Genomic DNA, 64,567 nt, shown 5'->3' on the forward strand with positions numbered 1-64,567 from the left:
ATGAACAGGGCAGAGCAGAAAAAAACACAACACTGGTTGATAAGATTGTTAAAGTTTGCTGCGTTTTGGTGAATATGTGCCCCAGTGTGGTTGTCAAACCAGCGCCAAATGAAACTTGCTCTTGTTGAGCATTCATAAAGCTGTTGTGTTGCATGTGTAGTTCATTGTAAATAATTGTACTTTGTGTGAAGTAGTTTCAATAAAACAGAAAAGAATAGTATATTTGTTTGTTTTTTATTCTTGATCTGTTCACATGTACTTAGCAAGTACATAAAAATGAAATGCAAACTATTTACATGGCAACACACAGCTGGCATCAATCTTGAACCACAAAATGAAACATTACAGGCTATTTAGAGCAGCACGTTGTTTGAAGAAGTATTTCCCAACAAGTTCAGGAAGACACACTTTAAGAAAGAAATCTTGTGCTTGCTTTAAACGTGGTTCCCAGAAATCCACATCAGGGAAGATGCGTATCACAGCAAGGTCTCTCTGTGTCCACACAACGAGGTCAGTGGTTGGCGCCGGTAACAAAGATTTGTGTTTGTACCTGACAGTAGTGTATCCAGTAATGGTGACAAATCCTCCAGCGTTGCAATAGGAATCTGCCTTTTTTGCGATCGCCTCCTTTTGCCTCTCAAAGGCAAAAGGAGGGTGTGTTTATGTTTTCATCAAGACCACGTTTTTGGGCAGCTGCTGAGGAGAAGTCAATGTTATGTGCAACCTCGGGCTGTATCCTGGTCATATTTCCGGGCAATACCCAATATGCTGGCTCGTCTGTCACAGTTCTGGTGCCTCTGATACGCACTGTAGCCTTGACTTTAAACAAAAGAGCAGCGACATGGGTGCAGGTCTCTGCAACTCCTGCCATGCATGTGCAGTGAGCAGCCTCAACCCTCCCATTGGTGCTCACAATGACCCATGGCTGTAATGCAGTTTCATTCAGTTGTTGTGAGTGCAGTACCTGAAACACACAAAAACCACTTTTAATAAAAAGTCTATAATGAACCAAGGCTAATATAGATGGGTTGGCTGTACGTGCAAATCAAAAACTGTAACAAGGAAGTTGTTTAGAAAGTTATCAAGTTCAAACCAACTTACCTATGTCTTAACGACAACGTACTCGCAGCGTGGAGGCTTAAAGACGGACAAATCTTGCACCCAGCCGTTCGTGAATTGGATGTGGGCCTCCAGGGATTTAAAATTCTTAAACTGGTTTGCTGTGTATGCGCTGACTCCACAGACAAGGTATGCGAAGATATCGGGATAGGACAAAGGCGGTAGGTCGTCTGGGTTTCCACTCCGCTTCCTTATTTCATACTGGTCCACATTACCGATGCACGGAATTTTTTCAAAGTACCGTCTCTTGGCGTCTGGGCGCAATCGGTCGCGATACAGCCCTTTGTCTTTTGCGCTGATTTTGAGCATGTTTCTGGCAGTCCCGATTCCAACACTCCAACACTGTGCGCTTGTTTTGCTTTCTAGCCTACTGACATGGCGCCGCGATCCCACAATGCACTGCGGCATGACGTCAACTCCAAAGCCCTATTCCCATCACTATAGCTCACATCTTAGTGTCCACACAGATAGTGCCACCTTGTGGTCTGGCATGGAACTGTATTAACTTTACAGCACAGCAACAGCTTCTGATCATTACAGTTATCTCGGCTGAAGTTTGAATTGCAGGAAGAAGAAGCTGGAAATGAACCAAAGGAATTCATCTCTTCTCACTGGGGACCCTCATCATTCTTTCCTTGCTGATGTGAAGATCCTATCTGGACCATTTTTAACTCTCAGCGGTGCCTCAGTGTTTATTTGCTTTCAGTAATTGAAGGAGCATTTAGACCTGCAAATACTTAATAGCTTTAGACGAAAACAAGCCACTACTCTAAAACTACAACTGACTCATGAATTTAGCTCATTAGAGCAAAATTAATTTGTAAAACTTGTCTTTGAAAAAAAAGTAAAACCTCTCCTGAGGAGTCACTTGTTTATGGCTCTTATTGACTCTAATGGGGCAATCAAAGCACGCTCAGTGGGCCATGAGCTGTCAATCAAAGGTTTTTAGAGAATAAGAGAAAAGTTAGTAGGGTGGTAATGAAGACATTTTGAGGTCTCATAAATAGGACTCCACAAACCAATCGGTGATGTTACAGTGGGTATGTCCATCTTTGTATACAGTCAGTGTGCTGGTGAAAGCAGCATGTGTGAGATCATATCAGGTCCAAACATCCTCTCAGGATGGCCCAGGCTCCTTTTATGTTCATAAAACTTCAATTTTTTTGTTCAATCAGTAACAAATATTCCGTCATGATGTTTTATCACTGTTTATAAATCCCTTCTTAAATATTTACTTTAATAGATTTTAGATAAAGAGTCAGCAGGTTCAGACGTCTCCAGCAGTTAAGGTTGGAGTGTGACAGATGATGACAGATAAGTGGAGGAGTCCCGGCTCCTATCAGTCTGAGGATACAGATGTTAGCAAGAACCAGAAACCTAAAATTACAGCTTAACAGCATGCAGTCAGAGGTGATTAATAACAGGAAACAGACAGATCAAGAATTTCAATCGTCCAACCTGCCAAACACAACCAGAAGAAAACCAACAGCTTCACTCACATGCTGCGCTAAAAATGAAGCAAAGAAAGAAAGAAATTTGATTCATTGCCTTCAAAGCATTGGTGATGCTAAACTAAACAGAATATTTGAAATGACATATCTGAGAAAGTCACATGTTGTTTGAGGAAAAACTTTTTTTTTAATCCAGAGACTTCCTGTCAGTGTTTCCCCTCGTACTTTTCATTCTTTAATTAGTCCTTCTGCTCTCTGCGGGGAACACGAAGAGGTAAGAGTTCTTCATTCAACATACATGTTATTTCTGACTCTATTTCTGACTTTCGTGCCGTCAGTGTGGACTTTCAGTGAAACTGCTGAAATATATTTACGTTAAACTTTCTATTTGTGTTCAATTTCCTTAATTTAATCAGTCATGTGATGCTGGACAGCAGATCTGAGGGTGGGAATTTAAAGGTCTTATTGAGATTTCATACTTAATACTTTCAGACTTCAAGTAAACGCTCGCGTATCCTGTCCTTACTCTTTAAGAGTGCTTTTAGGGTAATGTGGGACATTTTATGGTCCTTTTGTCTTGATCTGTTTGGAACCAGAAGTGGGAATAATGGGCGGAGAGGGTGGAGGGCAGAGTTATCAGCTGATTCCTGCTGTATTCATGTACTGCATTGGAGCATCACACAGACACACATACCTGCCAGGGCTCTAGACTAACTTTTTGACATGGGCGCACCGGTACGCCTAACTTTAAAAATTTAGGCGTACTGGCACAAAAGTTAGGCACACTCAGATTTTTCAACCGCATCGCTTAACACCGCAGTTTTACTTTCTTTGGGGGGAGTCCATACAGACAATATTCATTTCTAAATTATTAACTAACAATCTTGTGCTTAAAGTGCTTTGTCAATATTGTAGAAAATGTTAAACTTAATCATCATCTCGGCTCCTCTGACGACCTGTTTGCTGCTGCCTGCTGCTGAAAGGCAGTGGGGAGAGGGGACACTTGGGCAGTGCATTTATTGCAGCATATAATGTGTTTTCTGGATACACTGCTGCTTTTTCAGCATTCAAAGATTGATGGCACCGTGTCAGAGCTGGCTATGAATTTCAGACGGATCAGGCCTTAACTTAACACAAAAGTTATCAATAGTTCTTTTCATCTTTTCTTATTACCCACAGCTACATCCACTTCTGTCGGGCCTAGGCTGCTCACTAGGGCTGGGTATCATCACTGATTTCTATAATCCATTCGATTCCAGATCTCAAAGTCCTGATTCGATTCAATTTAGCCTCAGACAGTCAGAAATATTATAATTCTGATCATTTATCAGCACTGATACACATGAGACTTCATCAGAATTGTGAACATCACAGCAGATGCCTTTGTGTCAAAGTAACTGAGAATAAAACACAGAAAAACATGAAGGAGATTTTCCTGGTCTGGCGTTTTATAGCAGATAACCTTAAAAATATTCTGCAATTTTGCATAATTTTAAGAAGTTTAAATTTCTTCAGTATTGAACAGCAGAAATTAGGCTTTCTTGTCCGAGGTCATTAAGTGAAAAAAAGAAAAAGAAAAGAAAAAGACAGCGGCCGACAGCGCTGTAAACAACGGTAGACTGGTGGGTAATAAGCCAATGAATAAGAAAACAGAGATTTGAGACGGGAAACTGTTCTTGAAGTACAGAGAGAGAGAGAGAGAGAGAGAGCTGTGCATGAAGTGTGATTTTTATCGTGGTGGAAGCAAAACAGCAAAAGTCAGAGGGAATTCATGACGACATTGATCAAATGTGAAGCGCAGTTTGCTGCTTCTTTTGCTGCTGGCTCGGCGAATTTTGGTTGGAGAGACAAAACCTGCAGCTCAGAATCAGCGCAAAAAAGACGGAAACACAGCGCGGACCCGACGCATCAGAATCGCTGAGCTCCAACAGCGTGTCCGTGTTCGGGCCGTGGGGTGAGAAAGCCGAGAAACACAAAGCTGATTCTGATGCGTCGGGTCGCTCTGCGTTTACGTCTTTGTGTGGAATCCATTAATGAATCGATATCGCTTGATTCAAGCTACTCACCTCCCTCTTCCACCTGCACTTTCAACTGGACCACGGCCAATCAGAGAGGTCCCGCCCCTGACTATCTCTGATTGGTTTAGTCCACGATAGGGGCATAATGTGTGTCTGTTGTTGACCACACGGAGAGTTGCAGAGATTTTTTTTTTTTTTGTTACCCGAAAATATTTGGTCGCACCGGTGCGACCAAATATTTTTTTTAGTCGCACCACTGAAAAGTTTGGTCGCATTTGCGGCCAAATTGGTCGCACTCTAGAGCCCTGCCTGCTAATTACTGATAAGTCTTCTTCTTCTTCTTCTTCTTCTTCTTCATTCAGCTGCCTCCTTTAAAAGTCACCTGCCCCCATCTCACCCTCTCCCAGCATCCTCGTTTGTCACACCCACCCTCTGCAATGTGATTGGTCAGAAGATGTCATCAAAAATGCTCCAATTCCAATGTGGCCCAGAAGTCCATTTCAGGGACTCCAGTTAGCTGAGGTGAAGCTAGCAGAGAGCTATCAGCTACAGCCGCCTGTGTCAGTGCCAGAGGCCACGCCCCTAATAATGCAGACTTTAAGTTTTAGAACAATGTAAACATTTGTGGGACTCACTGCTGCCTCTTTTTACCCCTCCGCCCCCCCCCCCCACACACACACACGCACGGCTTTTTCCCCCCTTTTTTCACAGACTGTCTTAACACAGGAGGAGGGTTCAAACTCCACCACTCTCCTTGCTCCTGTTGTCTCCTCCTATTCCTTCAGTGAGTCGGAGGTGTGTTGGCAGCTTGAGTGGAACAGAAAGTCGGAGCTGCAACGAAGTGAGAGCAGCAGAGAGACGAGCTACACAGTGAGTCTGAGTGTTTTTTCTCTGTGGGAGATTTCAGACTTTTAGTGGGACTGTTGGGACTTTTCACTGGAGCTGTGAGTGATTGAGTGTGTGTGTGTGTGTGTGTGTGAGTGAGAGAGAGTGAGAGAGAGACAGCTCAGCCGTTGTGTTGCAGGAGTGAAAAGCTGGCTGCAGACTCTTTGTGCTGTTAGTTGGAATAAATAAATCCGGGCTTGGAGCTGGATTTTAGAGCAGGAAAGTGAAGACAGCTGTTTTTTTAAGCTGATTGGTGTGTGACACGGTCTTTACAGTCATGGCGACCACGAGGAGCTAAACATGATCAGATGTGTTCTGGTCTAAGACCAGCATGATGAGCTCAGCAGCCAGACTTGCTCAGAGGTTTCACAGAGTTCTAATAGCATTAATATTATATTAATATAAATCATAAAATGTGTTTAAATATTATTTTAAATCTTGATTATAAAGTTAACAGTGATGTCATGACCTGCATGGCATTAGTTATTCCCAGGTTTAGTTTGCTCATTCTTCAGGGACATGGTGACGATGTGAGGAGCCTGTACACAGAGCCATGATCGGGCCTGATAAGCTATCAGTATCCTGGTTACTCATTATCCCATGCTGCTTGTTTCCAAACACTGTGCTGGCTGTCAAACATTTAATCTGCTGTAAAAAAAGAACTTGTCTTCGACCCGACGTGTAGGACATCTGCTGGAAATCGTTTCCCAACACCTTCAAGGATTTTTTTTTCTTTCAGTACTCCAACAAAAACCAACCAATCCCATTTTGGCAGGTTTTGGTTGGAGAGGCACCGGGGAAACCATCAGCTATCTTCAGATCAGAGTTTATTTTATATTTTACGTGCATGTTCACGAACTGTGATGAGGAAAAACTGGCAACACAGAAGACCTGAAAAACTGGCCAAAGGAAAAAAACGAGTTTCCTTCATTACAAACATTCAGATTATTCTGAGCATCAGGAAACGCTGCCGATGATCTCACAGTGAGGATGGTGATGATTGCTCATCTCACTCCGTGAAGCCTGTGTGGAGTCCGGGGTGGGGGTGGTGGTCATTGGTTTTATCTTCACAGATGAAGCTCAGCTCGTCTGTTTGTGGCTCTTGACAGATAAAACCGGGTCACACAATCAGTTGGAGTCTTAGATAAGAAACTATTTCCTGTCATCTCCACCTCCTTCTACCAAACTTTCTCTGGTTCCTGTTGTTTTCTAACGTTTTTTGTTGTCTTTGTATTTTAGCCTGATTATGGAAATACGTCACACAGCACAAATCAAATCAAACACATTCTTGTTCACATTCAGTTCTGTTTTAGGGAAAAAAAACTCTTTCAAAGAAAAAAAAACTTTGACCTTGTTAAACATAAACATTTGTCTTCTGGTCCTTTGCCCTTCACAATAAATGCAGTTTCTCCGCTTGAAGTGTGCTACAAAACACTGACAGTTTAAGAGCTAGTTGGACAGAACCCAATGGGAAAACAGCCTTTTCAGGTCATTTTTAACAAAACATGAAGTTAATTTTGTAAATTCGTATTCGTTATTAGAGTCAGCATGAAGAAATATCCAAAGTATGCGCATTCAGTGCTGGTGAAATCACTCAAACCAAAGCTTTCATCATTCTTCTTTAAAAATGCTCCAGAAGGCACATGGGTGTGTTCAAACAGCAGGAACACATCCAGAAGTCCAGTGCAGGTGTAGCTAGCAGCTACAGCCACCTGTGTCACCATCCACCTGTCCGTCACAGAGGTGCTGACCTGGCTGGCCTGTGACGCTGTGTCAAATCGCCCTCAGAAGTCGACGTCTTGTTTTGTTCTTTTTGGCTTTGATCAACGTTTTTCCCAGCAGCTTTAACTGTTGAATAGCTCTATATCCAAACACTCACACGCCCTGTGTGTGTGTGTGTGTGTGTGTGTGTGTGTGTGTGTGTGTGTGTGTGTGTGTGTGTGTGTGTGTGTGTGTGTGTGCACTCAGTACTTCTAGAAGGTGGTGTTTGCTCAGCATGAGTGTGTCGGGCTGTTTGTGCTGGACTTTCTGCTGAATAAAGGAGAAGAATGGCAGGTTCACCCATGTTTGTCGTTCACAGGGTCACTCTTCAGTCTCGGTGTGAGTCAACAGCCTCAACATGACCTCTGACCCCAGAAGCCTACAAGCTCCTGCACGATCCAGGAGTCTCTTCAACAGCATCAAGGTTTGTCGGCAGCGCCATAGCAAAGATAGGATGGAAGGAAAGAAGGAAGGGACTGAGGAAGAAAGGAAGGGAATACAACAAAGGAAAGAAAGAAAAGATGAATTAAAGGAAATTTGTAACATTTATTGTTTATTTCAAACTTGGAGCTGAAAAAGTAGGAGTGGTGCTTGGACCTGTCAGGGCTCGTCTGAGCCCTGCTGGGTAAAAATGGTGAACAGTAAACGGTTAAAGGCCGATGTTGTGTCAGACAGATGTTCCAGTGGTTAAGTCTTGTCTCTAACAGCTCAATGGTCTCACATAGATCTGATTTCAGTGTTTACAGTGATGAAGAAGAACGATCAGCTGGGTTTGTTAGTCTGCTCTCCGAGAGTGTCATGAAAAACAAATGAAACACAATGACTTGATCACATGATCACATGGCGCTGTAGCAATGCCTGTGACAGTAAAATCAGAGGCGGGCAAGCTCAGAGGTCAGATCCCTTCAGGCAGCGGAGAGATTTAAAAGCTGGACTCAGACACTCGCCTGTCTAAACACTGGAACCTGTGGGACTCGCTGACACACAGCTCTCACAGAAGCTTCACATCCTGAGCTTCATCCTGGAATTGTTCTCCAGTCACAATACTCTCAGGACGAGCTCAGGGCAAAGAAAAATACTGTTTCTTGTCTGTACCTTTCACTTTGTGCTGAAATTGAGCCAGAAACAGACTCTGTTCTCTCACAGTATGCAAGATGGATGTAACCACATTCTGGTTACTTTAGCACTGTGGGTGGAGCTACAAGTTACCACCTATAGATGCTCAAATGCTAATGCTAGCAGGTTTGGTAATTAGTGTGAGGTAATTTAAGTCAGCAAAACTAGACTTTGGAGGTTTTAACACAGTTTGTCAGTCTGTTTGTCAGTTTGTTGCCTCGTGTGGACATAAGGGGAAATGCAGCTTGTGTTAAAATACATTTTCTTATTTTTTGTCTTCTTCTTCTTCTGTTTGCAGTTCTTTGTGTTTTGCCACAGTTTGCTGCAGCTGGCCCAGCTGTTGGTGTCAGGCTACATGAAGAGCTCCATCTCCACCATCGAGAGGCGCTATGGCCTATCCAGCCAGAAGTCTGGGCTCCTGGCCTCCTTCAACGAGGTCAGTTCAGCTAGGACTCTGAAGTCCTGCTTAATGAATTCATGGCTCTTCAGAAAGTCACAAGTTTGTTTTCGGTTTGAGAATACGATCCAGTGTTCTACGATACGAGATGGCGGTAAATGAATGATAATCAGAACGAGGTCTACGCTTTATGTTTGAGATGTTTTAGTTCTCCTATTGATAGAAACAAACAAAAACCTGAATATGAACCTGAAGGTGACTGGATTGGAAATCTTTGATGTTAGTCTTACATTATGGATGTTGTGTGTCTGAGTACAGGTGGGAAACACCATCCTCATCATCTTTGTGAGCTTCTTTGGGAGTCGAGTCCATCGGCCACGGTACATCGGAGCTGGAGCTCTGCTCGCTTGCCTGGCCTCTCTGCTGATGGGGGTAACACACTTTATGAGTGAACCGTACCACTACACGAAGAGCATCTTTGGTGAGAACGCGCACACACACACACACACGCACGCACGCACGCACGCACACACACACACACACACACACACACACACGCACACATCGAGCACAGTAACCTTACAGCAGTTATATTATTGGTCAGATGATTAATGCTCCAACAGCACAAACACAGATCACAGGTCCAGTTCAGGGACACTAATTAGCTGATGTGCCAGTATATTAGAAATAGATTGAGTTCAGACTGAATCTTCTCCCTTTCAGTTTTATTTGCACAGAACGAAATCTATGTTTTGAATTCAGACAAACCTAAAAGTCTCCCTCTGTTTTCCAAACAGCCTCCAATGAAAAAAGTGCCAACCTCTGCCAATCAGAAAGCTCAGTAACCACCTCATCCTACAATCAGACCTGCCTGAAACAGGAGACCCCCGCCCAGCAGGGGATCTACCCCATGCTGCTCCTGGGTCAGCTGCTGTTGGGCGTCGGAGCCGTCCCCATCCAGCCCTTTGGCATCTCCTACATCGACGACTACGCCAGCAAAAGGAATTCCCCGCTCTACCTTGGTAGGAAGCAGAGAATGATATTATAACTCGCAATTTGGTCCCGATGTCACGTTCTGGTAGATTAAGTAGTTTAGAGGTTCAAAACACCCAAGATGAAGACGCCAAGAAGTCAAGTCAAGAAGTTTTTTGAGGGGGTTTCCTCAAAGTGAAGTCCATCAGTGTCTCATCAGTGTTAGTAAACTGCATTTAACCAAGTGTTGCTGATTATATTGAAGATTCAAGATTCTTTATTTGTCACATGCATAGTTATACAAGTACAACATGCAGTGAAATGTATCCCGACATGCTCCTCGACTGTGCAAAAGGGGAGAAAAGAACATTATATACATTATAATGTAATGCAGAATTCATTCACAAAATGAATTCTGCATTTTCTGAATGTTTCTCACTTTTTGAGCCTCTGAGCACACAAAATAACATTTTCTATGACTTAACATCTGTAACAGGTATTTTCCACTAAGGAGTATCCTCCATCTATGAGCTTATACTTTCTGAAGTGTTCAAAAACTTTTTACTTGTTATAAATAAACTGTCAAAGAATTCACAGCTGATAAACTTGAAACTGTTGTTGAAGTACGGATGACTGCAGTCTAAGACACAGCTCATATACCAGCACTGGTTATAACTGATTGCTGAAATTTGATCTCACAGAAGATTCTGATTGGCTGGTCTTGATGAACACTCTGATAAATGTAATTCCCGCTGAACTGCCAGCTGTGATGCAGATCAGGAGGAAAACATTTAAACTCTCTAACAGGTTTGAGTGTTGAGTCTTTGATCTGAGGAACAAGGTTCCAAACGCACCTCCAGCTTCAAACCATTGTTGGATTGAGTGTTTGCGGCGGAGACAGGAAACGAAAAGAATCAGAAGACTTTCCCCAATCGCTGAAACAGATTTCTGGTTGCTGTGGTGGACTTTTTTTTTTTTTTTTTTTTGAAGAAAGAAAATGAACAATAGGTAAGTTTCCTCTAATTCAAAGACAAAGTCAGAATGACCCAAAGAGACACAACAGTTAGTACTCTTCAGCATGACTGCATTTTACCACCCACTGTTATATCATAGCTGTATAACAAATACCTTTGTTCCTCATAACTATCAGGCAAACACTGGCAAGAGTTGTATTTAACACACTAAAGGCAGATTACTTGAGGCCATGAAAGATTTTCAGCTCAGGTCAACTCACATTACAGAACTTTAACTGGGCGTTATAAAAATGTGTGTGATAACAGAGAGACTGAGGTCATCAAGAAGCTCACCTGACTTGTTACAGAACCCACTCACTGTGACAACAGACGTGATTGTAGTGCTGCTCCTTGCAGGGTAACATTAGCCTGCGGCGTCTCTGCTTATACAACAAACCTGTTTTAATTAGGATCCTGGGACCCGCAGGCAGGAAGTCTTTAATAATGATGTGAAATTCCTTCATTATAGCTCTATTGTTGTCCTAAATTCAACACAAATGCTGCACTCACTGCATATTTTGTAGACACGGTGTGATTGCTTCTCCTTTTGCTTTTGTTTTCTGTCACGCTGGTGTAAGTAAAGCTGGGCATGCTCAATGTTAAAACCTTTTCTTTAAATGTTAGAGAGAGAAAAACTCTGAGGTGCCCGTGGCCTGAAATGAGATGCAGATGTTCAGCTGACAGAGATCATTAGAAAAGCTGTGATTATGTGAGGCAGGACATCCAAATTCTGTTACCAGAACTGTGTGATTATGGGCGAAAAAGCCATAACTACAGTCGGTCATGTCTCTCTTCTTAGTTCTTAGTTTCCATGTTATTTTCTATTTTGGGCCCAGGCTGTCTTTTTCTTGTCTCTGTGTGTCCTCCCTGTCATCCCCTGTATAGAGTCCGGTTTGTGTCTGTGTTTCTTTCCCTCTCTGTCATCTGTGTCAAGTTAGTGTGTTTGTCCTAGTCTTTGTTTCCTGCTGTTTCCTGTCCTTTTTGGTGAGCGCATGTCAATTGTTTGTTGTCTTGAGGTTGCTTCCTTTGTTTCGTTGGTTATTATTCAGTTCAGCTGTGTTCCCCTGTGTCTCCACTTCCCTAATCACCCTTCTTTGTATATATTGTCTTAGTTTCCAGACTAAAGAAATAAAACCAGTAACCAGACCTCAGTAATTCCTCAAGAAGTCAAACTTAACATTATACAATAATAATTCGATCACAGCTTGAATCTAAAACTCAAAGGTTGAACTTCATTTAAAGCAGAACAAGACCAGAGCTTCATACAACAAATTCACTGTTTTATCCCATTTATCTCATTTTCAAGTTCATCGAGGCCTCTGAGCGTAAGAAGAACTGCAGGACAAAAGCAGCCACATGCAACTCTTTGTAACACCTCACAGACCTCGCCGCTCCTTCTTGTTCCAAATATATCATGTTTTCTGTGGTAACCTCATAATGAATCTGTCTGATGTGATGCTGAGGAGGAAGGAAATGTTTGGTTAGCAGAATCTTTTTTTGTGTTGGACGGAGGCGCCTGGAAAAAGCAGATAAATTATTCCAAAGTGATGTTTGAGGTGAAAGGTCAGGGTCAACCCTTTGGCTAGCAGGCGTCTCTTTCATCTTCTCAGGTTTTTTTTTTTTTTTTTTTATCATGTCTTCCAGGCATCCTCCTTGCTATGACCTCGATCGGTCCGGCCTTCGGATTCATCACTGGGTCCCTCATGCTGCGCTTCTATGTTGACTTTGACAAGGTACCCAAAGGTGAGGAGACACACTGTCCTAATGCTATACAGCTGTTTAAAGAAAGTTTATTTTACTCATTTCAAAAGGAAAGGAGGTCTTCCTGCATGTGAGCACTCAACATGGTGTTAATAAAAACAGTGTAAAGCTGACTAATGTGGGTCATTTCCTCTAAAATCTTCTACAAAAGATAAAAACTCATAAAATAAATCATATTTAAATGATGCAGCTTTGCAAACAGTGGCTGAGGTCTTCACTGGTGGTGTGGAGTTCTTTAAGACAGCCATGTCCTCATGATCATTGAGCTGTAGACAGGTTTTGTAACAGATTCACACCCTAATGACCTCTTTTTGTGTGTGTGTGTGTGTGTGTGTGTGTGTGTGTGTGCTAACTGGAAATGCTAGGGCAGCGCTCGGTCCTCGGGCTGTTTATGCTGTGCCAACATTTCTACAAAAGGGTGGCGGTTTAAAAACAAGTGTTCTAGTTTATCCTGTTTTACTCATGAGAAAACAATGCTGAAACAAAGAATGATATTTAAAGATTAATATTCGGGTTCAACACACCGGGAGCTCGTCAACAACAGATCTGCTGTGAGAAATAGCTTATGGTGGCTACTGTTAGCTAATGTTTGCACACTTTATGCAGTTACTGCTGTGGAGATACTGAACCAGACTCTGTTTGAGGCATTGGTCTCTTGGACTGATACATTGTTATGTTTTTAACTCATATAAAGAAGCATCATCATTACTCTCAATATTTAGAGCACTATAATCAAAATGAACTGAACTCAAAACTCTGACATCCAACAAATAATCAAGCTGTGAAGCTTTTCTTGAATGAGCATTTCTCATGTTTTGGCTGTTCGTAGTGTTTCCCTCACAGCGCCTGCTGCCTCTTCAACACGGACATATGAAGGCACGTCTATGAACCTGTTTTTCTTTTTGGGACTAACAAATTTTCTTCTGACTCAGCCAGACTTAATTGGAAGTGTAAGATGGTATTTTGTAGCTGAAGTAGTAGATTATTTCCTGTTGATGTTATTTTGAAAGTTTCAGCATTAGGCAGACATCCAGATTGGAAATGTGTTCAGACAAGAATCTGAGGTCAGTGTTTTCAGTGAAACTATTATATTTATTTCATTAAATACTCCACAGACAGCTCTTTGAACTAGTCATACGGTTCACTGATAAGAAACTAATTATCAGTCACTGGCCCCACTCCTGCTAACCAGGTGAAAATAGATTGAAGAGCAACAGGACTCAGTGCCGCTGAATCTTTGATTTTATTTATTTTTTGCTGTGTTTTACTTGCATCTATTTAAAAGAGTGAGTGTAAACACTAAACATTATTTTGCTGGAATATGCAGAAAATAGGTTTAAAAGTTAAACACATTTCTTTAAGTCAAAGACTGTTTTATATAATTTAATTTTTGCTCGATGCACTGTGCATAAAGTTAAAAGATTAAAACTCATAAAACAAAAAAACTGTTTTAAAAACAGATATTTTCATTTGATTCAATTTTAAACGATGGATTATGCAGAAACAATAAAATTGGGCTGAAAGGTCTATTGCTTTATTAGATATCCAGGTTGTGTATCATGTTTTTAAAAAGTAACTAAGTAACAAAGCAACTAATTACTTTTGAAAATAAGTAATGAGAAAAGAAACGGGATTACTTTATCTTTGTGACGTTGCATTTCCAAGCTTCTTGCTTTAACATCTGACCCTAACCTTAAGTGGCTCACTGGTAATCTGCTGGATGCTAAGAGGCTAACTCCCACCATTTCTGGGATCAATAGTTCTGCTACATCTGCTCATATTTCAGGTTTCATTTCTGATCTAAGTTGAGTGAGAGTTTCGTGACATTCAGTCAGGCATTGCAGTCGTTTGACGTCTGCATGATTAATGATGTTACAGTTTCTTTACAGACTTGTTGAAACAAGGAACTTGCTTGTTTCAACATTCCCAGTGGAATGTGTACATGGGCCAACAGATTGTGAAAGTGAATGTGCCGTCACATAACACGTTTAACAATTTGCATGTTTAGAAAACAAATGTAAAAAATTGCATCAATTCTGTGTTTGTAAGTAAAAAGATACCGAGGAGAATGTGTGTGAGTGTGTATATCTTATTTTGCGGGAACCAGGGACCCTGAGCAGGAAAGTGGGACATGTGGAATATTGAGGACGCTTTTCTTTTGCTTCATGAAATGTATGTTTGAGGTTTAATTTGTGGTGCTAAGGTTGGAGAGTTATGTTTAAGTTTAATTTCCTTAAAAAACAGCACACATGCAAGTTGAAGCTGTCACTGAGGTCCTCATAATCTGTACGCCAGCTTGCTCCACACATCTATAGATGTACAAACACAATTGTATGAGGAGCTTTGTGTCTTAGGGATTGACACACTTAAATCTCACTGAGTTAGACTTTGGTGGTGGTTGGTGGGCTAGCAAATTAAAAGCCACTGATGTGGTTTGATTTGTAACACATGTAGGTTTACTGGCTTACACTGAGCCTTCAGGCAACTTGGCGCTGAGTAAGCATTAAAATATGTTCAGAGGAGAGTTTAAGGACAAATATGTTCAGTGAAACAATATTAAAAAAAAAACCCATTTACTGCACACACTACAAATTGTCCCTGTTTTTCTGTAAAGTTTTGTCAATAAAACACCAAAATTACCAATTATAGATTTTAACCAGCAGTTATGTTCTTCATTAGCAATAACTATTTTAAAACTGCCTAAAAGCTCAACTTTAAATGTGTTTAGGCAGTTTTGATGATCCATTCCTCCTTTTTCTTTCACTTACTTAGGATCCTAGGAGATGTAATAAATATATATGAAATTAAGGAACCAACAGATTTTTCTGAAAACTAAAAAAAAATTGCAGTTTTAATGTTTATCCATCCTTTCTTCTTTAGTTTTACAAAGAGTCAGCTACTCTGTGAAATATCTGGGAAGGTTTTCCAATAATAACAGCTGGATTGATAGTGAGGACAGTAAATAGAAAATAGATTAAGCCTAAATCAGAGAAAGGAACGGCTATTAAAATTTATAAAGCAATGTTTTTGTTTTGGAAACAAAAATATTTGTCTTTGTTTTTTCTAAAATTAAAATAGCGAGAAAATATTGGCTCTGAAGATTCTGGCAGGATGTCATTAACATGTTCTACTCAAGTGCAAATTCGGAATTTGGATTTTATTTTGGAATTCTTCTCTTGGTTGCTGTTACATTAGAGCTGTCACACTCACCTTATTTGAAACCTGGGCCATGTTTAATATGAACATCCACCACTGGAACCAGTGCTAATGTCAGCGAATAGATAAAAGCAGTGCAGTCTTAACATGACAGTAACTGCACACTGAGCAGTGTAATAAGGTTAATATATTAAACAGGTAAAGCAGGTCAAGGTGTCCATTGCGAGATTTTCGGAATGTTGTTGTCAGAGCAGGACCAAGAGAGTCGCCCATTCCTGATTTTCAGTAATTACAGCCTTGCAAGGTTCCCACAGGGTTTTTCAATGGTCAGGTTCCACTGGGATTAGCCTTCATTGTTTGGTTCATTGTTTCAAACATGAATGTCACTAAAACCTACAGAGGTTCTTCATCGTCATAGGTCCAGGAGCAAACAGATGTTTTTGCTTTCTGGTGATGAACAGGAAGTTGAGGTGGTACCATTTTCATTGGTTTCCCTCGACAAGCAAAGCCGTAACTGGTTTAATAAATCAAGGAAAACAAGTGAACAGTTTTAGATGGGCAGTGACGTTTGTTTCAGATTGGCAGCATGTCATTGGTGCACAGTTACATTAGTGGAAAGTTGTGTTTACAGACTACAGTTTGTGTCTTGATATCTATAAATTTTAGGATGTAGACACAATTACAGCATCCATTTTTTTCTTTAGTGTGCATTTTGAAACCTCAACATATACATTTTGGCTGATGCTGTGTTGGTTGTTGGTTTATATTTGGATAAAAAGTTTATTTCTAGGAGTGCTAAGTTCTTGTTGCACCTGCAGACTAAACAAATGAAATTCACAGATCCCCTCTAGTAACATAGGAAAAAAACACTAAAGTTCTAAAACTAGTGCTGAGACTTCTTGGATGGTCTGTTAGTACAATTAAATGCAGAGGAGCCATATTATAGGTCAGATAATTAAAAATGCTCCTAAAGGTCCTAAAAGCACAAACCGAGCCAGAGGTTGAGGTGAAGCAATCCAATTAGCTGAGGTGAAGCCGAGCAGGCAGCTAGCATCTAAATTTTTATCAGATTTTGCTTAGAACATTCACACAGTACAGAAGGTCAAATTACACAGAGTGAAAACACTAGAACCAGGTACCTGTAGGTTCTTGCAAGTGATGGGAAGCTCACTTTACCAAGCAAAAGAAAGTAGTTTGTGTTTCATCCAGAACAACCTCTGACAGGGAATAAGATTTCAGCTTGTACTGTAAAAGCATTCAGTTTTAGTTCTTTGTTAGGAATGACTCCATGACCAACCCTAACTATAAATAACAGCAATGGTTGTCCAAACATGGAACTCCACCAGCGTAGGCTTCATCTGACTTCTGATTTTTGTGTAAATGACACATCTTTCAAACAAAGGAGGAATGATGACTTGTTGTTATAACATGAAGTGTACAGTAGGTTTTTCCCTTAACTGGTTCAATTAGTTATTTTGGATGCAGTTATTTTACCATTTAGGTCCAAGTATGCATTTAACCTATTAACTCAATATTACAAATGTGAAGAACAAGTTATAAGTCAAACCTGCTGACATATTTCTATCAGAAGATTCATTAATTTAAGCAAATTCAGTCTTTTTATACATGTTATTATTACCTTAGGCAGGACTACTAGAGTCAAAAGATTACTTCCACCTGGTTGTATTTTAAAACAGAGCAGGCATCACTGAGAACTAATATCACATGATTACGTTGGAGGTATAATGAAAAGGTGGTTTGGAGTTTCAACTGTAGACATGTTAAAGCAGTGTAAATATTGCACCCTATATAAGAATTTTTAGATATGTACTTGGATGAATGATAGACTTATGGGCTGGCAGTGAATTAACACTATGTTTAATTACATGTGTTGATAATTTATTGGCTGATATAAGGCAATAAATGGCTACAAATAAATGAAATCATGAGTCGTATTCTTTGCATGTGGCAACACGGTGGTGCAGTGGTTAGCTCTGTTGCCTTACAGCAAGTTTGACTCCACCATCTAGCCTCTCTGAGTGAAGTTTGCATGGGTTATCTCCGGGTACTCCCGCTTCCTCCCACAGTCTGAAGACATGCAGTTAGTGGGGTTAGGTTAATTGATGATTCTAAATTGCCCATAGGCATTAATGTTAGCGTGAATGGTTGTCTGTCTCTCTGTGTTAGGCGACCTGTCCAGGGTGTACCTCACCTCTTGTACCTCCTGACCCTGATAAGTGGATGGATGGATGGATTTTTTGCATCAATTTCATGATTTGTGTTCTCTTCTGTTTCCAGAGGCGATCGAGTTGGACACTAAAGACCTGCGCTGGGTGGGAGCATGGTGGCTCGGCTTCCTGGTAGCCTCGTGCGTCCTCTTTCTCACTGCACTGCCTTACCTCTTCTTCCCCAGAAACATGCCCAAAGAGGTGAGTCAGTCCTATCTAATACAGAAGAGTTGTTTTGTAATTGAAGTTACATGTCCAGAAAATGTTCATGGGCATAGTCAACATCCGTTATGGGCCTTAATATCCCAGAGCACGTTATTTGTAACATTTAATCCAGCACCAGTCAATGGCTAATGTTTGAAACACATCACATGCATTGACTTTGTTTTTCTTTACACACCTATAATCGCCGCACCCTAGCTTAGTGATTAATCCAGACAGATCCAAGATATGCGCATGTGTAGCAGGTGTAACTGAAGATAATTACAGGTGGCTCACAGTGACTCATGTTCTCTGACAGGTTGATGAACTCTATTCTAGGGAAGAAAAACAGTTGAGAGGAGTGTAAATAACAAGACTGTAAAACATGTACATTGGTTCCACCAACAAAATAGATACCAATCCTGATTGATCATTAATACACCTGACAGGTCTTTCATAGAACTTTTCTGGCTTTTCAAGTAAACATTATATTAAATATTTCATAATGTTTTAATGTCTTTAGTTGTCTCTGGCTTTCCAGCTTTCGCCAGTTTTACAGCAGTAGCAAATCCCACACACTTTCTATTGGTACTTAAATGCATTCTTCTTTTTCTTCTTCTTCCATTTTTTTCCAGCTCCTCTCTATATACTCGAATTTTTTTTAAAATTATGTTTCATGATGAGTGGTAATCAGCTTCTAGGTGTGGCAAAGCTGTGTTTAGGCAGCCTGATATGTGGTACCAGGTCACAGTTTTAAATGGCCAGACTGGCTTCCGGCCGTCACCTCGAGTCATGACTGAAAGACCAATGTAGTGAATAAAAGCAACCAAAAAAGGTTTCTTTCTCAGGTGGGCTGGGCTTAGCTTCAAAGCTGGTGAGGAGTTCGAACATCTGGAATCGCTGCTTAGCTGTGACTGACTTTTAACAAGAAGACAATGAATGCATCTTTAAAGACCTTCTATAATTGCTTATTTACCCTGGAAAAGTTTTAAAATGTCACGATAGTTTATCAGACCACCCAAGAGCTGCTATTGTTATCTAAGGCTACGTTCACACTGCAGGCGAAAGCGCATCAAATCTGATTTTTCTGACCCTATGCGACCCGTATCCGATCATGGTATGACAGTGTGAACGGCACAAATCCGATATTTTCAAATCCGATCTGGGTCACTTTCGTATGTGGTACTGAATCCGATACATATCCGATGTTTTAGAAAGCGACTGCTGTTTGAACGGTCATGTCGCATTAAATCCGTCTTTTACGTCACTGACACAAGACGGACGCCAATTATCAGCGCCGGAGAAGCGCCCGAGAAGTGAACGCTTCCTGACCATCCAGTGTAGATGTTAGTGAAACTGTTGGGAAGACAATGTGAACATTTTATTTGTACTGTATAATCTGCAGATTCTGACAGAAATCTGCAACTATCCTTTGAAGCACCGCTCCTCTAAAACAGCAATAAGGATAATTTTTAATGTATTTACATTATTATGTAAATAACAAAATAACTTAAAGCAAAAATTGGGAAACGTAAAGTCTGAAGTCTTTATATTAAGGGCCATCAGTCAAACAATATTGTTTGTTCTGGGTCTAAACAGCGCGTTGTGTGTGACGTCTTCTTTTGCGCATGCGGGCCGCTTTGAGCGCTCACACTAGAGCGCGTTTGCTGTCGCATTTTATTTGTAGTGTGAACAAGCAGACAAAAAAAAATCGGATTTGATCAAAAAATCAGAATTGAGCATTAAGACCTGCAGTGTGAACGTAGCCTAAATGATGAATATGAATTTTAGTTTAAATAATCTGCACAGATGTGGGATGAAGTTTTCTATACAGGGATAGAGGAGGAGATCTGTCTTCTCTCCTCACAGCAAACACAAGCACAGCTGAAGGGAGGAGTAAAGATTGATAATCAAAATTAGGAAATGAAATGGCTTGTAGCCAATATCACAGTACTTTTCATGAATTCAAGAAGCCCTTTGCGGTTTCTTTACTCAAACATCTTAATGGCAGCAGCCAAAATCGAGTGATTATCTTAATTATCTCGATGTGATAATGATCAACTGAAGCCGGCCTGCAACCCAAAGAGGTTTTAATGGGCTTCAGGTCAGGGAGTAAGTATGTGGAGGGGGTTTGTTTGTCAGAAACTGCATGAGGTAAATGAGTCGTTTAGTTAAATGGATTTAAAAATGTCTGTAACTGCAATGCAGGAAAATACAGCTGTCACCAACTAAAGAAAGCAAAAAGCTCACAATGCTGTTATTGTGTTTTATAACAGATAAAGCTTCTGCCTCAAAACCACAGAAACACAAAATGACAGGATAAGATGAGGCTTTGTTGGTGAAGCTGAACTTATTTCACTTCAGCCAGTGCGAACGTGAAACTGCTTTTGTGTGTTTTGGCTCAGTCCCAACACAAAAGAGAAAGTTCAGCTTCTGCACATGTTTTATCAATTAAATGAGACAAACTATCCGATTGCCCAACAGTTTCTTGGAATAAGACTCCCTGAGCATGCTGCCAAACATCAGTGCTCGACCAAATGTTTGCCTGAAAGCCTCCCAGTCACATTTTAGCCTGTTTTCATTCCATCAGGTCAGCGGTATTTGCAGAGATATACCATCTGTAATGTTAGCTCTAACAGTTCAGCGTTTCTGAGTGGACAAAAATAGAGCCATGTCATTTGAAATCTGGCTACCTTGATGTGAATGGATTTCGAACCCTAAGTTATCTAATGTTGGATGGTTTCTTTTGTTTTGCTTTGTTTTTCTTGATGGGGAAAAGGACTTTTTTCTATTTGTCAGCTTACACTCAGAGGGGATCTGTGGTTTATCTGACGCTAAAAGACTGGTCTTTTGAAATTTGAGCAATTTAGTTTGAGTGAAGTCATTTCACTAATAAGGTAAAGAGGGCGAAAATGCAGTCAACAAGAAATCATGTGAATTTAATAAAAAAAGAAACAAAATCAAGCCTTGAAGATTGTTCCAACCAGTCCAGGGTTTGCTGATGACTGACAAACTCTCTGTCTGTACGAAGATGGTGAAAAAAAATTGTTTCTTCACTCTCTGATTCATTATTATTGCAGTACTGCACACAATGCTGTACTCTCAGAGCTGTGAGAAAAAATGAACAAAGGAAAGCAGACTAGTCAGTCAGGGAAAAGAAGGGATAAGAATCCACTTTTGATTTGAACAGTTCCAGTCCGAGGATGTTTTGGTAGAAAGATAAATGATGAATTAAAAAAACACTTTTTGGGCTAAATTTTGAGATTTTAATTATTTCAATTATTGAATTAAAAATCTTTTCTCATCTGTTGAAAGTTGATCTACTGACAAACTGCCTGTCTGTACAAAGGCAAAGGGAGTCGGACTGATAGGTCAGGAGTTCATCCAACTGCAGGAAAATCAAACAGATCGCAAATGATGAATCCCATCAAGCTGGTTCGAGATGACCTGGACTGTCCAAGAATGCAGAACAAAGCAAAAAAATCTAACAAAATGAAACCAAATCTGTATGTTTTATATTTAGAGTCTACTAGAAAAATACACCCAACAGTACCGTCCATTTCCTGCTGCTCATGCTACCTAAACCTTACATAGAAGTGGTTAGCCAAGAGACTTAATCTCTTCTGAGAAAGCAAATCAGATCACTCTAAAACTGTAGATGTAATAATTGTGTTAATGTCAGTAGGGTGTTTTATGAAAACTTCAACTTGATGCCTTGGACGTTTTCCACTGTTAGACTTGCATCACATAATATTTAAAAAGACCTCCTGGACCTTCCTCAGAACAGTTGCATAAGTAGCCACTAGAGACGAACTAACAAAGTCCACATGCTGCAGGAATGAGGGTAATATCCACAAACTAACAGCTGCTGCATGAACCAATCTGTCAAGCCTAAGATACAGATTACTGTCTATAGATTAAAGCAGGGATCTGTCCATCAGATCTAAGGTAAGGACCATAAACCAGCCAGAACAGACCAATCAGAATAGTTTTGACTATACCGCAGGAAACTTTTCTATCTTCACAGCTGCTTTAAGTAAATTTTCATTTTTAGACGTCACACTGCGCACTGCTGCATCCCAATCTTGTCCCCACATAAGAAAGCAGTTTTTAACCTTTAAAGGGTTAAATGATGAAACTCATTTCAGTTTTGTGATGGAGTCTTTCTCACATATTTCATTGTTTAATTATGTTATTGTTAATGAAACACAACTCTCTGTAGCACAACTCTGACAAGATTTTAAACTGAAAGTATTTCCGTGCTTAAAGAAAACCTTTGGACTTAGTGAACATCTGTGAGCTCTGTGAGATAAATCACTGTTGAGCAACAGTCTCGGTCATTTGTTTGAAAACCTGAGGCAGTGAATGGCTTTTGTGACGACTCCATGAACGGAACCAGGTTTCTCTGCTGAGTCTGGTGAAGAATTATTGACTACACTGGCTAATAATAACTCACGTATATCTATATATAGATATATATAGATAGATAGATAGATAGATCGACAAAAAAAATATATATATGTGTGTGTGTGTGTGTGTGTGTGTGTGTGTGTGTGTGTGTGTGTGTGTGTGTGTGTGTGTGTGTGTTATACAAGGCTGGAGGGAGCTGGAAGCTCAGGCCTGACCCAGATATTTTGGACAGTATCCAGTTTCAATCATTCCCGCCCACACAAAGATGTTTGTGAAGTTGAGAAGAGTATTTAAACTTTCTGATTTTATCCAAATAAGGTTCTTGGTGAATAAAACATTTTGGAGCAAATTTGTGTAGCAAAAAGACTCGCGACAGTTTTTCTTTCTTACCTGTGCATCATGTGCTTCACAGACTGCACAGCTGTACTTTCACTTCTTGTTGTTGAACAGTGTGCTATGCTCAGCACTGTGCAGGAATAAACACATGCAATGACAACACTGCTGCTAATCTGACAACTTGAACATTAACACACCCACGAGTCTTTGTGCTCTCTGACACAAAACTGTCTGTAGTCCAAAGGACTGGCTTTGTGCGTTGAGAGGGGAACAACTAACTACTAAATCACACTGGTCCAGGTTTAGGGTCCGTCACATAGCTGCTTAGGCAATAATGGTATATTTTCAAAGTACACATCACCCTACTTTTGTTCCACTATCCAGTCCTGGCCTGTGGTTACAGTGGGAATGTAGATTGTCTGATAAATCAAGAGATTTCTCTCAAGGTTCGAACGCTTTCTTTATCTGCCACAGGATGAAATAGTTTCCATAAAAAAACATTCTTTAAATAGTCCTGGCATTTGTCAAGATTTTAGATCAAATAATTCATGCCTGTAAGTAACTCACGTTTCCCAGGAACACATTTATCTGAAGCCTCAGACAGATTCATGAGTGTAAACTTTTACATTTACTGGTTTCAAATCTCACAGTGGAAAAACAAGGCTGTCATGTGATATTCTTTCCATATTTGTGCAGGAAGATCCAGACGATATTGAGTCCCAACCAGACAGTAAGGAGCAGCAGCAGCAGACAGACACACAACGGGAACCTACCCTCATTCAGTTCCTCAAAAGTAAGAGTCCTTTTTCCACTTCTGTTTCCTGTCCTGCTGAGGTGACTGAAGGGTGTCAACCAATTTAAAAGCAGTCAGCAGCAAGAAGGACTAAGCCAAGCATCACTTCTTCACACCTCATCCAGCTGCTTCATCCAGCATTTTATGCTCTATAGTCTATGTAGCTATTAGTCTATATACTATTTTTCCATTAGAAACTTAATAATGATGCAAGGATTGGACACATAATATATTAATCCTCAGTCATACTGTACACCTCCCTCAGGTTTTCCTAAAATCGCTCTGCGAACGCTGCGAAATCCCATCTACCTGCTGGTGGTTCTGGCTCTGGTGAACTTGTCAGCTCTGCTGTCCGGCCTCGCCACCTTTATGGCCAAGTTCATTGAGAAACAGTTCAGCCAGAGTGCCTCTTTCTCCACCATGATGATAGGTGAGAGGACCTGAATAGTGCCGTGAAAGTCGTTACAGTGGAATCAAGCGGTGGACATAAAAATGAAGCTGCTGTTTTCTAAATGATTCTCTATGATTCTCGCAGGAGGAGTCGGGATCCCAATGGCGGTACTGGGGACCGTCCTGGGTGGAGCTCTGATGCGACGGTTCAGTCTTTCAGTCAGTGGTGCCAGCAAATTGTGCACAATAGCCATTCTTCTCTGCATGCTAACCGCCCTACCAATGCTGTTCATCGGCTGTCCCACACAGAACATTGCTGAGGTCTCTAACAACAGGTACTTGTCCCTTTACTTTTTTTTGATAAACTTTATTAAAGTATACAAATTACATACATATAAAAAATTACACATACAAATTACAGTTACATATTGCTCATCAAAGAAAAAGGAAGATAAAGGAAGAGAATCAAACATCAACAGAGCTCACAACTCACTTATTAAACTTACAATTTTAGTACATCCCAAGGTAAAGCTTTCCCAAGTTTCAGGTCCATTCTTCTTCTTCTTCGTAAATCTGTGATAATATATTTACTTACTACATCGCAACTTATTATTTTTTGCTCTATTACTTCTTTGGCTCGTGTTTTCCAAATATGTGTGTTTATTACACACATTTTTAACCAAAATAATCTCCTTTTGTCTTCACACATTTTTTCCTTAAACAAACCATATTTAACCACTTTGATATTAACATCAACATCATAACCAAGTTCTGTCATCCTCCGCGTTATCTCAGTTGTCCTATAACAGTCCAATAAGATGTTCTAGAGTCTCATCCTCATCACAGTTTGTCATAGGACACTTTTTGGTGGTCACGAAACGACTCCATTGGACTACAGCTCTTACACGGAGGCGCCTGCGCGAGATGAGCCATACAACATCCCTCATGTTTTCAGATATTATTTTATCTTGAATATTTTTAACTATCAATGGATTTTCTTCTTTGTCTGCGTGCTTATATTGAATTAGACCTTCATTTTTACTTTCATTAATTTTATTATAAATATTCTTCGTGTTGTCCTGTAAAATATCGAGGTTGTAACGTTCCCATTGTCCTAATAAATCTCCAAACATGAGTCTGTAGTATGGTACGCCTGCTCTGGCTCTACCTCTCTTTTTACTCCACAACCTCTCCTTCCCTCGAACCCACGGAGCACCTCGGGAAATCGCACTGTGAAATTTTTTTTAAAAACAGAATTCGCAAAACAATCTCCAAGTCTGGGGCTCCCAATCCACCATGCTTCCTACTCTTATACATAAATTTCCTCTTAGTCACCTCACGGTTAGATCCCCAGATAAATTTGGTACACATTTTACTTATTTTAATAATTGTTTTTCTCGTCGGAGGAAGTATTGTGGCGAGAAAGAGTTTTGAGATTATGTGTGTTTTTACTATATTGATACGTGTTTTATAGTTTGTATCTTTATTTTCCCGTTTCATCATTTCCATTTTGATTTCACTTTCTTTCTTAATCCAATTTAATAAGCAAGAGTCAATTTTATCGATCCATATACCCAGAATTTTAATCTCCCTGCATAGGGAGATCGCCATTTCAGGTCTTAAGGTCTGATGTCCAAGCCACACCCCTTCAGTTTTGTCCTGATTCAGCTTGGCACCTGATGCCAGTTCATATTGGTGTAATGTCTCCATCACTATAGACAATTCATTTTGATTTCTAATTAACACTGTCACATCATCTGCATACGCCAAGGCTGTAATCTTGTCGGTTTTATCAAGAGGATATCCTTTAATTCATTTTTCGTTGTTTATCCTTTTAAGTAAGGGGTTGATTGCAAGGACGTACAATGCAGCACTTAATGGGCATCCTTGTTAAATACACACTGTTAAAATCTCCCAATTCTTTTAATCTTTGGGCTGAAGGAAGGACAATACTCGGTGTATAAATGCTCAATCAACAATTATTTATTTCCATATAATTCAACACTTGAGAGCATAAGAACCATCATGATGGGGAGACCTGCCTGCAGAGGGTCACAGCAAGTCTCAAAATGGTGACGGGTTGCTCAGCCTTTTATAGCCCCTAGTGGCCCCCACCTAGTCATAAAAAGCCTAAACATTCACAGGTTTTCTCTCTTACGGCGCCTAAGTTATGACCTCGGCTCCCTGTCTTTCTGCTCTCTGCAAAGGTGGGGGTATGGAATGTGGTCTGTCTCTTCTATTATCGGCACAAGGTCTTCTGCACACAACATTCTCTTCATGATTCAGCAGTATGAAATGTCAAGAAACAGTGTAACACATTCAACAGTGTCGAGTAATACAGGTCAATCAAATAGATCTAATGATTTTCACACTCTTTTAAGTCAGAAGTATAATGCAAACTAAAACTACATACTGATCACACACTCTATATTAAGGGGTATAATATGATCTACAGCAGTATCATAATTCAACTACTTTGATTACAGATATAAGGTAACATATGATAACAGAATAATCTCACAATTCCCCCTTTTGATCTCTTAAAAAAGAGATCACTTATAACATACACTCCAGCGTTACAAGGTCCAGCTCTTCTTGGTCCTGAGGCCCTCTGTCCCCCTTTAACGGGTGGACCATATGTGGGATGACCTCTGTGTTTACGCAGTTCAGATGCAAGAAAAATTAGATTTACAACAATAACAGCAGTTACAGATGACACTCCCATCACTCCCCAATTCTCCCACAGCTTTATTTTGGTGCTACAGTTTCCCACTCCCATTTTTGGTGCCACCTTATACCTTTCAAATGTACTTAGACTAGAACCTCTGTCTAAGGAGCTTTTAACCTTTATTTTATTGCTGCAGCTACCAGTATCTTCCAGTTGGGTGATTCTCAGCTTCTTGCTTCGACCTCCGGGGTTAGACCACCCTTTAGTCGTTGCACAGATCAGGGGATTATTCTGCCCCGATTTCAAACAAAGATCTGTGTATTTTGGGGTCACCGCCGTGTCCCCCTTTTTGCCAAGATCCTCTCGAACCTCGTTGGTCTGGTGTTCCTAGATTTTGGCCAACCCCTTCATGGTTATTGCTGTGTTTATGGGATCCATCTTCTCGAGGAGCCCAAACGCCATGACACTTAACCCCAGTTGCTGTCTCGGCAGTCCCTACATCTGTCTCTGCTGTGAAGGGTCCTCATATCTCCGTGTCCCCGTCTGGTGTCTGTTCCTCTCTCTGTAAGAGACAGAAAACCAAAACACCTCTCTCCCTAGCCTTGATAATCTAATATTGTTTTCCATTGTTGTTCCGATGATGCAAATTTGGAAATCAAAAATTAATGAACCATTTCTAAGTCTAACATCTCATAAGCTTAAGTTTTACCATACCTAAATTATTAAACACACAAATAAAGTCATAAAATGTTCATAAAACCATTGTTTGATGTTCAGACTCAACTTCCCCCTTTTTGACACACTCCCATGTGTCAATTCATCGGAGCTAGAAAATTAAAAGAGAAGGTTAGTGACATCATATCTCAGAGCTCAAAATTAGCAACCAAAGGGTTAAATCTGCAGTTCCACACTCTCATGTGAAGCTACCGTCTCCTCTTCAGTCTCTCTTATCCTCCTGCTCCTGCAAAAACAAAACAAAACAAAGCGAAGCATCCACCCTTCTCTTGCCGGCTAGGTGAATTGTTTGTTGGCATTTACTAATCCTAAAGTTGGTGCAGTCATTGTCCCAGTATCAAGTCAGTCAAAACTTTTAGTCCGTCCATCACAGTCCAGTCACATGCATTCATTCACACCCATTCATACCAGATGTTGCTGATAATGGAGTCTCACGCGTGACCTATTCGAGCATCCATCACCAGCAAGATGACGTCATCATTTTAAAAGAAAACAATTCTTTGTTTTTTGGACTGGATTGACTCGCTGCAATCCTTTTAGACTCAGGACTTCTCACGTGATCAATGTCCCATATAAGTGAATTTCTCCAAAGCCAATTACAATCATGGAGAAGCACACTTTGCAACTGTTTACAGTAATAATATTTTATAGCGCTTTAAATCTCAATCTTTCAGGCCTGGTTTAAAGAGCTGATTGTTAAATCATGAACTCACAAAATATCACCATCGGTGGATCACACCTCTCAGATTTTCTTATCTCAGTGCACTGTAACAAAAAAACGAAAACAGATGTAACCAACAAAATACTAATAAAAATAACACAAACTAGGGTCCGTTGCAGACATGTCCAAGCATAAAACTATCCCTCTCTCGCTTACGAGAAAGAACACAAGCCAAAGCTCACTGATAAAATCAAGCTATCGCTAAGCAAAACCCAAAAATCAACCTAGAAATTCACAGGAACGTTTTGCTTCCTGCCGGGACAATATTGTGTGGGAATGAGAACCTCAGGTGCCATAGCACCTTTTGTTCCTCCTTGAATTAAATCTCAATCACAGAAAATGCCGTACTCCGACCTAAAACTTACACTATTAATTCATCATTTTCACTCTGTGCCACTGTTCCTCACCAGGCTGTGTGAAGCACAGCAAAGAATTCAGTCAAGGCCTTGAGCCATAAACAGACATCACGCACAGACATTGTTTTCATAACCAAACTGTTTCAGACCTTACCCCTAAAATCTACATAAATGCCCTTTGGGTGACACAAAACACATTCTAAGTAATCAATGGTAATCAATGGCTCCTCATAAAAATTATGTATTGGGATGTTTGTGTGCAGCATTTTGCATATCAGCATAAGCATTTGTTAGCAAAGCATTCTTCATTGCGTCAGCGTGTGTGTGTGTGTGTGTGTGTGCGCATCACTCTTCGTTGCACAAGCGTGTGCATGTGTATGTGTGTGGATCACTTCTCAGTGAATCAGCATTTCGATGTGTGTGTGTGTGTGTCATTTTTCACTCAATCAACGAGTGCACATCTGTTCATGTGTGTGTTTCTTTTCATTCTCCATCAGTGTATGTAGATGTGTGTGTGTGTGTGTGTTTGTGTTCATCACTTTCCTGTTCTGGTGTCATGGGTAAACCACGGCCTGAAGCGTGCCCTGGGGTCCTGCCCTCCTCCTTTTCAGTCCGGTTGCGACCATTGCTGCTGCTGCTCATAGTTCAGTGTGTCCTGGTCCTGGCCCCAATTGGGGCAGTCCTTTCTCCAGTGTCCATGCTCACCGCAGGTGAAACCTGCATCTTCTTCTGTGTTTTGTCCATTCTGAGGTGCCTTTTGACCTCAGTTGCTCCTCCTGTCTCTGTCACGTCCTTTTTGCTGCCCGATCATGCGTGTTGGTCCATCACTGTCCTGCACAGTGTTAATGCAGAGTTATCAAGATCAGCATTCTTTTGTTCGGCCTTACTTTTCATTCGGGCTTGGCGGGCGTCTCGTCACAGCTCTGTCAGCTGAAGCTGTCTGAGAATTTTCCCCCGTGTAGTGAAACGGGCCTTAGGTTTAGTGCTCTCCGTCTCTGCTGCATGAGATCGCATTCCTGCAGCACTGTTGACATTTTCAGGTTGTTGTTGTGGGTCCAGCTGTTGCAGCATTTGGTCAGGGTCACGTAGAGGGGAGAGCAGGAGTCCAGGTCAGCCTCGGCTTTCAGGGCCGGCAAAGCAGCCTGTAATTAAACATAAAGAGAAAAAAAAAAACAAAAAACAAAAAACAAAAACAAAAACAAACCAAAGTGTACAAACAGGAAAATGATGTTGTGTTGGCTATGTTACAACGAGAGGGGAGAAACACTGGGCCAGGCCCTGTGTCAGCCTTCTCTCCCCCTTTTTTTCTTTTTTTTTTTCCTCACGATATAATCAACTCATAACCCACCAAGTTGACAGGACAACATGCACATGTTCAAATTCTTCAGTAATCACTTGTGTTGTTCAATCATCAGAAAACATCTCACAATTTGACTGTTAACCACTAAATTTGTTATTTCATCACTAGTTGGTCATACCAGTCTCTTTATTTTCTTTTTCTTTGAAGCTAAATTGTTGTCCTGCAATCTAGAGGGTTTATTTGTTAGTAATGGATAAACTTCATCATTAACAAAACAAAAAACAGGTGTATGTTAATTTTTGCTGCTTTAACCTTGCTGGAAAATCTTCACATGTTCATGAGTGTAAGCCGTTTTTTCATTGCATGTGTGTGCATTTGTAGGCAGGTTAATTTTAACTTTTTCTCAAACTAGGCATTACCTTAAAAGGAGCCTTTCTCTCACATTTCTCTGCTCGTGTGTGTTTTTCTTTCACCTTTTGTTGTGATGCTCCGGACGCCTTCCCAACCTCCACAAGTCTGTTGGCCCCAATTTTGTGTTAAAACTTCTCTTAATTTCTCCTCTAATTCTCTCCTCGCTGCTGCCTTTTCCACAGCTGCTGATTCTTGCTGGGTGTGGTTCCCATTACTATAATTTTGCTTCGGCCGCTGTGCTTGTGGGGGCAGTTGGTCCAGGTCCGTAGCTTCCTGTATTAACACACTAAGAGATTTATTTAATATCATTTTCATCACTGTTAAACAGATAAGCAGGCAACACGCCCACCTTGACAGCGCAAACTGCACGCCAGTCTCCCAACATATTCCTCTCTCTGCTTCTCAATAATTCTCCACTACACACCTCTTACTCTCTCTCTCTCCTTTTTTTATTATTTTTATTACACCACAGAGTAATACACCCAATTATGCCCGTCTATCTCTATGTGGCTCCAAATTCCCTCTTTATTTAATTTCACACTCGTCAGGGGACAGGCACACAACAATTTCAACCACTGAAACGAGGAATTCAACCTTTTTATTTTTGACTACTCTAGAGCTCAACCTTTGATCGCAAAATGTGTCTTGGTCTAGTCCAGAATAAATGTGAACCCGTGATTACACGGCCGTTCCAGTGTTATTCTGTTATCGTTTGAGGGCCCTCAGCTCTCAGGTGATAAGCCTGGACCTCCAGACGCCGCTGGTCCATCACACCCCGCGTCCAACGTCACGGTGGGGAGCCAACCCCAGGGCAAAATTAATTTCCACAGGTACACTAGGTATCAACCTTTGATCCTAAAATGTGTCTTTACTCTAGTGTCCTCCTAATCACACATCAACCGCCACTGTCACTGTGTTCACTCTTCACACACAGAGCGCGCCCCACACACACAACGCCCAGAGCGCGCCTCACCAGCAGCAAGACCCACAGAGAGCGCTTTTCACCAGCGAAAATTTACACAGAAACCTCTAAGCTCAACTGTTAGAACTCTTCCGAAGCACAACCGCACCATACACCATGTACCCCTTTCACTGCGCTTATGACCGCCACCACGGGGCAAAATCGCATCGTAAAAGTGATGCACGTCCCCGAGGCTCAAAACCGACACCATAAACCAGCGTCTAACCTCTATTCAATGTGCTGAAACCAGCAACTCCTCACTACTGCACTTACGACCGCATCACCAGAACACGGCCGTATCATAAACCAAAACCTACGGACGTGCCAGACAGCGTTGCTGGCGCTTAACCGACACCGTAAGCCAGTATCTGCTTAACCTTAATTTTATACCAATTTTATGACCGCATCAACGAGGGCTTATATCCGACACCATAAACCAACTTCAAAACCTCTATTCAATGTACTGGACATATGGCCGCGTCTCCAAAGATTCTAATGTATTATTGCTACAGAAGCCAGTCTTAGACAAAGTTAAATGTGGAAGGTAAAGTGGGCTGCAACTAGCTCAACGTAGTATATTATTAGTTTCTTGGTAGAAGCAGTTTATCTAACACACTGGAATTCGGCCTCAACTTATGTTGTTAGTATCTCGTGCCAAAAACCAGACACCGACAAATTTAATGTGAAAATACGTGTAACTCAGCGAACAGATTAATTTGGAAAGCCCAGTATGCACATTTGGTATTTATAATACAACAGGCTGTGCTTACCTTTCTGTTTAGGCCGGCCCTCTGTTCGCCTCGCCCCACGATCTCACCACAGGCCAAATCTGCCCCTCCTCAGCACACCAAAGATCCGGGTCACCAGGCACCAAGTTGTTAAAATCTCCCAGTTCTTTTAATCTTTGGGCTGAAGGAAGGACAATACTCGGTGTATAAATGCTCAATCAACAATACTTTATTTCCATATAATTCAACACTTGAGAGCATAAGAACCATCATGATGGGGAGACCTGCCTGCAGAGGGTCACAGCAAGTCTCAAAATGGTGACGGGTTACTCAGCCTTTTATAGCCCCTAGTGGCCCCCACCTAGTCATAAAAAGCCTAAACATTCACAGGTTTTCTCTCTTACGGCGCCTAAGTTATGACCTCGGCTCCCTGTCTTTCTGCTCTCTGTAAAGGTGGGGGTATGGAATGTGGTCTTTTCTCTTCTATTATCGGGACAAGGTCTTCTGCACACAACATTCTCTTCATGATTCAGCAGTATGAAATGTCAAGAAACAGTGTAACACATTCAACAGTGTCGAGTAATACAGGTCAATCAAATAGATCTAATGATTTTCACACTCTTTTAAGTCAGAAGTATAATGCAAACTAAAACTACATACTGATCACACACTCTATATTAAGGGGTATAATATGATCTACAGCAGTATCATAATTCAACTACTTTGATTACAGATATAAGGTAACATATGATAACAGAATAATCTCACAACACTCAGCACTAAAAGGAGGTGAGAGTTTTCCATTTACTTTAACTCGCACCAGAGACGTTTTATAAATCAATTGCACAATGGAAATAAACTGATCCAGGAAATTATAGGCTTTCATTACTTGCCATAAATAGGAATGAGAAACAGAATCGAAGGCTCTCCTTTGGTCTAAACCTAGGATGCAAAGCTCTGAATCCTTTCCATTATAAATAATTTCTCTTAACATATATAAATTATCCCACATCTTCCGTCCCTTAATTGCGCAAGTTTGTTCTTTTTCAATGATAATATCTAATACATCCTCTAATCTATTCATGATTATTTTAGCAAAAATTTTATAATCTACATTCATTATTGTTAATTGTCTGTAATTATTAATGTCACCTTTCTTATATAATTAACACATAACTCCTTCGTAAAACGATTTACCCATTGTTCCTTTCTCTATTCCTTCCTTATAGTACTGAGTTAATAATTCCTTACTCACAAGTTTATACAATTCAGATGGAATACCATCCAAACCAGGTGTTTTATTGGTACTGAGTTGATTAATTACAGATTCCACTTCCTCTCTTTTAATTTCCCCAACCAAGGTCTCATAAATGACAGAGTTTAACGGTTCAACCTCACTTAGAAGATTATTAACAGCGTCAATGTTTGTAGCTATTGGTGAAAACAACAATAGTCCCTAATAACTTGTCTTTTCCCTTCCTCTTTAAAAACTGATTTTCCATGTTTATCCTTTAATTGAAGCAATAAAATCATTTCCATGTTTTGTTTTGTTTTTTGATTATTTAGAATCATATAATCGCTGTTCCCGTGAAATTCAGTACGTCTCAACATATTAAATAAAACTTCTCTAGTGGCTCGATCAATGCTCTCCCTTAAGAGACATCATTTGATTTTCTTCCTCTTCTTGTTTCTCTTTCTTGTTTCTTAAGTATATATATCTACTTACCTCCTCATTGTATTTCATATTCTTAGCATGATTTAATTCTCTAGCTTTAAATCTAAAGAACTCACACATGCAATGTTTAAGAAGTTCCCAAAGTTCAGAGAAGGAGGCAGTAAAAATCTTGAGTTGTAATATTTTCTTAATTTCAGATTTAACTTCAGACACTATCAACCCATCTGCCAAACAAGATGTGTTCAGTTTCCAATAACTCAGAAATTTGTCAGAGCGACATGAGATTGTTGCCGTAACCACCATATGATCAGAAAAGTCTGTTAAGAATCGGTCATATTTAAGACTTTGAATATTAGATGATACATAAAATCTATCGATCCTTGTTTTACTTAAGAAATCGAACCTAGTATAATCTATGGTATGGGGATGCAGGACTCTTTACAGATCTCTAAGTGCTGCTTCATTACAAATTTGAACCAAAAATTTAGCTTCTCTCGATTCTCTAAACTCAGTCTTGGATATCCTGTCGGTCGCTTCCGTAACAATATTAAAATCTCCACATAAAATAACATTAAAACCATTCTCTAATAAGTGCTTCATTTTTTTTTTCAACAATTGCATCTTTTTTGTTCAATTGGGTGCATTTTATACATTAATGATGCACAACTTTTGCCCGTAATAACAGCAATCAGCAAGGAGGAGTCGTCCCGCTATTATGTCTCTTCTTTTGATTATATTCACAATAGCTAGCTATTGATATTATTGAGTAGCCAGGGTTCCACACTTTATTTAATTCCTTTATGTCTGTATTTGTTTTTAATGTCATCTCTTGAAGACACAAAATATCATAGTCTAGCTTTTTTAAGAATTCAACCTTCTTTTCTCTGCTCCTTTCATATTGAAGACCTCTAACACTAAATGTTGTTATTTTAAAAGTACCCATAGACACGTTAAGGGAAGGTCTGTTTCAGGATCATTACCTTAAAGGGGGCTAGGTCTATTGTCCTTACGCTTATCTCTTCCACAACTAGAGGCAGAGACACTCCTTTTCCTGCCTCCTCTCATATTTTCGTTGACAGGCTCATCGAGGGCTGGGTGGCTTTTATTGAAGAAAGTCTTCCGTCGTTCTTCCGTTTTATCAGGTAACGCAGAGATTGCCAAAGAAGCCGCCTCTGTGAGGGGGAAGGATCCAAGATCCTTGCTATCTCCGTTGCTTTATGATGCATTATCACTGTCAAGTTCCTCGCCATCACTATCATTCTTGTTCTCACCGTCAGATGTTTCTATGACCTAGTTACCATCCAGCTCTACATCACTTTCGTCTCTTCTGTCACTTGATTGCGACGGGGGAGGGGCAACTCATCTTGAGTATTTTGATCATCCATTTCTGGGTTATCTGATCCAGACAAAATTGGCAAACTGTGAGGCCGGTGTTGGGGAGGAGGGGGTAGGAGGGGAAAGAGCTCCTCTCTCTTGAGAGGTCAAAGGGCGGTCCGTTGCTTGGGAAGGTTCCTCCAAAGAAGGAAGATCAGAAGTTTCTGAAGGTGGAGGTTGCTGGGAGAATTTAAGTATGTTAACAAAGGACTTGGGGCATTTAAAGAAAGTGTGCCCCTTCGCACCACAGAGGGAGCATTCACTTTCATTATGACAGTCTTTAGCCTTATGGCCCAAATCACCACATTTCCAACATTTAATTGTAGAGCAATCCCTCGCTTGGTGATCTTGATCTTGATAAATGAAACACCTCACTGTTTGACAGGGTAAATAATCCTGCCATTATTGGGGCCCAACGAAACGGAATTAGGAATGGGTACTATGTGTCCAGCTTCGTCTCTCTGCATACGAACCTTATATTTCCACACTCCATACCAATAACCAAATTTGTCAACTGGCTTAACAGGGGGTTGGAGAATTTCGCAGTATCTTTTCAGATACAGCTCTATGTCTTGGTCTGGGTTTCTCCCGGTAAAGAATTTAACAGCGAGAGTCACTATCTCTACCTGGACAGAAGACTCCACCTGCCAGTCTTTCCATTTGGGATGCGTTGCGTTAGAAAGTGATATCTCCAGAAAACAACGTAGAGGTGCCTCTTGGAGAAAGCACAGCTCAAAGTTTCTTTTATTAGGCAGGGCGATGAAAGATCAAATGTCTTGTGCATTCACCCAAGCAGTTTGCAGAAGTAACTCCTCAGCAACATAATCACGGGACGGGGGATCCCCGTTTCCAACGTGTTTAAGTCTCACCCATAAATTGCTGAAGTTAGAAGCAAACGGTAATGGTAAATACAGGGGCATGATTACATAACTCCGGTTTTGCCACGTCCACTCATTTTGATAGTTCTCTTTGTAGCAAATGATCTAAGCTTGCCATAGATAGCGAACAAATTTTCTCACTTGTTATTTATAATACCACAAACTCATGAAAACTAGAACTAATAGAACTGAATCACTGATTTAAAAAAAAAAAAAAAAAAAAACTAAGTTACCCACTGTTAGGGAACTAATATCAGGGAAATAATGTACTGCGGTGGGAAATTAATTTTACTCCTGACTGTGAACTTGTTTTACCAGCAATGGCAGCAACTAATTTCCCCATACGCTTATTTATATAGTTTAAGGAAAAGGATACCACTGATAGTAATGAAACTACTTTCAATCAACCATCAGTTAAATGGTTCATTTAATCACTGGTGGCAACCAATTTTACCTTTGGCACACAATTTACTTCACTGCTACACTGCAAATTAGGTGTGATTCACAGGTTTCTTTCTTTTGTTGGTGATTGGGCCTTTGTGTAACTGATACTGAATAAAGCCTTTGACACCTCACTTTGATAAAAATCCAGATGAACTTGATAAAATGATTCAGAATATAAAGGCTCATTTTCAGTATTTTAAATCTTAGATATGTTAATAATGCTTATTGTAGGTATCTACAGCTTCTTTTTTCACCTTTAAAATATTAATAAAAATGTCTGTTTGTATTTTCAGCTATGATTTGTTTCAGTGCAGTTCTAGCTGTCACTGTTCTGAGGAGGCGTTTAACCCGGTCTGTGGTTCAGACGGCATGGAGTTCAAGTCTCCTTGCCATGCTGGCTGTCAATCTGTAGAAACAGACAACTTCAGCAAAGTCGTGGTAAGACTCAGTTAATCCTCTTTCCAGACATTTTTTCCCGTAAACCGATCTGTTATCTCACATTGTGACTAAGGCTCAGTTCCAAATGCTATTCAAATTTAAATTCAAGTGGTGTGTAGTCACAAGGAACTGGCATGCTTTCTGTGATGGTTTGCTGCCAGTTCCCATTTCATTTGTTTTTGCTCTTAGGAAATCAGTGGCATCACATTACTTGAGAATATGAGCCATTCAGACGTGGAGGCAGCAGAAACGTTTCGTTTTCTCTATCATTCTTAGATATCTTTAGGAGTGCCGCATGTTTGTGTCACTGTGATGGTATGAGTGTCCCACTTTTCATTTTACCAGTCTGTCTGTGAATTTCACAATGAAAGTGAAAGTAAAAATACAGGTTTTAAAGAATCTGAACTGGGACTTTGATTAATTGGCCAGATTTGCAAGAAATTCTACATCCAGATGTTGCAGAACTCTCCCAAACCTCTCCCACTGTAGGAACTTTTTTTTGTAGGTGTGACAGAACGTAATGGCCTCATGAACTTTGACCTCCCATGATTTTGTGAACTCAGTTATTCACTGACAGAATGAGTCAGTTTCTAATCCAAGCACCATTTCTGACTTTATGATGAAACTGGCACCGGCAATACTTGTATATACACTAACTTCATTATTTAAAAATTATTTTTACAAGAGAGGAAATAAAATCCAAGCAGGTTTATTAAAAAAAACTGTACAAATATTTGCATGTGCGTTTCTGTAGAACTACAGTGAGTGCCGGTGTGTCGGTGGCCTCGGCTTCGCCCTACCTCGGAGCTGCGGCAGTGGGTGTGAGCATCTCCTCCTACCCTTTGTGGTCCTGCTGGGTCTCACTGCCTTCATCGCCGCCTTTTCCCAAACACCATCATGCATGATGATACTCAGGTATGAAAAACATAATATAATGTCAAATAATGGGGAATGCTTAAGTCAGAGTGTTTTCATTAGCAACAATTTTATTTAACTTAAAGGAAGGAAACCAAAACAAAAGTTTTATGAAAAAAAATAAAAACTTGGAAAGCTGCCTTTCATTCTCTACAAAGTCACATGACAAATTGTTATTTTTTTGACACAGTCTTTAGCCTTTAGCCAAATATTTGCACATTCCAGTCAGGTACGACTTTCTTTTCTAAACTTGTGAAGAATCTTGAGATTTCTCTGCAGATTAATCACTCCATTAAATAACAGCTACTGGCAGCCTGTTTTTCCTTATCATGAATGTGATGTCTCTGCTGCAGGGAGGTGCCTCCGGAGGATAAGTCTTTCGCAGTGGGAGTTCAGTACATGCTGTTCAGAGTCCTCGGTAAGTCATCGCATACTTTCTCCAGTGATACGAGGTCTGTGGTTAAACTCAAAGACCTGCTGAAGGCATTTTGATGCTTATATGCAGTTCCACACACTTGTTTCTGGCAATGCTAAGAGTCAGTTTTACCATCTTGGTTGCTGACAGTTATTTATTTTTTGTCTTTTGGAGCCAGATGTGATTATACTTGGACAAGACAGTATAGTGCTAAGAAACTTTCAGATAAAAATCCTCAAATCTCAGCCACCAAAACTAGTGCTGAGACCTACTGGACAAGCTGTTCATACAGTTACCACACAGTGGCCATTTTACTGGTCAGATAATAAGTTAAAAATGCTCCAAAAGGCTCCAACAGCACAAACATGGTCATGGATTCCAGTTAGCCAAGTTGAAGCCAAGCAGACAGCTAGCCACCTGTGTCACCATCCACCTCTCAGAGAGGCTGCACTGTTTACTTTTTGACTTAAATAAATCCAAATGGACGAATTATTAAAAAACAATAATAATTTGGGGCCAAAATGATGATTTTAACTGAATATTCATCTTGGTCTCTTTACAGCGTTCATGCCCGGTCCGGTGTTGTATGGTAGTGTCATCGACACCACCTGCATCTTATGGGGCAAGAAATGTGGCAAGCAGACTTCCTGTCAATACTACGACCTAGAGCGCTTCAGAAACAGGTAAAAGAAACATTTGAAGATACTAACAAAATACAAAAAGTGGTTATTAACTTTATTTGACTATTGAAATGAATGCAGCAATCATTTCTTCTCATAGTAGGAAAGATTAAATTGTTATTTATATAAATATTGTGTTGCATTTTGTGAGTCAGGCTGTAAATCTTTTTTTTAAACGTTACAATTTCATAATCCTTATCAAAAAAAAAAAACCAACAACTGAAATGAACACATTTTCTGCAGCTATAAAGACTTAAAATTTAACTGCCAGCACAGAATAACACTTTTCTAATTCTCAGTAGAGATTTCTGGCTTTGTAAAGCATTCTGTCATCTGATTGCATCCCGGACTAGCCCCCACCCATCAAAACAACCATAAAAAAAACATAACCACCTGTTTGTGTATTCAGGTTTCTGGGACTGCAGGTGGTCTTTGTGTGTGGGGCGTTGCTCTGCTACCTCCTGACAATCGTTGTCCTGCGGAAAAGAGACAGGTATCAAGAAAGGGATTACCAGATGGTGAACCAGAAAATATCAGAGAATGCCAAAGAAAAAGAACTGATGACATGAAGAGGATTCTGAGAAAACACTTTTCATGGAGACTGCATAGGTAGCTTTTTTCTATGCTGGTTGAAAGGACCCTGCCACTAAGCAGCAAATTACTCGGTCTGGTGAATGCTTCACTTATAACGGAGCAATGTGCCTGCATTATAAGGCAAAAAGATTTTTTTTTTCTGTCACTGTTTTGTTTATACATCATGGCTAACATTTCAGAATGGTTTTCTTGTTTTTATATCGAACTTCTTAATGTGACTGACAGCATGTACTTTACATTACACTTATACATTGTGACTATCCAACTTTAGTGTTTTGGCTTCCCTCATGTTGGGTTTTTGTAGCCAGAAGTGAGGATAAACATAATATATGCAATCATATACTTAAGCACATCTATATATATATAGTGTAAGGTAAATGATCAAAAATATGATGTCTTGCTATTGAAATTTAGTTAAAGTAACACTTGCCTGGCTTGAAAATAAGGAAAAAATATCACTTTGTAGGCAGACACATGAGTTGCTATTGGCAACATGTAATGATAGCACTACACTGTGGGACACCACTGTACCAAATTCCACTTCTTCTGCATGTATAATATTTCCTGTTTTGATGTCTATATGCACTCTCATATATAAATTATGCGGAAGATTGTGCTGCAGAATTACAAATCAGTCGCTTTTCAACTGCTTCTGTAATTACAGAGTCAGCCAGACTCAAGTGTCCATTAAAGAAATTGAAATGAAGCCAGCATAATAACATTGAGCTAACAATTTAAGATGAGCTCATGTCCTTTAAATGCAAACACAGACATCTAAATTCACATTTCACAACCATCAAGCTCTATGGAAAAAAAGGTTTATCTTCTTTATTGAATAATCAGTAAGATGGCTTATCTAATCAAACCCATAAATGTTTACCAATATCTCAAAGAACTTTTAGTTCCAAGCAGAAATTTTCCATGTTAGCATAAAGTCAGACAGGAAGCTCATAATCTGTAGTTTTAGTTATAGCAAGGCTGCAGTGCGGAATGAAGATCATCTGGATTTAGTCAGCGTCCTTTCACTAAGAGAAAGAATTTTCACGTTAATGTACACATTATTGTGAACATCAGTTTCCAGTTTCTTCACGTGTCACTGCTTAACAAACACTTAGCGAGTAGCTGCAGAGTGTTTGCAAACAAGTCGGCACCTTTCATACAAACTTCATACAACCCTTGCTACTGCAAGGAACGTTGTACTACAGCACACTATACCTGTTTGTGAAAAATTTCACTGACTGCTAGCAAACTCCAGCAATGAATCACAACCAACCGGTGGTTGCCAGGCAGTCTTTAGGCCTGTGGGACTGGGGTGAAGTAAGTTACTGACACCCTCAGGTGCTGCGTAAAAATACTCACATTGTAAAAGTGGACCTTTGCAGTATATGTGCATGAGCCTGATATACAAAAAAATTGTCTCACTAAACATGCTTTATTTAAACATTAAGAACAGCCTTGGTTAGAGTAGTGGCTTACAAAAAGCAAAGGCATAAAAAGGAACATTAAACATTAAAAGAACAGCAGACTTCCAAAAACATGTCAGTAGGCCCATTGGTAAAACGGTGCCTCTGGTGGTGGAAGGCTTAGTTACATTTTTCAGATGTAATTATGAAAAGTACCTTTAAATTTGGCAAACTCTCTAATAATGAGCTCAGTGTACTTACAGTGATCCCTGTGACCCCAACGTTCAGGCTGCAGACTGCTCTAAATATTCACTTTATCACAGTTATCTATGAGACATCGCCAAGAGGCAATATCCCTAATATGGTTATCTCAGGCACTTAAGCTCCGCCTACCTGCTAGTCAAACTTTCTGTTTACAAGGAGCATTTGAAGCTGTCTTAAAGGTGGAAGAGCTAAAACAGCTCAGTAAGGTGGCTACACAACAACCTGGTATGAAACAAAGTTTATTTTGAACTGTGAATCATGCACACAATTACAAATACAGTTGTTACCTCTGATAGATCGATGTGATTGTTGTCTTAAAGACAATATATCTGCAAAAGCATCGCTATAGGAAGAAGTTTCAGATGTGAAAAAATGTGGTCATTATATCATTTCCTGCACATCGGTTAAATTACTTCCAGCACAGATTCCTTTAAATCACATGTTCACTTTCACATTTAAATACGTAAACAGAAATCTTATTTCAACATTACACTAATGAGGAAGCTTCAGCTTTCATCACTGACCTCCTGCTGAATATTTTTAGTGTGCCATCATTTTTACTGGAAATAAAATGAGAGAGAAACGTCCCTCTGTAAAGTGAATATATTTGTGCTGTGATCTTGAAGAGAGCGAGCAGCTAGGCCAGCTTGTATCAGACAGAGGGTGGACTGAGGGCTGAACCAGAGCCCAGTATGAGACGAATAACAATTATTGTCAACTGTGAACCATGCAAAGCTACTCTAGTAGAGCTCAAGAATAAAAAAAATATGGAGTTATATTGAGCAGAAAAGGTTTTCTATATGGGGGAACTAGAACTTTACCAGAACACTGTGACGGGATTCTGGAGTCACGAAAAGACTTCAAAGAGATTAAAGAAGAAAAAACTAAAGACAGAGGGATGGCAAACAAACAGAAAGTACAAACAGGCGCCACGACACTATTTTTATATGAAAATGTTTGTAAGAATGTTTTTAACATGTGAATTCACGAGTTTTATTCTTCTGGCACAAACGGATCCTGTGGAACATTTTCCGAGTTTTGATGAATTTAATCCAGTGAGATGTTTTCAGTGTTTCGTCATTTTTTTATAAACTGTTTTCTACAAGTTTGATAAAATTATATTGTGCTGAATGTTTCAGTGTTTGTATGATAACCTTTCATACTCAGAACGTTGTTCTGTAAATATTTCTATCCAATTGAACAGTGCATAAAGGACACTAGCTTTATAAAAAATATATGAAATATATATCATTTTAGAATAAAGTGGAGCAGTATAACTAAAATACCAATTGAAATGCGATGGGAAAAAATGGTAATTTTCTTTTGTATTTTTTTGTATTTTTCAAATTAATTGACACATTTACTGTTGAACAATTTCTTGCTTGCTCAACTTATAAAGTGTTTATTTTTCCACATGATTTGTGGACATGTCTACATTGTTTACTGCTTTTTTTATGTAAAAGATAAATTGTCAAATAAAAAGCAACTTGGTTTTTCTGACCATTTACTTTTGATTTGTTTTTGTTTCTTTCCTTTTTAAATCCACTTTAAAGTGTCAAATTTTAATGATTTTTTAAATTGTTTTTAATGTCCTAACACCTTTAGGATATCTTTATGTAGCGGAACTTGTTTTAGATGTTTTTGAATAATTGTAGTTTTCATTGTGTTTTGTATGTGACAGCATTGGGAGTAACAGCGTAATTTCAGTAAATTAAATAGAAGATCTTAATATTAGTGCCACTTTTATCTCTTAAATTCATAGAAAAGAAGGAAAATACCCGCACTTGGCTTCTTCCATATTAAAAAAAGTAAGTTGAAGGCATGAAGACAGTGTTATAGAAAAAAAGAAAATCAAATTAAACGTGGTATCTATATGTAATGTATGTATGAAAACTCGGTTTAAACATTTTACATTAATACTTTCAGCATTTTCAGTGTTTGGATCCACATCGCTGCACCACAGATGCCACCATTAAACACAGGAGGTGATCTTAGATTCACATTAAAACAAAAATGTTGCTCACGCGCGCGCACACAAACACACAAACACACACTCTAGCCGATCTGTCAAAGTGCGATCGAATGTCCTGAAGCCTAAACAGGCATTCTTTCCAACTGACAGATTTATCGAGCTCCTCATCAAGTTTTCATGAAACATTCCAGCTTTGAGGTCGGACCACCTGCACAAACAGGCAAGTTCAGGCAGAAGCTTTAAGATGTCATTGGATGTCAGTTGGAGCACTGATGGTGTGTCTGCTGCAGGCTCAAACATGTGCACTGCTCCTACTTCAACACACAACAGGTATGTGCAAAGGCGTAGCATGTGGCGTCACACTTCAGTGCAGCAATTCACAATACAGGGTAAATATTTCACATCGAAATGTCAATAAACCCAAAGAAACACAAAAACTAACAGAGACGTGAAAAATGATTAAAAACAACTGTGATGAAATTCAGAAAGAAAACCATGAAAAGCAACAAAAAATGAACAAAAATATACAAAAAGTCCAAAAACAACAATGAAGAAATGCAGACTCTGCAGCATGTTTTTAAAAGTTTATCTAAATGCCTGCAACAGTTTGGCCTGAACACAGCTGGTGAGTCAACCGACCACAAAAAAAAACATATAAACCTGAAAAAAAAACATTAAAAGAAGAGATGCAAAGCCAGAACAACATGATACAAAGTCAACAAAAGGAGACCGAAAATGCCTAAACAGACTGAAAAAAACCAATAAGAGAAAAATAAGAAAAGAAACATGAATAAGCAAGAAAACCACAAAAACACAACCAGATAAAGAGCAGCAAAAAGCTTATGTGCACCACCCACACTGTACAAACTGCAACCTATCAGATGTATGCAGTTTTGGGGTGATTGTTTGTTTTTTAATTTCTAGCACAAGAGAAACCTTTGATTAAGATGGAAAATTATTAAAATGTCCCGTCTTCTTGTTTGTTTCCTCACTGTTTGAAATCTAAGGAGCTTGGAAAGAAAAGTGTCTGGACTTCTTTAAGTTTCACCTCTCATCCCAGAAGCTTCTTCAGTCTTTAGACCAAATGGGGGAGAGTCCCAGACACCAACGAGGGAGAATCAGAAGGACAAACTGAACACCACTGTCATCCGTTATGCAGCAGGTTTGTCAGAGAAACTCAGGAGAGTTTTCTCCAAGCATGACATCCCAGTGTACTTCAGACCCAGAAACACAGACAGAAACTGGTTCACCCGAAAGACAAAACTCCAAAACACAAACTTAACAATGTGGTGTATGCTGTACAGTGCAGTGAGGAATGCCCAGACCTCTACATTGGAGAGACCAAACAGCCACTTGACAAGCGCATGGCACAACATAGAAGAGCCACCTCCACAGGACAAGACTCAGCAGTTCATCTGCATCTAAAGGACAAAGGTCACTCTTTGAGAATGCCAATGTCCACCTGTTGGACACAGAAGACAGATGGTTTGAAAGAGGAGTGAAAGAAGCCATCTATGTCCACTGTGAATGACCATCTTTAAAGAGAGGGCGGGGCTTATGACACCAACTCTCTGCCGTCTGTAATGCAGTTTTGAGATCCTCTCCAAGACGCCTTAACGCCCACTCAACTCTTGGGCCTTTTGACCTCAGTAAGTCACATGATAGGGTGGGGCAGTGTTTCACAATTTGTTCACCCAAAACCTCTGCTGAGAATGGCCCACACCCGTTTTCAGAACTTGGCTCATGTAATGAGGCAGATGATTGAAAGTCATGAACTGTTCTGAGCAGACAGCGCCTCAGCACATCAGAGACTGTCTACCCCCCTCCCTCCACCCCCACCAGTTTGCTTACAGAGCAAACTGGTCCACAGAGGATGCCATCACCGTCACCCTTCACAGAGCACTGAGCAACATGGAGAACAGGAAGAACTACTTAAGAGCTACCTGCCTCAGTCAGTACGACTCGACCGAGAAGACCCAGCAGCTGCTGCACTTCCTCCATGTCCTGAGGAAGAATGACCTGGACCAGAAGTTGCTGCTGGCCTTCTACTGCTCCTCGGTGGAGAGCGTGCTTTCCTCCTGCCTGGGTTTTTGGTACTCAGGGGCCATGACTGAGAATAGTAAGGCTGGGCAGAGGGTCATTAACACCACCTAAAAACTCATTAGCTGCCCTCTGTCACCCCTGAAGACCAGATCCTACCGTCTCAGGTAAACCAGGGCCATCACAGTTGACCTGTCGCAGCCCAGCCACCACCTGTTTGACCCGCTGCCCTCTGGACAGCACCTCAGGTCAATCAGGTCCCACACCTACAGACTCACTATCTGAGCCATAGTCTGAGTAATCCTCATCACGCAGGCCACTCACACACAGACTCTATACACAGGTCAAGTCCTTTTGGACTGCTTCCAAACACTTTGTTCTCCATTGTGCGCCTTTCTCTTGTTTTGTATATATTCGTCTCGACTGTACATCTCTCTTCTGTTTGCAATTTATTCCTGATGTCTTTACTATTTATATTCTGTTTTTTACTCCTGCCGAGTTTGCCTGGGGCACGCATAATTGTGTTGTACATGTACAATAACAATAAAGGGCTATTCTATCCTATTCTATTCTATGATCAATGGTAGATCAACAACCGTTTTAAGTGAAAACTCCCACTAGGCTTTGATATCTTTTATTTCATCCGCTTCTCAGATGAAACGTCTTCAAGAAAATTATGTTTCAGTCGCTTTTCTTTCCAAGCTCCTTAGATTACCATGACCGGGATGCCTGAGAACCTACACAGACATACTCCTGGAAACAGGAACAATCAAAGCTCTGTGATAGCTCCCATTTCAATGTAGGGCTCTCCAGGAATTTCAACATGATTCATTTATTCAAAGGCAAACTTGGTTCAAATCCAGAAATAAGCATGTTGAAAAAATCCATCCAAGTTTCATCTGTGTGACGAACAGTGAGCTCAAGAAAAGAAACTAAAGAAGGAGAAATGGCCCAACAGTGAAGTTCAGGCTGTGTTCATGTGTTAACAGTCTTCTGTAGTGTTTCCTCTCCAGAAATCAGACAGGCTTAAATGAAGAGATCAGAACGAGTGTGTGAAGGGCTGCACCCCACAGTTCCACTTTAAACTGCTTCTTCTTCTCTTACCTGTGAAGCCTTTAAGTTGAACCTGTCCCTCACTACATTAACTGGAAGGGAGAGGGAGGAGAAACATCCTGAAAACACGTCCTCATCCATCTTCTCTTAGGTATTAATATTTTTATCTTAAATGAGTCAGTATTTTATATTTTACATCAAAGCCACTTACATATTTGTTGAACACTGGAAGTCATGCTAAATAAATGCCAGTAGATCAGCTGGTAGACCTCAGCAGCAGTATTAAATCTCCTCCATATTTGAACTGCTTCAGCTTTTCTACATCTGCAAGCCCCTTTGCAACCCCCCTCCAGCCTAGCTCCTCCTTTCAAGCTGTCACTGAACTAAACAAATATCATCATTATTAGCTAGTTTTGTTAGCAGGTACTATTTTTCCTAATGCTAATGAAGTTGCAGAGCCACCACAGATATAATGAGACATCTTTTAGATCAATAGCAAAATATATGTATTTTTATACTGCCGACTAACTGGTAACATCTCAACTCTTTCAAATTTAAAAACTTAAAGTCAGTCTGTGAGCCCCAGTTCTGTGTGGGAAGTATGAAAAACAAGAGGAGAACATCTCTCGTGCTTGATCTCAATGAATATCATTAGTAAAGTAGAAATATGGTGGGCCTGGCCTGTGGGGGGTCTCGCTGCTCGTCTTATTGCTCTAGGCTTAGACATGAAGCACAGACCAACATGTTCTCACTCCTAATGACCAGTTAGGAGTGAGAACGTGTTGCACAGATCGGTCCCAGAACAGAGCCACGATGCCAAACATGCAGAGGATCAGAGTGACTCTTTTTTTCTTTTAAACTGATGCAACATGCTTTCATCCTCTTACATTGTAGCGTTTCACAAAAAGGAAACAGTTTTTCAGGCTAAAGGTCTGTTTCATCATGATGTTGCGACACAGAGGAGGAAGTGAGCTTTCTCCTGTAGACGTTGTGCTGTCAGAGCTAAAGCACCACCCAAAAACTGCACCAACAGCTCCATGCTCCATCTTCATCTGGGCTCTGTTGGTTTTGTAGATTTTGACAAAGCAAAATGTAATTTGAACCATGGCTCATATCGTAGGCATTCATGAAGGCTCAGCAGAACGTGCTCACCACAAGCTAAAAAAAGAAATACAAACTTGTATATCAGTGACAATTTCAGACTGCTGGATCAGCTTTTTTCTTTGTGTTATGTGAACCTCTGTATATTCTTTATACAACAGGTTTTTATGTAAAAATGATGCATGTATTATTAAATCAACTTTTCCTAGGCAGTTGATTTTTGTTTTGTTTCGGGGTCAAATTTTAAATTTAATTTGAATTTAATATCTTAATGCCTTATTATTTTTTAGTTTGTTTACGTGAGATCTAACTGTTTTGTTTTTAAATGAAACTATTTTAAAGGCTTTTATTTTCATTTTCATTGATTGGGGACTTTGTAGTGTTTTAATACTGTTCGTTTTACTTTTGGATCCAGTATTTCTCTTTGTCTCTGTCGGATCCTTGAGTTCTTCTAATCCTGGGATGCTCTGCTACCTTCACCATGAGTACCTTTGCTTTTCTCCAGTTGTTTTGACTTTTTTCTGATTATTTATTTATTTATTTACTTAACTTATAGTTGAGCATTCCCACTTTTTGGAATAAACGGAGCCTTTTAAAGCTAGAAGGGGTCGAGACAGGAGGCACATCTGCTTATTATAGTTTTATGCCAGTATCGGGAATGTCACAGCCGCAGCTTCCTGATTGTAAAAAAGACAATCTACCCCTCCATCCGAACTTTTGTCCCTTAGCAATAAAAAACGCGGCAGCTTTCACTTGAGTATAAACATGACCTCTAACCTCCTTCTTACTGCTGACTTCAGAAGATTTCCTGTCAGGCGTCGTTTCCTCCTAAATTCTTCCATGAGGTCTTTGAACCCATCTGTCACTTTCAGTGAATTTGAAGCTGACACTCGTGTTTTGGTTCAAAGGCTGCAAAGACTCCCAAAGACTGTTTGTCAGATGGAGAAGGACTACAAAATTCAAGGATTCTGTCATAAAAATCATCCCAAAGTTTAATCCAAATATCCTCTAAAGTATCAGGATTTACCAAAAAAAACAAAAAAACATGTTGGAACTTTTTGTCCAACAAGTTTTAACAACACAAATTAATTTCACTGCCACGTCTTTTCCCACATTATCTGATATCTATCTAGATCCCAGGCGTCAGCAGACCTGAACCCTCGCCTGCAATCAGCTTGTGAGTGCATCCACCTGCTGTGTGCTTTGCCAAAGCTCCTGTTCTGTTCTCACGCTGATGTTGTAACGTGTTGGCTCCCTTTGACTTCCTGCCCATCCTCAAACACAGAGTAAACAGTCTGTAACATTAATCTGACGTCGTTCTCTGTCACAGCGATCGTTTATTCAATCGCTTCATTAATCAGTCTCATGAAGGACTCTGGTTACTTCTGTCTTACAGAAAACATCGTGGGAAAACTTTACAATTTTTTAATTCTACATTTGGAAAAACTGACAACTAAGAGTCAAATACACACAAAAGGACAGAAAATCGTTTCAAAATGAAACAAATTGACAGAATAATCAGGACTCTGTTCCAGGAAGCAGGTTCACAAACTGAATTTAAGAATCACTCAAGTTTATTATATCTGAGATCGTGAGGTCAGTGTTTTTAGTTCCAGAAAGGCCGGTCAGAGTTAGTTTGACAATTAGCCATCATCAGAAGAGCATGACTCACCATGGCAACAGATAAATAAAGGCCAGAACCTCCATTTTAATCCACTGGATTGAGGAATATGAATATGCTCATGATACCAGGAGGAGAGATGAACTGCAAAAAGCACATTTTTTTATCAGACTCTGTAATTTCTGCCATTACGGAAACAAAATCATTAATAAGATTTAGAAGATAACTTGGATTTAATCTTTAATCTAATCTCAGTCTTCACTGATACAGACAAACCAGGTCAATGGTAGTGACCATTTCACACAGATGGAAGAAAGAAGCAGGGAATTTTTTTAAAGACTTTAAAAAGTAAAAGCAAACATGTTAGAATAAACATTGAACTATAGAGCTGTCTGTATGTTGGACAGATACATTTGACATATTTCATTTTAATTTTAGAAGAACCAGAAAGAATACAGACTGTGGACAAAATCAGCTGCTATGATACGGGGTTTATCCGGGGTCATCTGGAAAATGACTCGTGCTAAACCGGATCCAGTGTGAATCCTTGATCCATCTGGGAACTGCCCTGTCATGCATGTAAATTCCAAGCTGGACCTGCTGATCTGTTACAGAGCCTCGGATTCCTTCGGGTGAATCCGGTTCTGGGTCGACCGACTGAGACTGATTTAGCTGACTTTCAGTAGAAAATATATCAAGTCTCAGAATGCGAACCTTTAAAATGTTGTTTGGCATCATCTAATGACTCCATCTAAATTTCAACATGAAATGTAATCAGATTACAATCAGACTCTCTGCAGCTGCATTTACATTGATTGTGTCCACTCGACCGAAGGTTCTCTGCTGCCTCTGACGGATTTCGCTGAGTGTTTGTCGCCCTCTGATGGAGACTCAGAGATGTTGGATGGTGACTCTGGACTGCATGCAGAGTAATAATCAGCATGTCATTAAAGTACAACCGTATACTGTTACAAATGTAATCATTTACATTACTGCATTTAAAATGTTGTGAACTGTGTGAACATTGAGGAGCATTACCAGCAAACTGTACTGACTCAGTCTGACCTGCTGATGTGATGAAGTCATGTCAATGTTTCTCCTCAGCATCCTGCACCTATTAAAACATGTTGCCAGTAGCGCCCTCACAAGGCCAGTTATAGAAGTCAACATAGGAGTTTTTCAGCCTCCTGCAGTCCCACGGGCTTATATGTTATTTGTTTTTTTATTGTTAATTTATGATGTGATCTATAGTGTTTTCCTGAAACTGGGGTCACCATTTCTGTTGCTCATGTATGACAATACTAATAAAGTTGTAGTTCAGTGGTGTTCATAACACACACTTTGCAAATACAAACTGAGCTCTGTCTCATGGTTCTCTCTTCTCACCCTGCTGAAGTTGCAATGAAATATAGACTAAAGAACTGGAGAGATGTCTGAGAGCTGGAAGAAGCCATAGAGCAAAACATTTGTCATCGGGAAAACCTGGAACAGATGCAAATGAAGCTAGGACAGTAGAACATGAATGCAATTCAGTTCAGTTTTATTTACATAGCACCAAATCCCAACAGTCACCTCAAATCACCTTAAACATCCCCGTCAGCTCACAGTTATGTTTATAGTACAGAGATGAAAGCCTGCACAGCTGGTGTGCTAGCAGCAGCTAAGAGACATTCTGATCTTACTCCAAACTGTTCTCAGGCTCCAGATTCTCAATGAAATTTTGTCTTGCAGTTTACAACTAACTGTTAGTTTGATGAATATGACCTCGATGCTGGCAGCATAGGACCTTCTGTTATTAATACATTTAATGTATGTGGATTTTGATGATGCTCTAGCTCGTTTGGTGGAACCTAAAATTCGCTTTAGCCCAATGATGTACTGCCACAGGTCTTGATCACACAGGTCTTGGTATGTCAGTCAGCTACTGCAATTTCATAGAAATAATACTTTTTAATTCTTCAGACTGTCTCTCGTGAACTAAATGCCTCTTCAGCTTCATAAAGCTTTGTTAACCAACAAATATCTCCTGACCAATTCCACTTTATATTCATCAAACTTACCCTGATAACATCTGTCCGCAGTTCAACTTTATAAAACAGGACTCCACATAATGAAATGCATGTTTATGCAGTATCCATAACAAGATCACGATTTGTAACCTTCACTAAAGCTGTTTCTGTGCTGTGATGAGCTCTGAAACCTGACTGAAACTCTTCAAATAAGCCATTCCTCTGCAGATGATCTGTTAGCTGTTTGACAACCAGTGTGGGGAAGTAAGAGAATATATGTACCTCTGTTACGTATTTAAAATACAAAATATGAGTAATAATAAATAATAATAATACATTTTATTTAAGAAAGCACCTTTCAAAACACTCAAGGACACTGTACACAAGCAAAGACAACAACAAACATAACAATTTACAAATAATAAGGATAAAACGTAAAGCAAATAGCTAGCTGGGGGGAAGGGACGGAAAGAGAAAGCGAGAAGGAGGATCTGAGACACCGAGAAGGAACGGTGATCTGAACCAGGTCAGACAGGTATGAAGGCAAGAGATGATGGATAGCCTTGAATGTGTACAAAAGTATCTTGAAATTGATGCGGTAATTAACCGGAAGCCAGTGAAGCTGCTGCAGAGCAGGGGTGATGTGGTGCATAGAAGGGGTCCTGGTGATACTACGAGCAGCAGACACGTTGAAGCTTATGGATAGATTTTTGACTAAGACCAAAAAGAAGAGAGGTGCAGTAATCGATCCGAGAAGTGACCAGGTTATGAACAACAATGGCAGTGGCATGTGGGGAGAGAAAAGGACGGAGACGATTAATGTTATGGAGTTGGAAATATGCAGACCGAGTGACGTTATTGATGTGTGAGTTGAAAGATAAAGTACTATCAAGGATGACACCCAGACTTTTCACACATGAGGAAACGAAGACCAGCGAGTTATTGATTGAAATAGGAAAGCTATTAGTTCTGGATAGTGTTTGTTTAGTGCCTCAATAGATTTGTTACTATTGAGTTTGAGAAAATTGGAAGAGAACCATTAAGTTTGGCTAAACAGAGGGTGAGGGAGGAGCTTCCCAGCCCATGTCACCTCTACTTGTGGCCGGCATAATGACGTGAAGAAATATTTTTTAAAATTATTGTTCAAAAAATTATTTAATATGAAGGCAACAGGCAGAGTGTTACAGACATCGCCCTAAAGAATGTAGCCTGATGGGCAGTGTAGCCCATTTGTAAGTAAGCTATTAAGACTCAACTGTACACTGTGTTCGTGTTTTCCTCCCAAACAATAAGTTCCGTTGGAGCAGCCTTTCAACGCCTCTCTCTGTCTCTCGCTAGCAAAGTTGACCCAGACAACAAAGTAAAGCTAGTTTTCAGCTACGAGCCCGACATGAACCCAACGTATTAGCCAGAGGTCCCTTTACTACGGTTCGGAGCCGCGGACCTGTTTTTATATCTGTGCTGAATAGTTTTCTATACTGAGATCGCTGCAAAAGTGCAGCCTTACCTAATGTCCACCTACTGTTACTCATTTATATTAAGATTTAAACATCTAGTTGGTATTGGTATGGCGAGTAACCTTCAGTAATAGTAATAATTCACACAGCAATAGTACATTCATGTAGTTGTAAAAAGCATGATAATATATTAAGTAATCCAAAGTATTCAGAATACGTTACTCTCATTGAGTAACATAACAGAATACGTTACAAATACATTTTGGGGCATGTAATCTGTAATCTGTAGTGCAGGGGTGGGAAAACTTTTTGGCTCAGGGGCCACACTGAAAATTTATAAAACGGGCCAGGCCAGCACTGTTAGGATGCCTGGGTCGTTGACCCAGAGTTTTGAGTTTATGTTATTTATCATTTCTAGTCTTTGGTTTTTTTGTTGAAGTTCTGGCTGATGGTTTATGTCTATGTGTTATCCTTAGTTGCTGTCTCCCCTGTCGGCTATATCCCCGTGTCCAGTCAGTGTCTGTGTCTGCCCTGTTCCCACCTCTCTGTTCCCTCTGTAGTGCTTGCCTGTGAGTCTGTGTCTGTAAGTTCAGTCTGTGTTACTTCCTGTTTTACTTTGAAGGTCCGGGTCTTATGTGAATGTGTCCTGCTTTGCTTCCTTGTCTCGTTAGTTCTGATTTCTCCCAGCTGTGCCCTCCTTCTGTGTCTCATTCCCCTCGTTACTTCCCAGTGTACTTAAACCCTGTGTTTCTTTGAGTCAGTGTCGTGTCGTCCCTCATGCTGTGTGGATCTCCCTGTGTTTCCCGTGAGTTTATGTTGTTTCCCAGTTTAGTTTAGTTTAGTTTAGTTTAGTTTAGTTTGCTTTGCTTTGTATGCTCGTTTTCCCGTGCCAGCAAATAAAGCTGAGTATTTTGAGTTCATCCCTTGAGTCTGAGTCCTGCATTTTGGGTCCAACTCCTGCCTGCCACACAGCCAACCTTAACAAGCACCAGATGAATGCATATCAAAGAAAAGCATTAAGAAGGCATTATAGTGGGGTTTTTTGTTGTTGTTGTTTTTTTTTTTAAATTTATATGTTTTTATTAGTTTTTCTGTTTTCACAAGTAGTACATAATTACATAACATAATAAAGTGTACAATTCAGAACCAAAAACAAACAAACAAAAAACAAATAAAAACAAACAAACAAACAGACTGATAACTAAGAACAAAACACCAGCTCAGGTCCATCTAAAAAAAAATAAATAAAGAGAGAATACAATACAGTACAATACCTGTGGTCCCAGTAGTACGTTGCAGTTTGAACACTCAAGAGAATCCTTGTAACATAATATGTGAGACGTCAGGTTCCACATAATTCAAGTATGGTTCCCACACCTTAAAGAATTGGTCTGTTTTTGAGTGCAGTACACATGTAAGATATTCCAATGGCACTCGATCCAACACTACTCTTTGCCAACCTTTAGTAGTTGGTGCTTTTTCATGAATCCATTGGAGTAGTATATTCTTCCTCGCCGCATAGGTGAGAACTATGGAATGCCAGGACTGCCATAATGAATTAATTAAATACACCATTAAATAATTAATTTAATGTGGCAATAATTAATTAAAATTAGAAATAATTAATTACATAAATATTTATGACACACGTAATTAATTAATTATTGACACATTTAATTAATTATTGACATATTTAATTAATTAATAACACATTTAAATAATTATTGACAGTTTTAATTAATTATTTAATGATTTATTTATTTAATTCATTTTGGCACTTTTGTCCCCTTCATCTCACTCCTTGAAATCATTTTATCTGTCAGCCTCACCCATCAAACTAAGTGGGCGGTGTTAACGCTGCCCATGCAGCTTCTCTAACATGCAAAAGTGCAAAGTAAGTCAAGACAGGTCGATCCTAGATAATGGATTGCTTGTGTGGACTTTGGCCAGCTGTTCCAGCTTAACGGGGGGGGGGTACGTTGACCGGTTTGTTTACATATTCCACTCTCCGTGTTCCACATGTTGCATTCGCAGATTCTCATTTTGACCGAACGATCGTCTCTTTCCGCCTGGTCTTGTGTCTCTGTGCTTCTGTAACATAAAGAACGAGCTGACATGTTTCTCAGGACACCAGCGATCAGCTCAACAGGCCCTCAGTTTACCTGCATGCATCCTCCTCCTCACCTGTCAGCTGTTTAACACCTGCTGCTAATTCGAGAAACACGCCCACGTTACCTGGTGATAGTCACAGTTTGACTGGGCAGCCGGTGCTCGATATAACGCAATGTCAGCACATTTTTCTGCACAAGATAAGTAAATATAGTTTTTTTTCCTGAGCGCAGAGCTGCTGGAGCTTGTTTCCCAACAGAGCACTTTATAGGCGAACCCACTTTATCAGCGGCTGATGTCCAATCACCGGCACACAGCTTTGAAACCTCACCTGAGTTTTAGCTCTCAGAGGTTAAACGCTGGACTTAATTCAGTCAGGTTTTGTCTGTCAGGTCACGTTTACTTCACTGTTTTATTTACAACTGAGCAAATCGGTTTGGCTGAGGTTAAAGTTACGTTTCAGAAGTCCAGAGTTTTACTGACGTTTAATGGTTCACTGGCACATGTGTTAGACTGAAACATTCACTTTTCTTTATCTGGTGTGTTTTGGATTTAACAGTGAATTTTGAGATTAAACTGACTTTTAAAATGTTTTTATACAAAGAGGAAAGAGAAGGCGCATTTCCACCGAGAGGAGCAGAGTTTGCAACAGCATGTTCATCATGAAGACTGCAACCTGGACAGAAATATTACATCATCTGTTTTTCAATAGTTATTCAACTGTATTCTAAGCACCAGCTGTCTGTTAGAATTTTTAGAGTTTACTTAACTGAAACTAAATGAGGTTAGCATATAATTTGTGTGATTTTTTTGGTTATTTTTGTTTCGGTCATGTTATGTTTAAACTGTCAAAGGTTTGTTACAAACTATGAAACACATCGTGCAGACTTCTGGATGTTAGAAGAAAACTAATACTGCTCATGAATGAGACTAAAGGCAGGAAGGTGTCCTTTAAAACTAAACATGTTAATAGGACCTCCCTATAGGGCTTTGGAGTTGACGTCACGCCGCAGTGCATTGTGAGATCGCGGTGCCATGTCAGAAGGCAACAAATCAAAACAAACACACTGTTGGAAGCGGGACTGCCAGAACCATGTTTAAAATCAGCGCAAAAGACAAAGGGCTGTATCGCGACCGATTGCGCCCAGAAGCCAAGAGACGGTACTTGGAAAAAATAGCGTGCATCGGTAATGTGGACCCGTATGAAATAAGGCAGTGGAGTGAAAACCCAGACAGCCTACCGCCGTTGTCCTATCCCGATATCTTCGCATACCTTGTCTGTGGAGTCAGTGCATAAGGGAAATCATTTTCGTAATTATAAATCCCTGGAGGCGCACATCTGATTCACAAAGGGTTGGGTACAAGATTTGGTCGTTTTTAAGCCTCCACGTTGTGAGTACGTTGACCATATGTCCAAGATACAGCCAGAGGTAGCACATAACATTGACTTCTCCTCAGCAGCTGCCCCAAAATTTGCTCTAGATGAATGATTCACGATTGATGCGTTGCCATGTAAATAGTTTGCATTTCATGTGTATGTACTTGCTAAGTACATGTGAACAGATCTTGAATAAAAAAAAATAAACATACGTTTTTTCTGTTTTATTGAAACCACTTTACAGAAAGTACAATTATTTACAATGAACTATACATGCAACACAGCAGTTTTATGAATATTCAACAAGAGCAGGTTTCATTTAGCCCTGGTTTGACAACCACACTGGGGCACATATTCACCAAAACACAGCACACCTTAACAATCTTATCAAGCAGTGTTGTGTCTTCACCCTCACATGATATGAGTAAACGGATTGGCATTGTAGTGTGTAGCATTTTGAACTTGTTATGCAAACTACCTGTTACTCGCTCAACATGAATTCTCAGGTGGGCAATTGCTCTCGTTTGGGGATGGCAGGGAACTCGATATCCGCTTGTCTGACCGCTGCAATCCAAGCCTGACGTCTTCGTTTAATAATATTGGATACATGAGATCCCTCCCGTTGCCTCCAGGAGGGGAAACAATGAAAAGAGAGCCCATTTTCCAGCTTCTTGCCTTCCCTATCGTGTGATCTGCCGTTGCAACCGACAACACAGTACGTACGAACCATAGCTGACACTTCCGTGTGCTTTGTCTGGCCTACTGTCATGGCGGGAGGGGGTGACATCACGCTCCAAAGCCCTATTTATATCATAGTTTGTGATATAGCACGTGTATTTCAGTAATAGCCTACTTATTTCAGTGTAGTGGTGTACAGTCACACAGCTCCATGGGCGTTATCTGTGATACTCCTAACTATAATTTATCCAAGTTAACTTCAGTTAACCATTCAGACACTTCTTTTGCAATGACAAACATAAACATGTCGCCGGTAGGTTTCCGCTGTGCCAGCTGTTTAAATTACAGCTGCTTATGCAGTAACCATGGTAACCACAGACTCTGAGCGGCTGGATCGACGCAAGTCAGACAACAGTTTTACATATATGATCTTAAAACAGGACACAGCCACTATACGTCCTGGCCTCATATCAAATGTGACCGCAGACTGAGTCTATGTTTGACGTTTGTTTTCTATCTAATCTTCCTCTCAAACATTTAAACAGCAGCGAGTCTGCAGCTGAGGGAATACAAACTCAAACTGTCGGAACAGGTTTGATCGTTTCTTGCGTGGATTAATTTGGTGATTTATTAAATGTATAACTGTTATTCTAATCTGCTGCTGAGTCTGTTACACTGATGAAAATGCAGAAAACACAGATCACGAACACCTGTTCAACCAATCACTTTCATTCCACTTTGATCTGTGACAAACTGACGGTTCATCTCTGTTACAGTGTTGTGTTAGACTGCTATATTTTTGTGTTCTTTATGCTGTAGATTTTCACGTCTCTGGAGTAGTTGACAGTAATAATTATGATTTTCTTTTACCCTGTCCTGGATACTTTTGAGCAACCCAACTTTTTTCCCAGTCAGATTTAGCGATCCATCTGTGGTGACGTTGGCGAGTGTACTCTAAGGTAGCTTGTGCCTCTTGATGACCTCTGACACGCTGTCATACAAGTCCTCTCCCCGCGTTTTCCCCTTTAGGGATTCCATGGCCAAAAACTCCTCCGTTATCTCAAAATTGTCATTAATCCCTCTGATAAAAATTAAAAGCTGAGCGGTGTCCTTTATGTCATTACTTTCATCCAGTGCCAAGGAATATTATGTAAATGACTCCGCTTTTTTGTTTAGCTTGCTAGTTAAGTCTTCGTCGATTAGCTCAACACAAATAACTTGCTTTCATGCTTGATTCTTGGATTGTAGTTTGTCGGGTAAAGGTGTTTTGCTGAGCCTGCAAACTAGCTGCTAATCTCTGAGCGGTAGTCGTCCGTTCTTGCGTTGACAGGTTGTTAGCATAATTTGCATGCTTAGTGGAAAAGTGATGGCTGATGTTGTATTCCTTAACCCTTTAAAGCCAGTCGGAGCGGGCAGGCTCCGTTTTGCGTAACTATTTTTAAATCCCTGTAGAACCGGAACCACGTAAGCTAGCGCAATAGTTTTTGTTGCACATGAAACCAGAGGAATTGTACTTACATCTTATGCCATCAGCTTGCAGCTTTGCAAAAATTGCATAAAAAGCGCTTGCAGGAAGAAAGACATAATATTCCAGAAACACACTTTGCCGATCCGATCAGCTGTTCATAACACTTCCTACATTGAAATAGATGTCAGCGCGAATGATCGCATGTCCGCCATGACCTGCCCGAAACCAGAAGTGACGTCATTTTCGCGGAAAATGTAGTTTTTTACTTGTAGGCCTTAAAAGCCTATACTGGTGTTTTTAAAAGTCATGTTTGACTTTATGCTTTTCTGAATAGTTTCTGGGATGCTTAGAACTCAAATTGCACTGCTTTAAATAGTTTATTTTGATGCATATGCTGTTTTCTTTGCAAATTTGCATTATAGGATTGTTTTTCGTTTTTTCTGCAGTATATAAAAATTGGTGGATCTCAAAAATAAAACTATGAAGACACTCAAAATAAATTTCCTGTTGTTGTAAACTATTTTTTGCAACTTTTTTGTATTTAAAGTTTTGAGGGATAAACCTCTTAAATTTCTCCAAGTAGAAATATATGTATATATTTTTTTGTAGTTTATTGCACTTTTTTGCAATTTATGTAGTTACTATGGACTTAATGCATACATATAATTAAAATTTGGGCTATAACAGTTGGATTGATGTATAGCAACTTGAAATGCTCCCAAAAATGGCACTACAGCATGTAAAAATATAAAGTAAGCTTTGGCGGACTTGATTCTATGGTAGGTCTTAAAGGGTTAAAAACCGCAACGGTTTCTTGGCAAATAAGACATACAGCCTTTGACCGAACTTCTGTGAAAAAGTATTTAGTTGTCCATTCCTTGTTAAACACGGCACTCACTGTCGAGTTTTCTTTTCTTTGGCCCACTCATTGTTGCAGAAAGGTTCAGAGCAGTAGCAGAGTAACAACAGAGGGTAGCCCGGGCTTGTACAGTTTTCAGTTTTCACAGCACAAATGCGTATGTGGCGGGGTGTGGCTTGCGCCAAGCTTGAGATTAGTGTGCTTGTCAGACCGGCCTCACCCCCACCAGACGGCGGTGCACATCTGCCCAGCCGCCTGTGAGCTGGGGCTCACGACCGTGCCGGCCGCGGCACGTCTACCTGCCACGCGGCCGACCTCCAGACGAGCTTCTTGGCCTCAGTCGGGTGATGGGGGTGAGTAGACTACTGGCGAGAAGTAGAGGGCGGGATATACCCAATCAGCCCTCTCTTCACCAGGTAGATCACCAGAAGGTAGGGGTGCTGGAGTCTATGAGTCTGGGCTGTCACTCACTTTCTTGCAGTGGCTTTGGTGAATCCAAGATGGTCTTTCTGCTATCTTACAGGCAGTTGGTGTGGTGATAAGCACTTGGTATGGGCCTTCCCAGCGGGGCGAGCTCCAATTCTTTCTATGGAGAACTCGAATCAGGACCCAATCACCTGGCTTCAACCTGCAAGATACTGGAGAAGATTCAGAAGGCAATTTATTGTTTAGAACAATATCTTTGTTTTCCAGCAGTTTTGACATCCATTCTGCTAGTGTAGTTTCTCTGATTGATTTGTCTAAAGGCTCACTCGTGATTGGCAGCGGAAAGGGTCTGCCATGAATGATTTCAAAAGGTGTGAGTTTCTGAGAACCTTGTGTTAATCTCATCCACATTTTTACCAGGCCTATGCACTCTGGCCACGGCCTTCCTGTTTCTTCCATACATTTTCTAAGCCTTTGTTTTATTGTGCCGTTTGTCCTTTCTACTAGGCCGGCACTTTGAGGATGATAAGCACAGTGATATTTGATGTTAAACCCTAGTGCTTCAGAGACTTTGCTGATTACTTCATTGACAAAGTGTGTCCCATTATCTGATCTTATCAGAGTGGGGATGCCATATGTTGGAATAAAATGGTTACATAAGCATTTTGCTACTAAAATGGCATCTGCTTTCTTTACTGGGTAGATTTCTGGCCATTTTGAGAATTCGTCTATGATCACTAGAGCGTATTTTGAGCCTTGGCATTCATTTAGTTCAATAAAACCCATGTGGATTGTATGAAAAGGATGAGGTGGTGTGCATTATGTGCATTATGTTTTTGGCAAATCATGCCTGTTCCGACAAATTTCCGAAATATTATCTACCACTCCTACCCCCCCCCCCCCCCTCCCCCTCCTGTTGACAATAATGCTGCTGATATGTGTAGGGACTTTGGTAGTATTGGTTTGCTATTACAAGTCATCAAATCATTTTCTGGCTGTGCTCCGCCTTTTAACCACCTCTTTTGTTCTCTAGTTGGTGCGGCTTTCTGTTCGTTTATAAGCACATCAAGTGGTATTTGCATTGAGGAGTCAGACATTAATGTGTCTATAGTTTTTGTGCTGCTGCTTTTGCGGCTTTGGTCTGCGAAGTTATTGCCTTCAGTGACCTTTGAACTGTTTTGGCAATATAAACACTTCCAACAGTGCCTTCAAAAGATTTCCATGTTGCAGTTGGGTTAGGCACGTATGACAGCTGTGAGTTCTGCACTCTGTGCAGAGTGTGAGGAAGTTAGTGCTTTTGCTTCTAAAATTGTGTCTACTGTGATTACCGCATAACCCACACAGTTCCGCCCAAGGCTACTTTGTTGACACCTACCAAGATATCAATGACACCAGCCTGTGGGGTGCTGTGAAGGTCAGCGCGTGATACAGCATACAGCAATTCTGATGTGTAACAGTGTGAGCAAAATGCCTACATAGGAAAGTTGTCTGGCATGTGTCGAACTTCTGAGGTAGGAAAAATCTTGCATTGCTTACAGTTCATAGCTCACAGCTCTAAAACTAGGCATCAGCAAATCATATGCCCAAATCATTATGTGTCACTGTGATCACAAATATGATCACAAATTTGCTTTCCAAACTTACTAAGCAAACAAACAAAAATAAAACAAATTGCCTATGGCATCATCAAGGCTTTGCGTTCATATTAATTGAGTGTAAGCTGCTTTCTTCATTGCAAGTATTTATTACAATACGGTTTAATTCATGCATCTTATCACAGAGTTCTAAATTCAACCTATCTCCTCACACACACACGGTTTCCTGTCACCGACAGGCACACATTTCCTGTTTCTGCAGACTCTGTCTTTCATTTTATTTATAGTCTAAAAACCCTCTTTAATTCTACTAAAAACAATCTAAATCCCTTGATCTAAAAACGATACACCTTTATTTCACACACACCTTTAAATTGAGCTCTTTCAGACATCAGGAATCATCACACACACTGCCTTTTCTCTCAAACTTCCACTTGTTCACACACTCTACTATGAACCTTTGTAGTGTTATTATTACTTATGTTTTATTATTTTTGTACAAATCACACCCAATCACTCAAAACCTACTACTCACAGCATTCACACAGTTAAAATCACTCAAAATATGCTTTCATACGAGTATTTCAGACATGCTTTTCTAGATATATAGAGGCCACTCACTGTACATCCACAGTAATGAATTCAAACTATTTATACAATTGTAGTGAGCAAAACCAGCATCTCCATGCGCGTCACCGCTCCTCATCAGCTTGGTAGTGTCCACATATTTAATTCAGCTTCTCAATCTTGTAGCTTTAGCTGTTGTATACAGGGTTTGGCTCATTAGTTGTTAGTATAGGTTTGCTCTTCATCTTAACAAAGTCTCATCTAAGATGACAGGTTTACAAGCAGGTCAAGTGTCTCTATGCACCTGATTAGTGTAGTTATTTCCTTATTTTCTTCATCTCATATATCATTGTACTGAGTTTGAGCAAACCTTAAGCTTGAATCAGACTACTTTCAACAATCTTCCACCTCACATCATAACTGACTGAGGTGCCTCTTCCTATTAATAGTATGTCATTATTAATGTTATCATTGTATTGTTTTTCCTTTTTTATAACAGCAATAGTATATTACAATACACTACTTTACTACTAATATACAATAGTATATTAGTTTATATTTTATTACGTATCCATCACGGGTCTGTGTGAACCTGCAGTTTCACACCTTCCCAAGCTGGAGACATTTTCCTTGGCTGAACAATGACACAGCCTTAATATGCCTTATGGATCTCTCTTTTTTATTTGATATATTTTGTGTGAATTATCTGGTTTCACGCATTCTATTCATTCAGCTTGGTTGTCTTCCCAATTTTGTTTCATTGCTTTAATTTAAGTTAACCTTAATTTAACCTTTTGTTTATTCCACTTCATTCCTCTTTCCATGCTTTAAAATATTACAACTCTTGTGTACGCTTTGATTTCTTTTTAGCTTCCTTTCAATATTTATTTCTGCTTGGAGGGTTTCTTATAATTTAGTTAATGCATTTTCCCTCCCACGTGGGACATTTAGTTTTCTTTGGATTTCTCCATCTATATGCACTAATTTGTCCGGCGCCTGGACATTTCTTTTCTAGCCACTGCTCGTCAGCAGTGAGTTTTGTTGCTTTATTTAGATAAGATAAGATAAGATAAGATAATTCTTTATTGTCATTGCACAGTCATACATAGTACAGTAGTACAATGAAATTGGAAAAACTGTCCTACGTCGGCACTACATATAACACAACACGACACGATATGACACATCACAACGCAACACAAACAACACAACACAGTATATTAACTTAGAAATAAAAAAGAAGAATAAGTGTTATGTGTATTGCACACTGTTATTATTGCACATTAATTATTATTGCACCTTGTTATAAATATATATATTATTATTGTTATTGTTTTAAACATTGTTACCGCCCCCTAAAAAAAGTCCAGGTAGGTAGCCCGTCAGGTCAGCTATTTGCGTTGATCAGGGCTGTTGCCCTGTTGTAAAAGCTGTCCTTGAGTCTGTTTGTTCGGGACCTCAGCAGCCTGAACCTCCTGCCAGACGGCAGCAGCTTAAACACCCGGTGTCCTGGGTGTGTACAGTCTCGTGAGGATGCTGCGTGCCCTCTTGAGACAGCGAGTGCTGTACAGGTCCTTCAGGGAGGGAAGAGGATGTCCAATGATTTTTGGGCCATATTGATGACCCTCTGAGTGCCTTTCTGTGTGCTGGTGCAGCTGGAGAACCATACACCGATGCAATATGTCAGCACACTTTCAATGGAGCAGCGGTAGAAGACGGTCAGCAGCTCCTTCTTCAGGTCCATTTTTCTGAGGATTCTCAGAAAGTGGAGACGCTGTTGGGCCTTCTTTAAGACCGCAGAGGTGTTAGAGCTCCATTGGAGGTCTGTGTCTATGTGCACACCCAGAAACTTGAAACTGGAGACCCTTTCCACGCACTCCCGTTGATGCTGACAGGCTGCAGCTCGGACTTCCTCCTTCTGAAGTCAACTACCAGTTCTTTTGTCTTGGTGGTATTGAGGTCCAGGTTGTTATCTACACACCAATCTGACAGCCTCTGAACTTCAGCTCTGCACGCCGTCTCATCTCCCCTGAGATGAGCCCCACCACGGTGGTATCATCTGCAAACTTGATGACTGCGTTGTCTGGGTGGGTACTACTAACACAGTCATGTGTGTACAGAGTGTACAGTAGGGGACTCAGTACACAGCCTTGTGGAGAGCCGGTGTTGAGGCTGAGGGCTGAGGAAAGATGAGGCCCCACTCTAACTCTCTGTACACAGTCTGACAGGAAGTCTCTGATCCAGCGGCAGGTGGTAGAAGGAAGTCCGATTTCCAGCAGTTTAACTATTAGTCTGTCCGGGAGTATCGATTGAAAGCAGAGCTAAAGTCAACAAAGAGCAGCCTGGCATGTGGCGGCCCTGCACTTCCAGGTGAGAGATGGTGGTGGGGCGTTGTAGCAATGGCATCTTCAGTTGATCTGTTAGCTCTGTATGCGAACTGGAGTGGGTCGAGTGTGGGTGGCAAGCAGGACATGTTGTGACGTCGGACCAGTTTCTCAAAGCACTTCATTATAACAGGTGTTAGAGCAACTGGTCAGTAGTCGTTGAGGCTGCTAATGTTAGTACGCTTTGGCAGTGGGACAATTGTGGCTGACTTTAGGCACGGCGGGATGCAGGCCTGGGACAGTGAAGTGTTGAAGATCTTAGTGAAGACCCCAGCCAGCTGGTCTGCACACTCTTTTAGGACCTTTGCGGTTACCCCATCTGGTCCGGCGGCCTTCCTGGGGTTCACTGCCCTCAGTGTGCGCCTCACCTCATATTCCTGCACTATGAGGCTTGGGCTGCTGCTGCTGCCCGATGTTTTTGCTGCTGCTGCCTCTGGTCCCTTCACCTCAAAGCGTGCGAAGAAGTGGTTCAGCTCCTCCGCAAGCTCCGCATTGCCCTCAGTCAACGTGGTATTGCAAGGTTTGTAGTTGGTTAAGTGCTGAACTCCTTGCCATACCTGTCGTGAGTTGTTGGTGCTGAAGTGGTCTTCGATCCTTCTCTTGTACGCTGCCTTGGCTTCTCTGATGCCTCTTTTCAACTCAGATCTGGCTGCACTGTACTGCACACCATCACCGGATCTAAAAGCGGGCGCCACGTTGCTTCAGCAGGACCTGGGACGTCTTTAGTCATCCAGGGTTTCTGGTTGGAATACACCCGGAGACGTTTGTCCACAGTGACGCTGTTGACACAGAAGTTAATATATGAGAGCACTGATGTTGTGTGCTCTTCGAGGTCCTGATGTTCAAACACGCTCCAGTCCGTGTTTTCAAAACAGTCCTGCAG

The 64,567-nt window shown here is 40.4% G+C and overlaps 1 protein-coding gene across 1 annotated transcript; it reads left to right on the forward strand.

The window, feature by feature from the left end:
* Nucleotides 1-5,304: 5,304 nt before the first annotated feature.
* On the forward strand, nucleotides 5,305-42,481 carry slco2b1 (solute carrier organic anion transporter family, member 2B1). Its single transcript, XM_031750381.2, has 15 exons — nucleotides 5,305-5,458; nucleotides 7,554-7,658; nucleotides 8,649-8,786; nucleotides 9,066-9,228; nucleotides 9,545-9,769; nucleotides 12,377-12,475; nucleotides 17,948-18,078; nucleotides 23,521-23,617; nucleotides 23,883-24,047; nucleotides 24,153-24,342; nucleotides 36,552-36,696; nucleotides 37,451-37,611; nucleotides 37,965-38,029; nucleotides 38,589-38,709; nucleotides 39,116-42,481. The coding sequence occupies exons 2-15, from the start codon at nucleotides 7,593-7,595 to the stop codon at nucleotides 39,273-39,275; spliced, it is 1,926 nt and encodes a 641-aa protein (XP_031606241.2). The 5' UTR covers nucleotides 5,305-5,458; nucleotides 7,554-7,592; the 3' UTR covers nucleotides 39,276-42,481.
* Nucleotides 42,482-64,567: the final 22,086 nt, after the last annotated feature.

Source organism: Oreochromis aureus, linkage group 10, assembly GCF_013358895.1.
Source record: "Oreochromis aureus strain Israel breed Guangdong linkage group 10, ZZ_aureus, whole genome shotgun sequence".
NCBI classification, from domain to species: Eukaryota; Metazoa; Chordata; class Actinopteri; order Cichliformes; family Cichlidae; genus Oreochromis; species Oreochromis aureus.

Excerpts from the sequence above, each read along its gene's own strand:
- slco2b1 (XM_031750381.2), top strand. The coding sequence starts at position 7,593 with ATGACCTCTGACCCCAGAAGCCTACAAGCTCCTGCACGATCCAGGAGT. Across the intron at positions 9,770-12,376 it reads GAATTCCCCGCTCTACCTTG|GCATCCTCCTTGCTATGACC; the intron begins GTAGGAAGCAGA and ends CATGTCTTCCAG. Across the intron at positions 12,476-17,947 it reads CTTTGACAAGGTACCCAAAG|AGGCGATCGAGTTGGACACT; the intron begins GTGAGGAGACAC and ends TTCTGTTTCCAG.